The 61,101-nt window shown below is 40.2% G+C and overlaps 1 protein-coding gene across 2 annotated transcripts; it reads left to right on the top strand.

Moving 5' to 3' along the window:
- The first annotated feature begins 9,159 nt into the window (after nucleotides 1-9,159).
- On the top strand, nucleotides 9,160-58,893 carry LOC108702525 (regulating synaptic membrane exocytosis protein 4). Of its 2 annotated transcripts, none has more exons than XM_041578652.1 (6): nucleotides 9,160-9,598; nucleotides 31,835-31,970; nucleotides 49,004-49,116; nucleotides 49,378-49,479; nucleotides 51,800-51,939; nucleotides 53,781-58,893. In XM_041578652.1, the coding sequence occupies exons 1-6, from the start codon at nucleotides 9,496-9,498 to the stop codon at nucleotides 53,997-53,999; spliced, it is 813 nt and encodes a 270-aa protein (XP_041434586.1). In that variant the 5' UTR covers nucleotides 9,160-9,495; the 3' UTR covers nucleotides 54,000-58,893. The 2 variants fall into 2 exon arrangements, with proteins under 2 accessions (XP_041434586.1, XP_041434585.1); XM_041578651.1 differs by having other exon boundaries at nucleotides 31,832-31,970.
- The last annotated feature ends 2,208 nt before the right edge of the window (nucleotides 58,894-61,101 follow it).

Here is a 61,101-nt window from a genome sequence, read left to right as displayed (position 1 = left end):
CCTTCCATTGTCATGATATTGGAGCAATCTGGTTATGGCTTGGCTCATTTTTCTCTTTTAGTCAATCAATTTTGATGACATCTGGGCCAGCATAGAACACCATCTTTCTCAATCCCAGGGGGCAGTCAGTTCTGTGGTACCACAGTTCTGTGGTGGCATATTGCATGTGAACCTGTATCTTCTGCCCTAAGCAGGGTTTGGTATATGGTCCAGCTGTTATTGAGGACAGCGTGATGTCACTCTGTAAGCACTGAGCACATATCAGTTATATGCCCTTTGTACCGGCATTCTTATCTCTGTTGTATGTTTGCCCAGCATTACTAGGGAGTGCACAAGTGGTAAATAGTAGAGTTTGCAAGTAACATAGTAAATGGAAAAGATGAAAACATTAATCAAATGACTGATGTTTTTGCAGATAGTTGGGTTCATTTACAAAGCGGGAATGCATAGTGCATAGCTGCTGACTTCTGTAGGCTACTATCTAAAAGCAATGTTCTGTCTCTCTTAGATGCACTAGAGAGCCCACATTAATGGTCAGTTAGGGTTAGAGTTGAGGTAATTATGCATTTACTGTCCTAGATATTCAAACTATGGCTAAATGTCTGATACACCAATATTTTCCTGTCTCTGTGCTCTTTTTGTGAGTTAAGGAGAACCTGAACACAGGCTGGAGCTTCTTGAAGAGCCATTGCCAAAGGTTGGGCCTTCAGGTGGTTCTTTAACTGGAAATGTTTGATAAGTCACTGTAGAGGTTGTGGGATATATCTGCAAAGGGAGGATGCCAAAAGGGGATTAAATTTCACTTATTTTTAGTATGGTGTAGGCAGCAATATTCCAAGACAATTTATGATTAGTCTTATTTTTTTTTCCTCATGTTTATTATATCCTTTTTTCGTTGTTGTGAAGCTCTCAGGTTTTATTTTAACTGCTGTTTGTTCAGTTTTATTTACCATAGAAACCAGGAAGCAGTTTAGAATCAGACTGAAGAGGGCCTGCCTAAAAAGTAAAAAAATAACTCACAGTCAATGTGTATTTGGTTGCCAGGGACAACACTTTAAAGTTGCAGGAAAAAGAAAGAATTACAAACACTATATTTGTTGACCCCTAACCCTAATACTAAGTAAATAATGAAGACCAGCTGGAATATGGCTTAGGGCAGGTGCATCGGGAATGAAGCTTGACCGGTACATTGGTCTGTTTTTCATGGTTGCCTCATAATCTGGCAGTGTGCATTCCTGTTATAATGCTGATATATATATATATATATAATGCCCAATAACCTCATAAAATAATATCAGTCACTTATGCCAGAGATAGTCATATTGTGACCAACTGAGTAGTTCATTATTTGGAGGGTTGTTGCCAAAGCTGGTCCAAGAGGTCCTGGCACCCAAGGCGTGTACCTCTTGTCCCTACCTCAGTCCCTCCACTTGTCATCCTAGTCCCCCATTTGCTCACCCATTTGCACCCTCGTCCATACCCCTAGTTCTGGCATTGGCTGTTGTACTTAAAGTGGAACACAATGTAAACTGCAATCTTTGAGTTAGAATTTTTATAAGAAATGCCCTCAATGTTTGTAATGGCTTAGTTTTGCCAGTATAACTTCAACTTGGTCCATGTAAAGTGTCAATGACAGTGTGAGGATAACCCCTTGATAAAAAGCCTAGGTGGTACATGGAGGACTTGAACGAAAGCCAGTGATAGAGCTAATGATAGGACTAATGGGAGCTGCCAGAAGGTCAAAAAAACCATCATGTTTCTCATAAATGGGAAAGAAAGACGACCACCAAAGTGGACCACTCTTGCTGGAGGTTCAGAGGGTACCTGTCTCTGGGGAAAGATCAGGTTCTGCAGAACGTAGTGGAAGTTAAATAAAAAGTTGGCAAATTTTTTGTTATGGTGAGAAATTCCAGAGAAAACCGCAGGTTGGTATCACTAGGACCTTGTCTTTCACATAAAGATGATACCTGGATCCAAAGACAAAAGAAAAGGACAGTCAGTAGGACCTGATGGAAACCAATAGTTGTGGAATGTCTAAGAAAGGCTAATAAGTTGGACAATCTAAAACCATGTGTAGGGAGAACTGATCCTTTGGCTAAAACTGGTTTTTGCATTGTCAATTGTTTGTAATGAGTGTTTTGGAAAGTGGCCAGACCGCAGAAGGTTAAAAGTTGGTGGAAACATTCACAAGTGGCTTATGTACCTTGAAAGACAAGAGGTTCTCACTTCTTTCTATCTGATGCGTTTGATTTTCTTTGATACCATGAAGTCGCTCATCAAAGCTGATTGCAGTTCCCAGTAATGAATTAAACTGAGTCTGCACTTTATTGCATACATGGTGCTATACGGAATAGTATTAGTCAATTTAGTATTTTAAATTAGTTGTAACCCTTTGCTAAAACAGACTAACAAGGACTCAAATTGGAAGTAAGACCAAGACACAGGGGAATGCTGTATTTACCCATGTATGTAGCACAGTAGGAATAGTGAATAAAAATAGTGAATATTTAGTAACATCATGAAATCCCTAAACATTCACAGTGAAGCCACTAGAGGGCAGCAGCCACATCCCCCAATAAATGCACAACATATTCAGATTATAAAAATTCATTTTCATTTTTTTCACCAAGGATGAGAGATATATAAGTGGAATAAAAGTTAATTTGGGGAAAAGTGGTGAAAAAAGCATAATACTCTAGGGTCTTCTGTGCTCCTTCTCAGTGACTCAAAACTTCTGCTCCCCTCACATTTTATCCATAAATAACTTGAGGGCTTATTGCAATCCAAGTGATGCTTTTCCTCACTGATCATAACCATACTGGATCCCCTTCAATCTGGCTTTAAGATGCCTCACGAGGAAACTTCGGGCCATCCCACCTGCGCTTTACATTCTAGCAGGTGGGAAGTCTTTTCGAGGGGATTAGTCATCTGAAGAAGAGGCTATTTGTCGCCGGGCGACTAAATCTCCCTGAATCTTAGCTTGTGCCCTTACCCTTAATGCTCCTAGACCTCCCAGCAGCTTCTGACATCAACCACTCCTTCTCCAGTGCCTTAATTTTCTTGGCCTTCGTGACACTGCCCTGTACCGGATTTACTTTTACTTAAATAACTCTTTTAGTGTCTCCTACAGTGCAGTATTATCTTCTCCGTTACCTCTCTTGGGGTTCCTCAAGGTTGTGTCCTAGGCCCATTATTATTTCTTCTTTATACTTCCTCCCTTGGCCAACTAATCAGTTCATATGGTAATTCCCTCCCATGTTCATCCAGCTTTCTCCCAATCTCGATGTCTTTAGGGATCTTTTAAAACATATTTCTGTGGAGAAGCTTCTCCTCATCAAGTATAGCCTAGACCAGGAGTGCCTATACTTTACTAATGCGAGGTCTACTTTTTAATGACGATGTCCCATTATTATCTGCATCCATAAAACATTGTTAGCATTCTGTTGCATGTAAAATCTTACTTAAATATTAATTTATGAGAAAATGCATATTGCTATATTTAACAAACATATATTTCTTATGTAACATTAGCGTTATAAATATCTGAGTGAAAAGCATGAAACAGGAGGGGGATTTAGACAAGCTGATTGTTGACAGTGTCTTGAGATCTACTGATCACCAGCTAAAGGTCTACTGGTAGACCCCAATCTACCTTTTGGACATCCCTGGCTTAGATTTAGTGTGCACTATATGCTGTTAAATGCAATGCTCAGTGCCGCATCTCTCACCTTACTGACTCCTGCTCTTGCCCATCCAAAACCTTGTGCCTCATACCTCTTTCTCATTTTTAAGACATTCATCTCTTAAATTCAATTAACCAAATGCAAAGGTAACTTAAAAAAATAAAAGGTACATTTGCCACTTAAGTATACACTGTAACTTAATAGGTCAGGTAGAACTTTCTTGTAGGCCTTTCTTCATGTGGACTTCCATACACAACATAATCAGGCATTAGAAGTGTTTTATTTTGGTGATATTATCCCTCCCATAAATGTCTGCCAGTACTTGGAAATGTTGACATATTTTTGGGTCTAATTGTGCCCTTAAACAAACTAGTAAATCTTCCCGACATCTGGACCCGTGTCAGCTTCTGTGTTTTGTCATTACAGAAGCAGAGAATTAGGAACAGCATCTACTAAAACAGTTTCAGTGTAAGCTTTAGTGCCCTAAGAGAATGATTTAGCTAATTACATACACTAAATATATTTAACGTCATATTGGAGCCCTATTCCCATTAAATAAAGGTATATGCCAGTACATTTCATCTGTGTTCTTGGCATCCATTTATGAATTCTACCAAAATGTTTTGAGAGCAGTGAACTCCAAGTTACTCACTTCAGAATATGAAATCCCATCCAAAGCTTTAAAGAACACTTGCTTGATTATGCAAAGCAATAACATTTCAACTAAGGATGTCTATTAAAAAGTAAAACTACAAAGCGTTTCTCCACTGGTGGTCTTTACAGTGTAGCCATTGGCCATGTCTCATCAGGCCATGGTCAACCAGAGTAACATTGAAATCAGTCCACAACTAGCAAACCTCATTCTAAATCTCTCGAGTGCTGTTCAGTTGAGGAGGAGCGCCTTCTATCTAATAGCAATGTCTGCACTTCTTTAAAGGCCACAATTATACTTGATGACATTTACATTTCTCATATGTCAGAGGTATGTAATCTGACAGCTACAGAACAGATAATACCCATAATTGAGACAGAGCATGCTGTGCCGGAAATTATCTGAGCAGTAGTTAAGAGCTTGTCTCTTGCATAGAATATGCCATGCTCTCAGCTCCTCCAAGAACTACAGCTTTGAGTATATTAGGACAAAAAACAAAAAGGTCTCCTGAGTAGTGTATAAACTTGAGCATGAGGCAAGGCGCTCATTACTAACTTCGTAGTAGTCAGAAATCAATTGGGTTCCTATAGAATAGAGCTACTTTTTTTACTAAAGTATCACATACTTGAGGAGATGGTCATTGAGCAAAAAGTTGTAGTAACCAGTGGGCAGAAGCTGGTGGTACTCATCATAAAAGGCAAGGTAGATGGACAACATAGTAGACTGTATTGGCATTGTCAGTTGCACTTTTCACTACAATGGTATGCTGGCTGGACATGGCTACCTGCTTCATAGACCTTCAACCACCATTCTTGAGTATGGAAATCAACTAACTGCTGCCAGGACTCAAGATGGACAACATAGTAGACTGAACTGGCCTTGTCAGTAGGACTTTGCACTACAGTGCTGGGCTGGCTAGACATGACCACCTGCTTTATAGATCTCCAGCCTCCATTCTTCTGAATGGAAACCAACTGGCTGCTGCCAGGACTCATATTAAAAGGCAAATTGCCAAGTTATGAACCTTGGACTGTGTGATGTGGTAATCAAGTGGAGGGTTACCTTACCAGGCAGCCTATGTCACTCCCTTCTACAAAGTAATCTCCTCCTACCTTGTTAACATCATGTGTCAGTAGTCTAACAATGAAAGGACTATATCAGCCTATCTCATAGAAGCGTTAGTTGGTTGATAATTAAGCACTCTTACTTGATCCAGCCTGCTGTGTTATTAAAGTTCTTCTAATTTCCTGTTGTTCGTGAGACTTGCCTGGGTTCTGCCTGGTTCCTGAGACCAAGTTTTGTTCCTTGACTGATTTCTGTCAATCTCCTGGACTTCACTTGCCTGCTGCCTGCCCAGACATCACCCCATCTTTCGGACTTTCTGCTGCCTGTCTAAACCTTAGTCAGTTATAGGGCTATTCCCTTCATCTGCTCAGCCATGATTAGGTATAACACCTTGTCATATCAGCTATCTATGGCACTGTCTCCTGACATTATCCAGCATATATACTCCAACCTGCTTACACCCAGATGGTTAGTCATGACACTTACTGTGTCATACATGCATCACCCAATAGAAACAATGCTACCCATTTTACCACTGCACTTGAAGGTGTCTCAAATTATTACTTTCTATCACAATAGCCCTGGGACCCCTTTGTGTTGCGTTTGAGCAAACAAAAAACACAACCCTGTCTCTTGCTTTATACTTATTCCCTCCAGTCAGCAGTCCGTTCAGTTCAGACCAATAATAAAATAACATGAAAATAATAAAAAGCCGCCATTTGTTCAATTTGTACCGCACGGCTGAGCTAATGTTCCATAACTGCATAGAACAGCTCTCACATGTTGAAACCTTGAATCCAGAATTGGAATAAAGAAGCTTTTATCAACCCTTACCGCATCATGACTCATTCAGATTTGCGTGGAAAAAGATGCAGTCTATCAATATATATATTTATTTAAATATTGTACCCATTATACGTATATACAGACGCAGTTCCGCCAAACTATAATAGGTTGCATGCCAATAAATGTATTTATTTTGCATCAATATGTGTGTAGTGTGATATGAAACAATCCTGTGCTTCTAATTCTTAAGGCAACAATGGACACATGGATAGAAAGATATAGAGAGAGATAGATAGATGGATGGATAGACATCTAGATGATAGATCAAGTCTTGAGCAGGCCTCCAGTAGACCTCCCTAGAGATGCAGGTTCCTGTATTTTGATATCAATATTATATATGCTTCATGAACAATTATAACGTTTATAGTCATTGTTATATAAAGAATTTCTATACAGCTTCCTTATACCAATCAAATAGAACTAGAATAGAATATAAGCTCCTCTGACCTAAGAGACTAATAGAAATCCAATGAAGATGTTCTCGCAGCTTGAAGAACCTTTTGAATCTGAAATTAGTGACCCTATGACACCAGAAAATCATGTCAAAAGCCACTGAGCACCACTGAAAGCCATTATTATAAGAATGTCTTTCTTTACCTTTGAAGCTGAGTATTTATATTTATAAGTTTGTGTTGCATAATATCTAAGACTGCGTGCTGTGCATTGTGCCACCAGGTCATGGTCAATCTGGGATGTAGCACAATTATCATGAGCGTTGGGCCCTCTGCTATTCATTTAACTCATTGCCTGGTTGCTAGGTTAATTTGGACCCTATCACCCAAGGGTGATGCTGCTTTCTTCAAGAAAGTAAGGTTACCCTTTTGACTCACTGAGCTCCCCATCATATTGGCACCTCTCAGAATTGTAACCTTTACTTATCTTTTAATATGTATCACTCATGCACCATCAGAACAAATGGCAGCTTGAGTCTTAGCACAATACCTGATTAAAATATATACAGTATATATATTGGGGTTTGTGTGGCTTTTGATGGTAAAATGAAGTAGAAAGCCACAGTACACAATAATGTGGGACGCATGATGTTCGCAATAACACTAATAATTATGCCGGAACGCTATAAAATGCACGGCAATTATGCAAATGCTAATCCTAGAAGCTGTCACATGCTGCAGCGCTTCTCACTCCGCTCTTCATAGGTCCCTGTTACTGACATAACTTGCTCTAATTCTTGGCTATGGCATGGCACTGTCCATGAGGCTTGGAGGCTTCTGGTGGTTCTTGAAGGAACATTTCTGCCATTTCCTAGGACAGCTGTTTCTAACCTGGAGTGGGATCCTGGAGCTGTTAGGTGGGGCTCATCTTCAGGCTGAGAGGCCGAGAACCATTGCCCCTCAAGGTCAGTTAGGGAGAGATATTGGAACAATGCTTATTTTGTGTCCTAGATACACCAGAAAGCCCATCATCAGCCAGGGGTATCAGGTAAGCGATTGTAACCACTGGGAGGCACCTCCAGTGTTTTTAACTTTAGTTCTCCTTTAACTAACCTGCAACAGAACAACTCCCTGCACCCACTGCCAACTGAAGCATGCAAAAAGGGTGCTGGAAGGTGGCCATACACATAAAGATCCGCTCGTTTGGCGATTTCAACAATACGGCAGTCGGATCGGGAGGCTGCAACAACGAACAGATGCGGCTGTGATCCGACGGGCCACACACGCGGCCAATAAGCTGCCCACTCGGTCTGTCTGCAGCTGTTATCGGCCCGTGTATGGCCACCTTTAGAATACACATTAGGGTGCATATTCCCCTTACCCCCACCACCCTAGTCCAGACTTCCCCTTCCCCCAGTATTCAGAAGCTCTTTCTCTTTGGCTTTGATTGAAGGAGTAGTTGTATAAGGCAGCCTCCCCCCCCCTGCCGCCAGATTCTGAAGCTGCAGGCTGACATTAGGGCTGTGTCTGTCTCAGCAAAGGGAACAGCATCCATCCTCCCCTGTCACCAGATCTCGCTCTCTTTCGCTGACACTCGTTTAAATCAGCCCCAGTCGGTGCCGGAGCTCTGTGCAGCACCCTTCACCCACCACTCTCTCTCCCTCTGTCTGACTCGCTCGCTGCTTGTGTGTTTGAATTCCTCTGGGACTGGCTGGGGTAACAGTCAGGGACCTGAGGTTGACAGTCAGTAACATTGTCCTTATGGCACATTATGCTGTGTACACCAGGAGCAGCATTTGCCTCCCTTTCTCTACTTTTCTCTTTGGCTAGCCGGCAATCCTAAAGTGCTCTTGTTTCCCACACCTCTGATGCTCTGTGTCCAACGTCCTCAATATGAGCAGCACACTCATAATGGCGCCAACGCTGATTTTATAACAGGTCTTAAGCTTTAATCCAAATTTTGCCGGTGGCAACCAGGGAAACCAGGGAATTGCCAGTGGCGGATTAATGACACGTGAGACCCCCTAGGCTTCATCCACACAGTGCACCCCTTTTCTTTTATGCTATTGCTGGGTTCTTATGCATGCAGATCCAGGCATGCACCCAAGCTCTCTACTCCAGGTCAGGCTCAGCAGACTCCATGCATGTGCCTTGACTGCCTTCTTCTCCCAGCAGGTGCGCTCAACCGGACCCAGCAGCACAAATACAAATAAATATTAAAATAAAATAAAAATAATATTAGCCGAGGAGCCCCATATCCAACTGGGCCCTTGTGCAATTATCCAGAATTGGTGACGGGAGGCCAGGGGGACACTTAATGAATGACCCATATTTGGCATGTTGGCACTGCCTGTCTGCCCCTTTGCTTCCCCCGCCCATAGCACCTGTCAGCACCACATTTACAAAGAAGTCATGAAGTTGAGCATCTGAGTACCACAGACCACGCCTCTTCTCTGTCTGACAGAAGCTCTGATTGGATAGATTGCAGCCTCATAATGACTTCATTCAGCTCTCCCACTCCCCCCCCCCGTCCTCTCTGCTGTGAATGAAGAGTGAGCTGAGTTGAGAGGGAGAGAACGAGGAGATCGGTTCCATTCAGCAGCACTGTCCGGTGGCATTGGCACTCCTGATAAACTGGAGCTTGGAGCCTCTACTGATTCCTGTCCATGCAACAGCTACATGTGGGGTCTCTGATTTGTTTGGGGGAAGACACTTAAGGACAGAGAGGCATAAGGACATTTTTCTTTCTCTTTGGGAAGCCACACCAGCTGCCAAGACGCCCCGTGCCGTGCTCCGAGTGAAAAATGGGGCGGCCAAACTGCCCAAGCCCCACACAGAGCCTGGGGGCACCCCGGGCATGTTCATGGAGAGGTCCCAGAGCAGGATTAGTCTCTCTGCCTCGTTTGAGGCTCTGGCCATCTATTTTCCCTGCATGAACTCCTTTGATGAAGAAGATGGGGGTAAGAGCCTTATCTGTATGGGTTGTGAACTCTCTGAGGGTGCTGGGGGCTGTTATTGTGAACATCATTGAAAGGAGCTTGGTCCTTCCTTATATGTGTGTCACATATTGCGAAATGGCTACCTACAGGCACATCCACAGTCATAAGCAGTGGCAACATTTTTCCATTCATTCTGATTATAACCCCCCATCTCTGTACTGAGGTCTATAAAGAACCCCCTCATGTAGGCTTCATTGGTATGATCCAGCAGAGAAGATGGATTGCTAGAGTGCTTGGACTCCTTAAGGAAAGAAGAAGGGGAGCCCTAGCAGCAGTCATTGTGTAGGTGCCATTAACCTGAGATAGGGGCTTCTGTTAAGTCTAATCACCAGATCCACCATATGATGCTCAATGCCATGGGCAGAGTTTGAGGGACTGTTCTAGGATCATAAATGATGTTCTTGTTGTCGTCTACATTGGCTGCATGATTCAGTGTCAATGGCAGAATTGTTGCTGGTTCTTCTCAACTAAAGCAGGTTCTTCTCTGAGTCTAAATTGGTTCCGTGTCCCCTGCTCCATTGCAATTAATATCTATATATTTTATTTTATTTTAACCCGCAGTATATCCAGATCAACCTATTTCAGTCATCATCCATTTGTTAAAAGCCATGGGTACAATTAGAAGTAAGTACTGGTCATGGAAGGAAGAGTCATCAGGTCCCACCAGTTGGGTGACCACCTCAATGAGTATTTCTGTTGGTATCACAAGTACTTGATCTTCTTTATTGGAGGCACCTAAGTATATGGCTTGTCTACTCAATCCATACAGTTCCTTAAGCCTTTGACAACACAATGCTCACAAACTTGTTATTCCTTACATTTAAATAAGTACCAGTTCCGTTATACAGAAAATTCTGATTTATGTGAAGGCCATCTCCCATAGACTCCCATTTTATCCTGATAATTCAAGTTTTTAAAAACAATTTCCTTTTTTTCTCAGTAATCAATATCTTGCACTTGACCCCAACTAATATACAGTAATATAATGTATCCTTATTGGGGACCGTTGGGTTTATTTAATGTTTCTGTTATCTTTTTAGCAGATTTAAGATTTCAAGGTCCAAATTACAGAAATATCTGTTATCTGGCAAACTCCCAGGTCCCAAGCATTCTGGATAACAGGTCCTGTTCCAGGCATCGGCACAAATACATTATCGGCTGAAAGCAGAAAATGAGATTTTCAATAAATGAGGATGTCAGTGCTCCGTTATGACAACTAATGGCAGGTCATTGATTCATTAGCCTGAAAAGGACGGTGATTTATATAGAATGACGGGGATTTTAATATTACTGGTTTTTGGATGATAAAATCAGGGAGCCGTCTTAATGTGCTAGAGTCCAATATAATAATTTGCTTATTGATTGCTCTGTCAATGTAATTAACTAGCATGTGTCTGCAACTGGTTATAAAAACCCCATTGTATAAGGTAATACAGATATGGGACCTGTTATCCAGAATGCTCGGGACATGGGTTTTACAGATAACGGATCTTTCTTAATTTGGATCTTCATGCCTTTAGTCTACTAGAAAATCATTTACACGTTAAATAAACCCAATAGGCTGGTTTGCTTCCAATAAGGATTAATTATATCTTAGTTGGGATCAAGTACAAGTTACTGTTTTATTATTACACAGAAAAAGGAAATCATTTAAAAAATGTTGGATTATTTGGATAAAAGGCAGTCAGAGCTTTCTGGATATAGGGTTTCCGGATGACGGCTCCCACACATTTAATTACAAAATTGCCATTGAAATTATTATAACAACTGCCTTGGGCATGGGAATGGTACATAAAGTACAATAAGCCCCTAACCATAATCCAGAGAGTTTTGCTTCGGTAAAAAGCCGGAGTAATGGATTCGGAACCGGCAGGCGGAGGGAGAGAGAAGCATCTCTGCCTGGTACAAGGGGTTAACTTTTGCTCAGACGTTGATTGGCAACCCAGAAATCAGAAGCCTAATGGGAAAGAGCAGGCAGGAGGCTTTAAATGACAAATCTAGGGTGGCACTGCTTTTTAGAACTGGCGGAATTATGGACCGGCACTTGCTGCAATAATAAAACAGCATGTCTTTCACCCCCTCCCCTTCATGCCTTTGTTGCTTGATGGCTGTTGGCAGTAGAAGTGTGTCAGCTGTAGGGTGAACACATGTCAATTACTCGCAGAACGCTGCCCCGGCTACAGGCGGCACCAAATACTGGGTAACAGCTTAAAGTCACTGCCGGATGGTCTCCGAATGGGGCCTTTATGTTAGCAATACCCTTCAGGATCTTGTTAGTAATAGGAATTATGGTTTCAGTAGCAGAGAGCTGTATTTGTTTATACATTGCTGTTTCCGACTCATGAAATAATGTAGCAGGGGTCAGGTTCTCTCTTCAGCAGAAAAGCAGATTTCATTATCCAGTGTAAAATTCAATAATTCAAGCAAAGCCAACGGTCATGCCCCTATTGGTTCCGGCCCTTGCGTCCGCAGCTGTATTTGTTTCTACCTTGCTGTTTCCGACTCATGAAACAATGTAGCAGAAGTCTGTTTTCTCCTCTACATTGTTTCAGGAGAAGCAGAAAAACCATAGACTTTAGAATTCAAACAAAAATTCAAGCCAACGGCCCTTGCGTCTGTAGAATTTGGAAATCAGGCCCCTTGGGTCTGAGCAACCCAAATAAGCATCTTCCATCTTTATATAATAATGTAATCGCACTCTATAAATGCTAAGGGCAAGGGTGACATTCCTGATATATACTGTGTATATATATATATATATATGTGTGTGTGTGTGTGTGTTTGGATTCCATCCATTGCAATAAATATACTTGTTGTCACACCAAGCTGTATATTGATTACACGCCGTGTATTAGTTACCGATCTGTCATTTCCAAGTTGCTGGCGTTGCATGTGTTTTTTATTCTGAATATTTACATCAGTCTCAAAATTCTGTGTAAACCTATTAATATATATATATTCTCCTACGCAGGGCTCGGCGATTTCTTTATAATAATGGGTGCCTTGTGATGTCACGGCTGTCACATGACTCACTGAAGCTTATTTTTATGATAAGGGGTAATAACGCGCCCCTGTTGTGAGATAGAAATATATGGGAAGTCACCTTGTGGTGTAAAGGCTCTGCCTTTGACCTCATACCTGTGTATAATCAGGGTACTGTTCAACTATACCTATATTACATTATTCCCTATATACATTTCCCATAGAGTGTCTATAGGATTAAATTCCCCTATTCCATGTCATTTCATTCATTAATATTTTGCGGCACTGGCCACATTTTTCCAATTTGTCATTTTTCCAATTGTGAGTCCTTGGAACAAAGAACGGGTTTATCTGCCCTGACCTCATAATAAGTCTGGGTTTGGTTATCCATTTGCTACCCATAGAGATGCAGAACAGGGCGACTTGATCCAGCTGCTCTATTGAGTCAAGCATGCCCTAGATTCTCACTGCTCATGCCCTCAAAGCTTAGGGATCCCCCAATCATTTTTTTGTGAGCCACATTCAAATGTAAAAAGAGTTGGAGAGCAACTAAGTATGAAAAAAAAAGTCCCTGGGTATGCCAATTATGGGCTGTAATCTGGTAGCCCCTATATCAGGGATCCCCAACCTTTTGAACCCGTGAGCAACATTCAGAAGTAAAAGTAGTTGGGAAGCAACACTAGCATAAAAAATCTTCTCGGGGTGCCAAATAAGTGCTGTGATTAGCCATTTGGTAGCCCCTATGTGTATTATCAACCTACATTGAGACTCTGGCAGTGCACCTGGTTTTTATACAACTAAAACTTGCATCGAAGCTTGGAATTCAAAAATAAGCTCCTGCTTTGAGGCCACCGGGAGCAACATCCAAGGGGTTGGAGAGGAACATGTTGCTCACGAGCTACTGGTTGGGGATCACTGCCCTATATGGACTGGTAGCCTACAGGAGACTCTGTTTGATTTTTATGCAACCAAAACTTATCTCCAAGCCTGGAATCCAAAAATATGCACAAGCTTTGAGTCCACTGGGAGCAACATCCAAGAGGTTGGTGAGCAACATGTTGCTCCAGAGTCACCAGTTGGGTATTATTGCTCTAGGCCAACTGGTGGGCTTCAAGAAATTATGTCCCACTGGGATGAAGTGTCAACAAAATTTCATTGGTGCCGTTGTGCTAAGGTTCACAAAATGAGGGCAAGGTTTGGGGCTAAGTGCAAACAAACACAGCTACAGTTGAGTCCCAGATATATAAAAGCAGCTCTTGGCAGTTCTGAATGCTGCAGAAGAAGGAAAGGACAGAATGAAATGTATAGTATATTAAATAGTATATTATAATGATTTCAAGGGACCTTTGGGGTGGGCATTATTGGTCTTGTGCTTGTGAGCTGCACGTTATCACAGTTTCCACCTTTTATACGTCACCATTATTACCCTTTATTGGCGGGAGGCTGTTTCCCTGCAAAACAAGGACGGGAGTGGGGATCTGAATGTTGCCTGAGCACATTAAAGCAAATTTCTCCCAAGTAATCTAAAGAGAAATGTACACGGCCAACAAGTGGGGCCCCATTTTCCATCTGAAGTCCTCAAACGCCGGTACAGCTGCTCGCGGTATTTGATATCTGCAATACAGATATCAATAATAACCTGCGAGTTGCCATGACAGCTGACTAAACGACTCTTTTAAAGACGTTCATTTCATCACAGCGAGGGCGGCAGCCCCAGTTGTCACTATTGAGTGGCTCCATCGAGCGTTGTATGCTCCGTTACATTTTTCATCTCTCAGTGGCAGCTCATATCCTTTACTTTTAGTAATGCAGATTTTCTTTTTCCAATGACCCGTGTTGTCTTTACCTTGTAGACAGCATGAGGCACTTGGTTGCAGCAACATTAGAAACGATTGTTAGGTTAAATGAGCAAAGCCGTTAGTGGAGTAGCAAGATGCCTATAAGCCTCAGGGCCCCTTTCCTATTTCCCCCAGCAGGTAGGCCGGGTAGGGATCACTTTGCACCAGGCCTATCTGAAGATTTTTTGCGAAGACGCTTGGCACACACTAGTTATACCACTGACTCCATTGGAGCAGGGGACAGGGGGTTCTTGAATTAGGGGAAAGTGGGTCTGATGATGGATGTTGTTGTTGAGTGCGGACAGTTATGGGTGGTAGGGGGCTTGCCTTGTGTGTTGAGCATCTACTATAGAGTAGACCACAGGGTACAAGGTGCTGTATGGTCATTTCCCCTCCCCATCCATATGGCACACGCATGCTTGTTTTTCTGGGGGGGATTGAGGGCCTTTGAGTAAATGTTGGAGCATGTTCACATTGAAGGAAAACCCCTGTTGGGTACCCTTAGCTTTTGGACTGGCACTGCTTTGTCCATTTAGGTGGCACGCAACAAAGTGAGTGCTTTTAAGCCATGACGTTTGTAAACATGGCAGCTGGGATTTGCTAGCAACAACTTCCCTAACTCTACTTAGGAAATAAACTACCTTAATGGTAGTGGGCAGAGTCAATAGGTCCCAAGTTCATAAAGAAGAAGCTCCGTGAGAGGCCGAGCATCGTTTTGGCCGAGTGCTAGTTCCCCTTTAATGCGTTTGCTTACTTGGCATAACTAAAGTTAGCGGGAACTGCTTGTTCCATGTGCTGCACATATTGTACTTGCCAAAGATCTATACGCAGCAAAAATACGGGGAGGTTACATAAAGGATATTGCCAGCTGCTCTTATTTCATGTTTGGTTCCTTCTGCATCAAATACATCCACCGCTTCGCAAAAATAACCCATTGATGTGCTCCCATTTTCTGCTACAACTGCCACCCCCAAGCCTTTGTATCCGTCGCACGTTCCAGATGTAACACCTTTTGATATCTCGCCAGTGCAAGACGTCTCTTTAAAACCTTGTCTAAATATTAAAAATGTCAGAAGATCTTTGTTTTTCATTGAAGCTAATGCACGTTTATCCGCTGGCGAGAGGACTGAGCTGCCTGCCGCGGAGAGAGGCGCCAGTTGCTACAACTCTGAGTTAGTGCAACTGTCAGCCGTAATTGAGTTGAAATGTTTAGAAAACGATGAGCTGCCGGGGATGTGAAAATCAATGGCATGAAGGTACGATGCCAGAAATGCCAAACGCAATGGTCAAATCCATGAATTAACTCAATGTTAGTTAATGGTCCCTGTATCAAAAACATTTAGACCACCCCCCAAGCTTTAGAAATCTGACATTTTGTCCAAACGTGTACTGAAACTGCTTATTATAGTTCAATGTTTCCAGGCAACTGACTGACCCCCAAAGCACACCCACTTGTCAATTGCCCCTGCCCCTTATTTTAGGACCACGGTTCAGGGCAGTTCCAGCCCTGATTAAAGTTCTGTTTCCAGATATCACTATGCCAAAGTCTCTTTGCTCATAAACCCAGATTGGTGGCCTCTGTTGGGCTGCCATCATCTATAGAAATAAAATGACATCAGAATGGAAGTTAACAGAAGCGATCCTAGAGGGAGGTGGGCCCTGGTGCCGCATTTGGCCGCATTTTCAGTGGCGAACAGACTGCCGGGGGGCCCTGAGGGGGTGCGGGCCCTGGCCCGCTCGCACCCCCTGCTCCCCCGGTAGTTCCGCCACTGGAAGTTAAATAGAGGAAAGCATTTACATAAGGATACTTTAAAAATGAATAGTAAGAATGTAGCATCACCAGGGCATCATTTGTTTTGTTTCTGGGGTCAGTGACCCTGAAAACCATATTCTTTTTTTTTTTCATGGTCTTCATGTCATAAATAATCTTTCCTGTGCAGGTTATTGTGGATGGCAGGGTCCAAACTGCATTTATAGACTGCCCTGTAATTAACCAGACTACCATGAAGTACCCCAGAGATGTCAACCTCCTCAAATTGGAATCTGTGTGATTCAATCCAGATCACATCTCCTGAAAGGTCTGTTTTATTTAATGAAGTCATTTTAAAGTTTATGGTGCACAGGTCCCCCTCCCAAACTGTACCAACCAGGTTCCAGAGAACAGCCCTGCTCCCCCATACTTGATCTCAAAAGGAAGAGCAGCAAGAATGGTGTCCGCCATGTTTCCCCAGGTCACTTCCAGTCATTGATTCACTGGTGGTGGTGGTTGCGGACCAGGAGCATTAGATCAAGATTATTTTGGGGAACCTGGTTAAGGAGGGGGGCTTATGCAGGGGCCCTATACTGTAAAATGTCTTTACTTCTCCTTTAATTTGTTTATCTAAATGGGTAACATGAAAAATGCAAACACAACCATCTCAATGCAGACATAGACCTTCATTCTCCTTATATCTCCTGCAGCCCTATTCTTCATTAGACACTTAGCAGATGTCCATAGTCACAAAGAGAAAATAATTCTTTATAAAATTGGAATCATACATTATATGGACATTCCTTAGCTTGACGGTAGATTTGCTGGTGGAGAAATGTGACTTAATAAAAAAAAACCAAACCGTTGAGTATAAATGAGCCCCCCAAGATTCCGTGCAAAGGAGTGATATTCCTCATATATAGGTCAGCGTGTCTGCGTTGCCATGGTGATTCTGCCGGAGCCATGCTGTATAATTTTTTCCCTAAATCGCAGACCGCACGTTCCATTAGAATCCATAGCTGCCGTTCAAATAATCACTGCAGTATTGTTGCTTTGTTGGCTGTATCACAACTGGTTGGAAAACCAATCCCATTTCATCTTTTATCTGGATGGAAATGTTTCATTGGGGGGGGGGGGTGTTATGGAATAAAATTACTGTATATTACAAAACTGCTATATAATCACTTCCCCTTACATATTATTGTTTATCCTTTCTTCTGTTTCTTCTCTTTGTGCTCATATATAGAAATGTGGAATATATAATGGGGAGTTCTCCTGCTATCCTAGTGGGCCAGTCCAAAACCAGTCCCTTTTTTTTTATCACCGCTTTAACTAGTAACTAAATATTGGAAGTAATACTTCAGCTAGTAGAAGAAAGAGTAAAGAGCTTCCAATCTAGATGGGTAAAGGCTTATGGAGAATTTGCAGTTGGCAGAAAGTAAGAATTATTGACCTAGGTTTGATTGGTTTCCGATGACCCTAGGGTGGTAGGAATAGGGGATTGCAAGCTCCTCTGGAGCAGGGACGGATGTGTAAAATTAAATATTCTGTGTAAAGCAATGAACAACGTGCCAATGCGATATACTGTACATATGGAGATGGCATTACAAGCTCTTCTGGGGCAGGTACTGATGTGTAATGCAATGAATAAAATGCTGACACTATATACATAAGTATAATAATGATCTTGAGTTTGCTACTGTAATTGCCTTGCACTGCATCAATGTAGAACTTCCATGTGCCATGGTCCTTAGAGAGGTGGTACTGCAGCATTCTTTCCTTCACCACCGCAGTATCAACCTCAAGATGATTATTACCCTTACTTATATTGTGTAAACACATTATATGTTGCCTAACAAAGGTGTTTAATCATTTACATCAGCCGTTGTCCCATTGGAGCTTACAATGTACATATCACAGGCGCACACTAGGGCCATTGAAACCAGCCTGCGCATTACAAATTGCTTAATGTAGAGCAGAGTGTGTTTCTCATCTACGTGAATGGGAATGAAGGGACCGTATCCCAGAAGGGAGGAGACAGGGAGAAAGGAGAGAGAGCTATGATTTAAAAGGAGCCAATTTTTAAAGGGACACAAGGCTGTTCATGGAAAGTCGAAGTTGTATGAAGTGTTTTGATAGTAAGAAGTAGGACTTTGGAGTAAATAATGAGGACTCAGATTTCCAAAATGTGAGTGGGAGTCAATTGTAGAGGTGAAAGAACTAACTTTACAGGGAAACTCCCCAATATGGCGGCATCGACAGATACAGATTCGGCCACTGTCTTACCCAAAGGTACTGAGATTTCAGATCATGAACCATCTAACCTGTATGTTAGCCAGGTGGAATATTTTAACATTATGTATAATCTTAGCTAGCCAGGTGTCATGGTCTCTTTCATCAACTCAAAAATATATATTTTTTTTTTATTATTATTATTTTTTTTAAATTCCAAGATCTATATCTCATCTATACTTGGGTTGAGAGTACAAGTTCTAAAAGTATTTTTATTGGTTTTGAGGGTTCCTTTATAAAAAAAAAACAGACACAAAGTATTAGCAATCAAGTCAAGGTACATTTGGGGTTAGGGTAGGGGGCTGATTTCTGTAGATCACAGTTATGTGTCTGCAGCAGAAGCACATAACCCACTTTTTTGCTCTCTGGATTGGAACTGTCCACTGTCGTCCAGTAGCAGATGCCGAGCAGATAATGAAATGGAAATTACAAGCGCTTGTCCAAACTTGTTCAAGTCAGAAGAAAATTGGGAAAGATTAAAATAGATCACAGAAGGGACAGGGAAGCTAAATTGGGCAGATAACTGGTGGATGATTACTGGACGGTACTCAGTGAAGCAGCTACATGAAGCATTATGCACGCCATATTCATCACAGTGTCGCATGGATCCCCGCCAGCTAGAGTCCGAGGGAGAAGAGCCAAAAAGAAAACAAACACTTGAGCCAAAGATTTTCGAAAGCCTTAATAAAAATCACAATTCTGCTCTAGATTTTAGAGGCTCCCTTTCTACCTACTTTTTAACATTCTCTATGTGTTGGAACAGCATCATAAAAAAGCCTTATACATAGTGGTGAGTCAAACATAGGACCTTCAAAGCACTAAATTCACCTGCTATCAGCCAAAATCTAAGCATGCTACATACGTGACTGGGACTAGGTAGGACATAGCTCCTCGGGGAGGTCTAGAGTTTGTAATATCTTTCAACGACTTGGGATTAGTGTAGCTACCCCAAAATCCTTATAGCAAGCATTTCTACAAACTGCTGGTTACCAGGAACAATTACTTTTAATCTTGTTGCGTGTCATGATGATCCCATAGGCATGTCAAGTCATTGTTGTTATCATTGATTGACTTGCCTTGAGGAATTCTGTGAAGGGCCAGAATGCATTACCAGATGCAAATTAGAGAGCAAGTATTTGTAAGAACCTAATCTAGCTGGATCACAATATTTATATAGTGGATAGGGCTACATAGTAAACAATGAAATTATCTTGGCCAACATATGGGGTCCTCAACCAACTGGCAAATTATCTTGGCCAACATATGGGGTCCTCAACCAACTGGCTCTTTGTTTATTCCTTCTATGTTGTCCAGAAGGTGGTCACCAGACAATCTTGCATAGGGGTATATTTATTCTAAGGCAGTTCCTAGATATTTATTTCATGAAATTTACTTTCTATAGACTAGCTCGCAAGTGTAGCTAGAAGCTACTGGGCCCCATTAGTGATGCATGGTATGGTGTTTGTGTGGCCAGCAAATTGGTTGGGTTTGGGTGCCACAACTTCTTTGCCTACTGCCTTAGCCCCTGAACTCATCTCTCAGTTCTTTCACCTATTGGTGACATCAGTAGTGAAGAGGGATTAAGTTCTAAATCAGGTTTCACTACTATGAACACCTCGCGTTGTCTTCTACCCTTGAGCTAGATCTCCATATTCTCAGTTTGCAGGTTTTCTAATCATCTGTTTCCTTTGCTAAAATAAAACACTGGAGAGCTGCCATTTGGCTTTTCATCTTGGATAGAAATGGGCTGCAGTCTGATATGTTTTTCCGTTAGGTATGATAATTTATTCAATGAGTTATTTTGTTCATGGAAAAAAGGCAATTTCCACAAAATGCTATCGCATTGTAACGCGTGCCAGGAAAGGGGTCCTTTGTGGCTTTTTAATTCCAGGAAGGAATAATAAACTTTGCATAATTTGGCTTTGCCCTTGTTAATGAATATGTTAAAGCAGCATTTCAGATTCAGAGAGGGGACATATTATTATTTAACTGAAAATATAAAACACAATGGAGGAACTGTAAAGTTAAGGTTTCTGTGCTATGGTAGAGACAGTGGCAATCTGCATGCAGATTTTGTCTTTCTCTACAGATTATGATAAAACTTGGGAAGATCTTGTGGGCTCTACTGTTTTTTGAGGGTCTTACCTCATTGTATTTGGTCTGGCCTCATTGGACTGTGGACCAGCTTTTGGTGGCATCTTGTTAGAGATTTGTAGCATTTCAAGGGCAGATTAGGGGGAGACAATGAAGGCTATGGCCTAGAAGATAACTATCTCTATATTCAAGTCCTATCACCTTCAAGGTCAAATATTTAGGAGAGCAAATTGACATTTTCTCCAGTTCTCGCATAACTTGCCTTCAGGCTGAGCCAACCACCCACCACTACTGCTGCAAACCATTCTTCCCAAGGGAATGAGGCAGCCCAACAGTTTGGGAATCAATGCTCTATGTTCATACAGGTAGCTTGTCAAGTTTCTTTAATATAAATGTTTTGGATTTTTCCTTTTTTTTTTTAGCCTTGGCCAAATGATATAGTATTTAGCATAATTGGGATTCTTTACTTGATCCAGACTGATTTAGAATTAGCATTAGCACAAACTGTCCCCATTAGGATTAAGCCAAAGCAGCTTTTAAGTGTTCAGTGGTGTGAAACTATACCTTTAACTATAGCTTTAAAAGGACCCAGTCAATGCAATGGAATATAGAGCGGGGTGCTGTAACCCTTACCAGTCCAATAAATGTGAATTTATATGTAGGCTATTAAACTGATCATGAGAACCATTTCCATATATTAAAACAATTGCACAGTGCAGAATCTTTATATCTGAAACACTGCAGCTGTCAGAACATCATGCATCATGACATCTAGAACATGCTTTATGGCAGTAGTTCTAGATATACTTTCAGCATCAGAGCCCACAAAGCAGAATCAGTTACTCTTTGACTGAAAGGCTCATTAACATTTGCTGGATGTGCACTTGCACTGGCCTCCTCTTCATTGACGTCCTACTCAGCTGAAATGCTTGACATCCCCACTGCTTCTTTAGAATGGTTGATGGCTCTGAACAAGGGGCAGCAGGTGTATTGTAGCTTGGGAGTCAATGAATGATGCATAGGCCAGCAGATTTATTTATTTCACCAATCCACAGAGACAGAGAAACTGTTCAGTAATCGTTACTTTTATTGCTTAGACATCATCACATTTTTTGTGTTTGTAGGGAAAGTGATAAAGGCTTTGCAGCCAAGGAGGAAGGTTGCCTGTGGAACAGGGAGTGTTTTAGAAGGGCAATTTAGTCGTAAAGCTTTAGGGCAGATTCACAGTGTAAGAGACAAGCCAAGATCTTAACCATTCAGGGAAAAGTGGCTGTACTAGATACATCTTGTCCTTGGATGTCCCATGACCTCAGTATAATGAATGTGCTGTCTATGTTTTAGCTTTCTATTACTCTGGTTCTCCCTTAGGGTCTCTAAAGGATACCAATTAGTTTTTTTTGTTCCTTGACTGTCTTAATTTACTTTTTCCGTAAATATTCATGGATCCAGGACAATGCTTTTGTTCCTGGCCTAAAGAGCCATAATGATTGTTCAATCAGGGTTAAATGGTTGCTATATCCTATAATGTACATGGTCAGTTGTGCTTAATATAGAGCAGTGGTTATTTGACATCGGCAATGGTGCCCCTAGGGCCTGGAAGCCTAGTCTGTAGAATATTTAGGATGAGATTTGGTTACCTCTTTGCAGTCATAGATATTATTGAAAGCTTTAAAGTTAATTATGCTGAGATTAGGGTTGAAAACCCTATTAAAATGTAATGTATTTCTGACTACCTTATGATGCAAGTGGTGGCCTGAACAAATGTTGGACCTTGAATAGATTCATGAACCAAACATTTTCAAAAACTACTAGTATTGAAAAATGATTGTACTTGCACAGTTTTATGATACGTCTAGAGGCAGAGACTGAAGCTAAAAGTAAAGTCACATTCTACATCCTGATTCCTACAACCACCGTCAAAACCAATCACCAGTCTACTGAGAAACCCTTAGTATGAACAAACCCCTCTCTTCCACTTGATGCAGCCTGAAGTCTTTTGTGGTGGATTTTAAAACAATGGGATACCTATTCTGGATTCATTTTTGGTTTCTCATTTTTGGTTATGAGTTTATATAGTTGAATGTTCCTTCTGAACTGTGCTTAGAACAGGAGAATACCAAGGCTGGAATGTTTTCATGATATCGCTTAGGTTTTTAGGTTATTCAGTTATCTATGGTTATCTATTGGTTATACATTCATTTTTGGTTATTATAGCCTCAAAACTCTCTGGGCAGCTTGGCCATGACCCAAGCTAGATTAAATTAGAACACAATAGGCGACCATTGGAGATGATAATGAAGTATGTCTAATTCTTATAGTATACCTTTAAAGAGAAAGCTTTCCATGTGAGCGGTTTTCTTATGTATATTTTCAACCTTATATCTTTTTTCCGAAAAGGTGAAGAATACTTCAGTGTTGTAGCAATTTTTAGCATCATTCACGTGTTCAGTTGCGATCTCACAGTTCTATTTTTGTAGTTATTTATAGTCTGTCAGACAGCAATTTGTGCATTTAGTGGTACAGCTGCATAAATGTAGGGCACCTCTGATTTCCATAGCAGTTAAGCTCATAGGGCTGCCATACTGTCTTTTTCTCCCTAGCAGGATAGTTTTAGGCTAGAGCAAAAAAGGGTATTTGCTGTGGCCTTAATCATCAGAAGAGCTCCTTGGGTGGATATGTAGAGTGAGGGTGTCAGGTAGTCAGGGTGAGGAGGTTTATAATGGTTCACAAAATAGGGAGGACCAGAAATCATAACCTACAGCTGCAGTACTTCTTTATGAAACCAAATGTTCAAATTGGTATTTGGCTTAACTGCAAAAAGCTTGACTGGTAGCATTGGTCAGTTTGACAATAACCAGTGGATGAGCAATATAATATAACTGGCAATTCTGAAATGCGGTTGAGTGAGACAGATATTGAAGACTATATAATGTATTGAATGGAGAGGGTAAATAGAAGTTGGGGTATCTAATGTTAGGCATGTCAAACCCAGTAGAAATTAAGAAGTTGTAGTGGAATTTAGTGATAAGGCTTAAGCCATAAGACAACGCACAAGTTAATTTTTTGGTTATATTATAAAACCCCTCAAGAAGAAGATGTTCAGTCAGTAGAAAAGTCTGGAAATTTGGGCAAAATCTTTATCTGGGGATTTTAATGACCTTAACTGGGTGGTAACATGTAATATTCTGAGGCTGAAAGCAATTCATAGTATTTCCTACACAAACACTTGCCATGGTCGTAATCAAACCCAAAACCCCACCACTTTTAAATTAAATCACTGCTTTTCTATATTTACATAGGTCTGTTATTTGATGATACTCTTTTTCATTAACAAACATACACAAATGTATTAGTGTTTCTTTAAATAGGGTTTTGCTGGCAAACAACTTTCCATTCTGGGAAATGGCTCACAATGGCCTCTTTTGGCTTGTCACCAAATGTATAACATCAGTGGGAACCAATTTTGTAGTTCCTAGATTCCCAGTGGGCATGAACCACAATATTCAGATGTACCCGGAGCTTCTCTCCATTGTTTGCTATTGAGGCTTTGCTGGTGGCCTCGCTTGGGTATATCTTGTGTGCTTGGTCCTGAACAAAGAACCAGATAGATATTTTCTGTGGGACCTCATGTTTTGCCTCTAGTCATCGTTAGGTCTTAGTAAGAAAATCCAACTGGTGGCTTCCTATGTTTTTATCTTTGTTGGCATCAAGCGTCATTTTTATAGGCGATAACCCTAGTGGGTAGAGACCTGTGCAGGCATCTTCCAGCATCCAAACTTGTATTTTTACCTGGTTTGACACCCAACCTGACCTGCAACAACCTTAGCTCCAATCCATGTATGAGACTTGGAAGTGTTGTTGTTCACAAAGTAAGTCATAAAAAGTCAAGCAAAATGTTTAACCAGAACCACCCCAAATGCATCTACTGTATACATACACACAACTTCTTTTTATTTTGAAGACCCTAGCCTTAATTAAAGGACTAGTAAAACAAGCCTTTTTTTTTTATTCATTGAAATATGATGTGCTGCTACCCAGCACTAGTAAAAATGATTTATTGTGGTTTATTCCTGAGATTATTCCAGCTTGCTATTTTAAAGCTTGGGAAAAGCAGCGTTATCTGCGTAATAAACATAGAAGCACAATTATGACTTGCTGGTATCAGCTGTGGTATTATAATAACATGCAGAGCAATTCTTTATAATAAAAGACGGCATTATCATAATAATGATAGCAGGGTCCTGGGACGTGACTTCAATCAGGAAATGTTTTCTGATTCAGCTAATAATAGTACTTTGCTCTTCGGAGGGAGTTATGTTTTTTAAGTTCCAATGAAAAACAGTTTATGTTCATGTCTTTTTCTCACCACCAACCATTAATAAGAATAGTAGAAAACAGTTTATAGTTCAGTAGACCACCATTTGCTATTTGAGGGCATATACATGAATATTCTTATATATATATATATATATATATATATGTGTATCTATATAGAGAGAGAGAGAATATATACTGTAAATGCCTTGCAATGCTGAGGCTCTGATGGATGAATGGAAGTTTGTACTGTACTCATGTTTGAGGGGTTTCCTTCCACACTCCAAAAATAACCAGGGGAAACAATTGCCTCTTGATGAAGTTGATCCTCATACTTGCACAAGTTTCCTCTCGTTCTCCAGAAATAACCAGGTGGATTAACTCATGTTTGCTTGAATTTGCTCCTGTTTCTAAAAAAAACTAAATTGATTAGTTGGTTCCAGATGTACAGTAGTTGATCCTAGTATGGAAGGGAAGATCCTTAGTGAAGTAATGGAGGTCTCAGTTGAATATGTTTTTGCATAAAAGATCATTTTGGCCTCACCATATTAAGCTAGTTGAGTAGACTAACCTTGGCTAAATCGCCCAGCTATTGGTTTTCTTTAGGAAGGGACCAATTTTGACAGACCATCTTGCAGTCCCTTCATAGTTGAGTCAGTCTGTCTGAACATGTAAACTGGCAGCGACATGGGCTTCTCACTATGGCATTTTATAACGAAGGCCCTTAAGAAGGCCACCTATGGCTCTGAATTCCAGGAGAACCCAGAGACCAGTCAAGTTTCTAAAGCCATATGAGATTTGTGTATCTCTGTTGGTTCTAAGTTCTGGGCCAATCTGAGGAAGTACATTGTTAAGAAACGCGTCAGACCTTGGATGCTGTGTTTTTAATCAAATGTAAGAATAAAGATGATAGTTTTTAAACTGAAGCTGGACTGAGCAATCCCTGACCTTTTGGCGTGTGCTACAACTATTTGGAATTTGTGGCTGTTCTTTAACCAGAAACAATGATATTCCCTGAAAATGCTTAGCATGCAGCATGCTTCTTATTGCTTTAATAATATTATTCAGAGATATAAATATTTAGATATCTTTTCACTCTTGCTTTTAGTTTAGGAATTCATTTCAAATAATTAAAGTCAACATTCCATCTTCAAGGTGTTCGTTAAAAATATAATGCATCTACAACAGAAAAACACATAGAAAGCAATATGTGCAGCAGCACATCTGTTGTGTGGGTATGTTCAGCTTGGGAATGAGGAAGTGGTATTCAATTTAGGTTAATGTCCCTTCCATCATCTACAGGAGTATTTCCATCTGCAAGCTGTCACAGCAGCTCACAACACCAATGGAGCATGTATTTTCACAGATTTTGGCTAAGTGACATCTTCATTCAGTTGGTTGGTAATGTTCATAGTTAATTTTTGACAAAACGAGGTCTGGATATAGATCAAAAGGTAACTGTAGGCACCCACCGTCTGAAGAGGCTGGTTGCCACAATTCACTGTCTTGTATTGCTCACGTGAAAGAGTCTGCTAAGGAATATGGCACAGGGAACATCATGGATGAGCATTTTCCTCTTATTCAGGGCCAAATCCAAGACCCAATGCTAAAACAGAGGTTTAATCCCCTTACCAATTCATTCTAATGGAATGGAATGGATAATAACATCCTCCACCCTCAGCACCCTGGGTACTCTAAAGTGGAAACGTTGCTATCATAAAATCTACTGGACTATCATTCTTTTATATTAATAGGTTTTGTTTTTGTTTCCCAAAAATGAATATAGATTTGAGATTCAGAGGAAACCATGATGGTCTGCTTCTCCTCACAACCTACCTTGGTTCCACAGTATCATGCAACTCCTTCCCACTTTCTTCCACTGTGATGTATTCTGGGACTTAAAGGGATACTGTCATCGGAAAACATGTTTTTTTTCAAAACGCATCAGTTCATAGTGCTACTCCAGCATAATTCTGCACTGAAATCCATTTCTCAAAAGAGCAAACAGATTTTTTTATATTCAATTTTGAAATCTGACATGGGGCTAGACATTTTGTCAATTTCCCAGCTGCCCCTGGTCATGTGACTTGTGCCTGCACTTTAGGAGAGAAATGCTTTCTGGCAGGCTGCTGTTTTTCCTGCTTAATGTAACTGAATGTGTCTCAGTAGGACATGGGTTTTTACTATTGAGTGTTGTTCTTAGATCTACCAGGCAGCTGTTATCTTGTGTTAGGGAGCTGCTATCTGGTTACCTTCCCATTGTTCTTTTGTTTGGCTGCTGGGGGGAAAAGGGAGGGGGGTGATATCACTCCAACTTGCAGTACAGCAGTAAAGAGTGATTGAAGTTTATCAGAGCACAAGTCATATGACTTGGGGCAGCTGGGAAATTGACAATATGTCTAGCCCCATGTCAGATTTCAAAATTGAATAAAAAAAAATCTGTTTGCTCTTTTGAGAAATGGATTTCAGTGCAGAATTCTACTGGAGCAGCACTATTAACTGATTCATTTTGGAAAACATTTTTTTCCCATGACAGCACACCCCAAAATGGAAAGCAGAGGGACTTTGTGTCCAACAATCCAGAAAAGGTCCCTGCGAAAAGAAACAGGCTATCATGGTTTCTTTGCAGTCTGTGGAATCAGGTATGTCTTGAGTTCAAAAGGCGTTTAAGTACCTTTGTTGCATAAGCCCTACTGAATGAGCTCCTGCCAAAGTTGGGGGGGGGGTATGTTTTTGCCTTTAATCATGCTTCTGAGACCAGTCTTATGGTTTGAAACATAAAGAACAAATATACCCTATCAAAGCTCAGTTTCTGCAAAGGTTGAAGTCCCACCCCACTGAAACACGCCGCATGGAGAAGGGTTATCTGTGTAGTGTAGAGGAACCATCCAACCAAGGGGTATTTTAAAGCCAGGATTGCAATACTACTATTAATCTAGGTCCTAAAGCATCATTTGTAGAGCTAATATAATGACTTACTGCTTAGTTGGTTATGGCTTCTGTGTCAGATTTGTCCATATATATTATTGGAATTCTGATGGTTGTCCTTGTCATGATCAGTGACAAAGAAATTCAAACTGGTGTAGTAAAGTTCTCATCTAGTTATGTCCATTTTCTCTAAACGTTAATACCTAAAAAGTGAGATTTCTCCCTTTGGCTGAGATGTAATGAGAAATTCCCACCCTGAATTTGATAAAACCTGTCACTTTTTAATGCATCTGCCCTCAAATATCTGTTTCATCGCACTGTTATTTTTTTTATTTTTTTTTTGCAAGTTGAGCAATTATTATTTAATAGCTGTTAAACACCAAGGGAGGATTATAATTGCATGCTTTCCAATGGAGCCCATCCAAATCTGAGGGATAAATTAGGCATATTTTCCTCAACCCATCTGTTTTATGCTTCACATAAGTATGTGTTGTCTTATGATGATGAAGTGGCTTTGTCTCATGAGTCAGTGTGATTTCTGAGCTTGTCCTTTAACGAGATTGGAAAGACTCATTCAGTGGAGGTGCCAAATTATTAGAACCCCCCAGTAAATTTAATTTATCTTTCTAAGAAAGCATTGTGCCACAATCCCTTGTGTAGGCTTTTTATATCATAAGGCCCCTAGGTATAGTCAGAGAATATTGAAGGTTAAAGTAGGTTTAGCCTCACCAAAAAGAGAGCACCTGCATGATATAGTATCTAAATATAAAGTCATCTATTGGTAGCCCCCCAATCACAAATGTCACCCTCTTCCCCTGCCCTTAGGCCATAGGTCATCAATATGTAAGTATGGATCACCAAGGGGGGCTGAGAACAATGGCTGAGGAGCTCATTGGATTTGGAGTGAATTATTTTTGGCTGCACAGATAACGATGGAACTATAGTAGGCTAATGGAAACTGTTAAAGGGGGCTTGTTTACATTTGGCAAGGCAGGGTGCAAAGTGCAAGAAACTGGAGCAAGATGCTGTTTGCACCCTTCCCTGTGCTGTGATTTCTACATTCTGAAGCATGTAGGCAATTATAAATGAGTTTCATGGTATTTTAAATAAACAACCCTGTTAAAAAAGTTAAAGGCTGGCATTGACCCAATATTGGACCAGCAAAAGGTAGCCTAAGCCCACAAAGTCTGAAAAACCACTGATGGCACACTTCGACTCCAGCACATGTAGGGTTAGAGAGTACCCACAGTAATATATTATAGTAAGGGATGTACTGTGTTGGTATCTCAGGAGGATTCTCCATCACTGTCAACATGTGCTTTCTTTTATTAATCCCTACATCCTTGCCAAAAAAAAAAAAGGATCCATATTTCCAATTTCTTAAAGGTTCCTTATCCAGGTCCCTTATGTGTGTAATGAGCACTGGTCTTCCCGTGTGCAGCGAATTGGTTGAGACATGGAAGTTCCCCAGAGTCTGAACGTTTCTCCGTAATATAGATCAATGAGCAATCAATAGAAGTCATCTGTTCTCATTGTGACATTGCTACTTGCTGAACCATCCCCAGGTAACATATTACTTTAGCTAACGATGTGTTGTTGATTTATTCCATCCTTAATACGTTCAAATATGCTTCAAATAACATTAAAGTCCGCTCAGCCAATAAAGTGCCCTTTCTCCCAACATCCATCAGATTTATGCTTTAATCACTTTATGGGGGGAAATTATACTCTGGATTTACACGTTACATATCAAACTGTTTGACCTACCAACAATGTACTGTAGAGTTCAAATCCCCATTGTGGCCCTTCATTTCTTGGTTAAATCCAAGCAAACATTGGACCATTTTATTTTTATTGAAAATGTTGGCAAAAGATAACTATGAGGAGCAATTCCCTACCTTTTTCACCAAGAGTAGTCAACAGCCCATATGAGAAGACACTTTGCTACCGAATATTTAAGGTTACTGGTGTCTCTATAGACCTCCATAGATAAAACTATAGTCAAAAGAACTGGAAGGAGAATGCTGAATGTGTATCACGGTCTTTATGTAGAAGTAGGCCTTAGTGAGGATTTGGTTCTGAGGCAGAAGATGTTAGAGACAAGTATTGAATCAATAGATGATCAATAGACATCTAGTTTCTGCCACAGGGGAATGGCTAAATAAGTATTAGAGGAAATAATTAGCAAAGTTGTATTTTCTAGACCTTTTGCCAAGACTGTGTTGTACCCCCCTTTATCTGCCTCTGTGTTTAGGCTCCAACTTATGTATATAAGCAAAACATTGACCCTCCAGCCCCACTCACTTACTGTCAAGGATCCAGGTTCTTCGACTAGGTTCCTGATGCACATTTTAAAATGGTACCTTGAGGCACATCTTATAGGCCCTCCTTCCTTGGCGAGACCTAGAAAACATGCCTTTAATTGGGGATATAAGACTGGTAGCTTTAACGATAATAATACATTAAAGATTAACTAGCCCCTAAAAAAGAATAAAGCACATCCATTTCGCCAGGTGCCACAGTCCAATCCCAACGCAGTCATTTGATTTCTGTTTATTGCCTTAAAGGTAAAATTCTCCCTGGTAATGACACTGGCTACAATACATTTGTGAATCTATCCATTACAACCCTTCCTTTTAGGTTCTACAGAAGTACCAAGCTGCCTTCTATATCCTTCCTTTCTGCAGCAAAGTTCATGCATATTTTAAATCCCAGCTCAAACCAATTTTTGTTTCAAGTGAGATATAAATAGCAGAGTGTGACATAATTGGGCCATTCTGCTGCCTAGCCTCGCTGGAAGTCTTGCTACCCTTTTCATGTTCTCCTTGCGACTTTTTCTACATCTATTATGGGTTCGGCTCTCACTATTGATTGCTTTTTTTCTTATTTCCCACGTAGTGTCCAGGCCCCCACTGAAATAAGCATTCTTTTGTTTATCCGCTACATAATGAACATAATGGAAGTGTTTGAGAAGGTATAAAACAAAAACCAGGCTAAAAGTCCTACTAATAAAAGTCCAACTATAATATAACAAAGAATAAACACTGCAAAATATATCCTAACAAACAGCTTTCGTATTGTCTTATGTTATAATTGGTGTGCAGTGATGACACTTATGTAGGATTAGAAGACCTGTATAGAAGCATTGGTTATATGGTAATGGAACTCTCTGGTGGCTTTCAATATTTTTAGACTTAATATCAGATAACATTATTCTTTGTATGATTAATTTTCTTAGATTCAAGATATTCCCAAGAGGAGAGGATGGGCCCCCAATGGGGAGAAACTCTTGATAATAGCACAAAGGAAATGTTATCATTTTAAAAGGACAAGGAAACATACAAATGTATTGTTATTCAGAGGAACAGACCACCCTGCTGCTTTGGACATGGAGCATGGCCGGTGCTTTCCACAGAAGGCTGTTCATGCTTATACTTCCCAAGCTTTCCCAAACATCATGATTTACTTTCTTTTGCCTTGTCTATGAAGGGTTTTATTTATCCAGGACAAGATATACAGTATCTAGCGGACAAAGTAAGGTTTAGAAAGTATCTACTGGAGGTAAGTCTAAAGCAACTAGACTATCTGAGTATTCTCCAAAAGCTTTCCCCACCTTCTTCTGGCTTCTCTTCTGGTATGGAATTCCCCATTTTAAACTCTAAGAATACTCCAAAGGTCCAGTTGCTTTAGACTTATCTCCAGTAGATACTTCCCAAACCTTACTTTGGGCATTACATTGTCCCTCTCTCTTCTTGAAGGCTGAAGTTGGATATTCCTAATGTTGATTCTGAACAAGGAGCAAATCCATACAAAATAATTTCTTTACATTTGAAACAGTGGATTGGGTTTAACTTTTGTGCTTTACAATCAAATCAACTCATGATAATAAATAACATATTATTTTTAATCAGAAGAGACCTGCAGAACAAATTTCAGCTTGGCACAGATAATATTGACATATGACTAATATTATAACCAGTACTTTTTTCTCCCTAGAAGATGGGCGTAAGCTCAAAGGTGCCATCCAACGCAGTACAGAGACTGGTCTGGCTGTTGAGATGCCAAGTCGGACAGTGCGCCAAGCAAGCCATGAATCTATAGAAGACAGTATGAACAGCTATGGGTCTGAAGGAAAGTAAGTCAATATAACAATCCATGTTAATAAGATGACATCTTGCTGTTGTGATACAGTTTGTGGTGCACACAGCTGGATCAAGCAGATCCCAACAGCCAAATGGGCAGATCTAGACTAGGCTTAAATATTAAACTTCTGTCTCATTGTCTCATTTAGTCAAAGAGAGGAGAGAGAGAGGCATCCAGAGATGAGAGTTTTGGGTCTTTTACAGAAGAATACATGGGGAGGTCTTAGCATATGGTGTACAAATTATATTCTTAATCTAATATTCTGGACTAAGAAGACCTAAAAGTACTTCTAGTTAATAGGCTCCTCTGTTCCTATCAATGTTAATGAAAGGAGCAAGATAGATTCCATTATTAAAAGTGGTATAGCCTGAAGGGAGAAGAGTACAAATCTGATACTTTAATGATAACACTTCTTGAATATGCAATGAAAATATGGGAATCAGATTACCAAAAAGTATATAAAGGAATAAAGAATAGCTCTGAGACATTCAAGACATGCTGTTTCTGTGGTTTGAAAAAAGGTTTCTAATATAATATTAAATGTATAACATATATAATGCATATTTCCAATAGCAAGTTCAGTGGATTGAAAACTGTCTACCCAATCATTTCTGTTATGGTGTAAAGTTTTGATTCAGAATGGTGGCTGTTACGTAAGTGTGCTCAATACCTTTTGCCATTGCCATCCATTTATAATAAGAAGCATAAGCCCTTTATGTGTCATGAAAATAGTGACCCTCTTGAAAGTCCAACATTTGGGCAAGGCTTGCTTTGAAGGCTCAGCCTTGATGATGACCCCCTTTAGCTACTAAAAACATGTACAGAAATAGGAAAATATTGGTGTATCAGTTATTCAGACAAAGACACAAGACCAATAGGACAACAAATACCTATCCTCCACAAATCTCATGCCAACTGACCATCAAACTGGGCTTTCAATTGTATCAAGGAGAACACATTTCTATTCTCCCCAATTGTTACCCTAACTGGCCTTCAGGCTAAACCTCTCTGCCACTGCCATAGGGGGCATACCCACAGAGGAAAATAAAATATACCCATGTGTAGGTTATTCCAGGCAGATTGTAGCGTGTCAAAACTTCTTGACATGGGTTACTGCCCAGGTGCAGATAAATGCCCCTAATATGTTCATAATCAGCCAAACTGCCCTATCAGTCTGATGATGTTTCGGCAGTTTTACCCACTACCTTATGTGGTTGTTGATTCAAGTGAGCTAAATGCGCAAATCCCAATACGATGCATCTGTGGTTCAGCAAATAGAATGATGCTATAATAAGTCTATTTTGTACTCTGGCTTAGCAAACAAATTGTTAATTACAATTTCTTCACGACGGAGACATCTGCTTTATAAATTTATCCCATAATATTGGATTGAAGCAGAAGCTTATATGCACCCATTCATCATTTCACCGTTATACAAGTGAATAAAAAAAAAAAAGTCACTCGTCACTCAATGTGATCTGCCATATATATATACAGTATATATATACTGATAGTTTGGCTACTGGCTGACCACTAGATCACCCAGCACCTACAGGTGTGTGTGTGTCAATGACTGCCCCAACCCTGCTTATAAGCCACATTGTCCTACCATCCAATATTATATCACTCCACATTATGAGCTCTTGCCAGCAGCTGCCTCGTGTCGATGGGCATTAGGGCCGAGAAGCAGTTCCTTGTGTGAAACCTTTATGCAGAGCGGAGTCTTTCTATGCAATACATTTTATCTTCTAGACTGGAAGAGCATTCGTGAGTCTTGGTTGAATATTCCCCAAATCAATAGAGGTTGATTGCTAGAAGATGCTTCATATGGATCTATTGATGTCCATATGGATTTGCTGCTACACTGTTTGCAACCTTTGAAGAATTCAGGCTTAATGAGTCTTAACACAGCATCGTATTTACTAGCCCATGGGGTGAAACAAAAATGCTGTTAAATTCATCTGGAGACAAGGTAGAGCCAGGACCAACCAGGATTGGGGGCCCTGCCCTTTACAATTATATATATATATATATATATATATATATATATATATATATATATATATATATATATATATATATATATATATATATATATATATATATATATATATATATATGGGTATACAACTGAAATAGCTCTGAAAGGGAGGGATTATGATCCCAAGAGCCCAACACAATGATGCCACAGGACCTGTTCCCCAGTTTTAATAGATAAATCTCAATTTTGCATCTAAGATGAGTTCCATTGGCTTGGCAGATTCACTGAAATCTCTACCAGGCTGAATGCATAATGTTGATCTTACAGCACTGACCTCAACTCAACTAAACGCCTATAAAATGTATTGGAACTTCATATGTGAGCCAGGTCCATATCAGCCAGACCCATCATTAGTGCCCACACTCATCATCTCATGGCTGAATGGAAACAAATCCCACCAATAAACTTCCAGCACCTGGTGGAAAGCCTTCCCTTTGTTTGGGAATGGGATGTTAGACAGACATACATTGTATGTTCTCATCCTCACAAGCACAATGGCATGAAAAGCTCAGTGTGCCCCTCGGAGCTTGCATTATAATTTTATTTGTAATCATTGGAGTTTTTTTCTCTTATATTCTCATTAATTTTCTTTCTTAACGGCATAATAAACTAATTAAGCAAATGCCAAAATACACGAGCATCAAATCTGATGTTAATTCCATTTCTAGGTTAGTCAACTCCATAGAGAAATAAGGAAGACGCAAACGTGCAAACAAGCAGCATAGCAAACAAACATCATAACCTGATTTTTGAATCCAACTACAAAGGGAACAATTGAAATAACAAGGACAAACCATGATGGAATTCAGCATTGTGTTTTAAAGCATGGCTGTCAGTATTTGCTCTTTGTTATTTTAAGAGAGCCCTGATAAGAAGATCTCAGAGGGAAGTGGGCTTTAACTTGAACTTGGTGGACTGAGGTGGGCTTCAGCTTGGTGGATGGTGGGCAAAGCCAATGCAGATCATTGACAGTGTTTAAAACTTTTGATACAATAGTCATAATAGGGGATAAATGCAGTGCCAATGTCATGTCTTAATACCTCCATATTGTTTTATTGGTATTGGTATTGGTTTGGGACTTCATTAAAATCCGCCCTTGGTAGTGAGATGATCATGTTCTGCATAGTAAGTCTACATTTCCTGAAATAGCATGATAATTGGTGGAGTCATCTGGGCCCTTTAGGTCCTGAAAGGGTGGCATCATTATCAGACATGTCTCAAACACAGTTTGGGTCAAGTCCTTGTAGGAACATCAGTGGTGTACAGATTCAAGCTCAGTTCAATGTTCACCGTTGAGGAATGCACCTAAATCACTCCTAATATTCCCAATAAGAAAATATCTCAATCCATTAAAACAAACCTGAGTTCTGTGGTTGTGCCCTCCTCCCAGGATCTTTTGCCACAGAAGAGGGAACAGTTTTGTTGCATGAATATGCACCTGAACTTCCAGCAGCCACACATGATTGAGTCTATGCTGCAGCCGAAATTAAATATGATTTTCCTAGTCATTTTCCTCTGGGCCAGAAAACGAATAGCCGTGTCTGTAAATAAAAAGGTAATTTGTATGTAAGAAATAAATGAAGCGTCAACGCACTTTTCGAGACCAAGCATATTACATTCAAGTACAGCCTCAGGGCATTGCTAGGAATTTTCGATCGGAAAACAATTATCAAACATATTAAGGTGGAAAGCAAATTAGTTTTTTTTAAAAAAAAGGCTAACCAAAAGATTTAATTTTAAATGAGACTATTTTGTCTTCGCTGACAGAAATAAAATTTAAATCCGTGAGTCGGTAATATAATAAATGAAGGAGTCAAAGTAGTAATGAGTGACATTGATCTGGGGGGGGGTTGGCCTGTACCTTATCCAATCTGAAAAGTGCGGGTGACTCAAAGCGGCTCATTGACTTTTTGGGGGAGAATTTTAGTTTGGTTTAATCTCTCGGTTAAATTCGTTACTTTAGAAAGAAATCTTTCCAGTGAGAATCACTCTTGGAAAACTCTATTGTATGAGTTTACTATGTAAAGGTGGCCATACATGGGCCGATAAAAGCTGCCGACAGACCGTGCCCACGACGGGCTTCACCGATCGAGATCTGGCCGAAAGTCGGCCAGATCTCGATCGGATGGGACAAAAAATCCCGTCGGATCGCGGCCGCATCTATTCGTTGATGCGGTCCCGCGATCCGCCCGTTAGGCATCGTTAGGATCCGATCATTGGGCCCTAGGGCCCACGATCGGATCAGCCCGATATTGCCCACCTCAAGGTGGGCATATCGGAGGGAGATCTGCTCGCTTGGCGACATTTCCAAACGAGCGGATCTCTCAGTGTATGGGCACCTTAAGAGCTTGTGTATCAGATGCATGGCATGAATGATGACCATGTAATTAAATTATTGGGAAAGCCATAAGCCAATCATTGCCCACCATTTTTTCTACATTAATAGACACCCTATTGTCCCCAGTGTGGGGAGCCCACACTGAATAACATCAATCCACTTCGGTCGAGAGATGGTTTCATAATATTCTCTCCCCTCTTTTTGATATACCCTTTATTATGTGCATTCTCTATCTATTGGGGGAGCAGTCTCTGTTTCAGTACAATAATTCCCGCATGCACAAAGGTCCCTACAAAATGGGTTTGCTGAGATCGGAATAGAAGAACTTTGCTGGCCTGAACAGAGCCCTGACCTCAACCTCAACAGTGAATTGGAATGCTCACCAAGTGCCAGACCTGATCACCAACAACAGTGCCCAAACTCATTAATACACTTGTGGCTGAATGTGAAATCAAACACGGGGAGCATCACATCTCTCTCGCACTCTCACCTCCGTGCTGCACGTAACATCGGTCCCCCCTTCGGGTCAACTCCATGAACATCCAACAACTACGGAGCACTCGGAGTGGTGTGTTAAAATCTTATTGAAGTTTAGAGATTTTAACACACCACTCCAAGTGCTCCGTAGTTGTTGGATGTTCATGGACTTGTGGCTGAATGGAAGCAAATCCCACCACAATTTTCCAACATCTAGTCATGGAAACCATTCCAGAACCGTAAAAGCTGTTATAGCATCAAAGGGAAGTCCAACTGCATATTAATATCATTGATTTGAGATGTTGGATAGGTAGGAGTCCAAATATTTTTGTCCATGTAGCTTCCAGCCCTACCTCAGACCTACTTCATAGCATTATTATTCCTACACTAAGCTCTTCTGCACAGGTTGTCTACATGCCTTCCCCTTCCACCTTATGAATTCATTGCCACCAAGCACAGCTGGTGCTTTATTCGTGGAGGCCACCCTAGGTCTCTGACCTTCAAGCACAGAAACATTTCTATAAATATTGCACATTCCCCTTTCAACGTGTTATGTATTTTCTTTGCTGCATTTTAGCAGGAAAGGACTCAATATTAAAATAGTGATTTATTAACTCAGAAGAGGAAACATTGTTTTTCAGATCTGGGTGATGCGCCTTATTCCCACGGACTCAGATTTATTACGCTGAAGACATGTTCCGAGAATAAAGATAAATCTTTTTTGAATCTCATTAATGCGTGACATTTTGTTTCTCACTGAAATTCCTGAATCTGCTGCTGTAACATAAAAGTAAAGGAGACTCGTTCTTATGGACTATCAAATCCAAACAACACAAAGATGCACTGGTAAAACGTCCAGTTGATTTGACTTATTTCTACAGATATACCATGACCTGGATGAATGAGAATTTTCACAAACATATACCGTATATACTCGAGTATAAGCCGTCCCGAGTATAAGCCGAGGTACCTAATTTTACCTCCAAAAACTGGGAAAGCTTATTGACACGAGTATAAGCCTAGGGTGAGAAATGCAGCAGCTTCTGGTAAGTTTCAATCAAAAAATTGAGGGTTTCTGCTCCCATTGTAGGTGCCGGCGTCTCGTTTTTGGATGCCGGCGATCATTCTTGGACGCCGGCAAATATTCTTGGAGACTATTCTTGGACAACCGGTGACTATTCTTGGACGCTGGCGAATATTCTTAGGCGTAGGCGCCGTCGACTATTCTTAGGCACCGGCAACCGTTTTTGCGCTTGACCCGAGTATAAGCTGAGGTAGAGTTTTTCAGCATATTTTGGGGGCTGAAAAACTCGGCTTATACTCGAGTATATACGGTAATAATAACAACTAATGTTGGTACCCCACATGAATAAACATGTGCTAGGTAAAGGCATGCTATACTGGCTTTCTCACTGTTATGTCTTGTAATAGTCAGTTAAGGCTCAAAATAATGTGCTGTTCACTTTTTGCCAAAGACCCCATTTTCCTTATACGTGTTCAATTAATACAGTGCACATAAAAGCTGAATAATCATTTAGAAGCCAAATTATTAGTATGTTAGTTCATTGCCTGTGCAAAATAAATGGGTTGAATGCATAATTCATTAAAGTGAAATCTATTCATTTGATTTAGACCTCAGCACAATTATTGCTGCTGGTGCTTTCTGTCAGTCTGGATTGGGAGGGGAGGAAGACAACTTGAACCTTCTGCAATGCATAGGAAGGGCTGCTTTACTGTAGGGATACAATTGAGGACTTGGGTTGATATTGAATGGAGTGTAGATGGCTATGTTATATACTATTCGAAGATTAAGGAGCCCCATCATTGTCCTATGAACATAGAGGAAGAGAGAACTCCAGAAATGTCCAACCACAAACCTAGGGGAGTTTCCATGACCTGCCATGCAATGTTAGGAAGGACGTTGGTTTAAAATAATAATCATGAGAAATGTTTAGTTTCCCTAGCTTCAAAGCATTGTTTGATATAATTAAATTAGCTGCTTGACATAGCAAAGCTAATTAACTCAACATCTAAACAATACTGACCCAACAGGTCATTCATTTGACACAGAGTAGGAATAGTTTTTGCTGCAGCCTATGTGCTAGATGAAGTACAATTATGCCAGATAAAGATAATGAATAGTATCTAATAACAAGCATTTTCTGAATGTACTCAGAGATACACCATGGTTGGTTCAGCGAGCCAGAGAAGGTATCTTTTGTTGGACTGTGGGGGAAGGAGCTAAATACTGTGGTTTATAAGGGACTGGCTTAAATGTAGATGATAAAGAAGTGTGAAACTCGTCATTTCTGTTCTTCTAGCTCCCCACTGGCTGAACATCCAGGAAAGGGCACCTGGAATAAACATATCTGATGAATAATGAAACCCACCACTGGCCACTCTTGAACATTTTACATAGGTAGGTTATGGGAAGTATAATAAGAAACCCTAAATAACTTGGTGTTAGGAGGAAGAGAGGTCCTCAGACACTTGGTCAAGTATCTGGGGATTTTGACAGGTGAACCCTATAGAATACCCCCTGCACTTATACCTCCATCCCAGGCCCGGACTGACAATCTGTGGGCTCTGGCAAATGCCAGAGGGGCTTCTATAAGGTGCCATAGAAAGTCAGTATTTAGTGGGCTGGTGGGGGCTGTTTGGGCCTCTGAGTGGGCTGATTGGGCCTCTGTGCACCTGAAATGCCAGGGCCTAATTTAATTCTCAATCCAGACCTGCTCCATCCAGTCCAAGTCGCTCCATTCCAATTCTCTGTAAGAAGCCTTATGCATAATTCTGTCCTTTTTCAATAAAATTGTATTTTCTCCTCATTAAAGAAGATAACTACTTGATCCTCAGCGAGGCTGGTAATTACGGGTTCTAATTGATTTCAGTAACAGAATGTCACAGCTGTTACAAGGTATTTCTAGCAGAATGCAGAGCTGAATACTAATGGCACATTGTCTATCCAGAAATGATGGGCTATTAGTATTTTCGTATTGTAATGTGTCTAGGAATGATGTTCTAACAACGAATGCAACATCTTTGACTTAACTTGATATCCCGTAACTTTCAGATGTATTCCTGGAGCCTAATTATTTGGCTGGAGAGAAATAACAGTAATACCTTTTCCTGGATGCTGGATAGAATCAGGCTAAAGTAGTTTTTTGTTGTAGGTCAGACCGATAAAGTCCAAACACTTTCTAAGTGCCCCATTAGTATTCTACGTACAGTAGGTCCACAATAAATGGACAGATACATTTAAACAGGATTTCCAGTTAAATTCTCTTTTATGCCGGTCAGGCAGGTCTCCGTGCGCCTGCTTAGCATTAGCTGGTGCTCTATTTAATGTTTGTTTAAATTGCTCATTGCCACCTGCTGCTGTGTTAATCTCCATGCTGGGTTAAAAGCTTCTATGAGGCTGCTTTATAGCCGGACAACCTGTCTTCAAGTTTCTGTTGAAAAACACATATCTTGCTCTCTCTTTGCTTCCTCTGAAAATATTTGAACAGTGCAAAGTGTTGAGTGTGCCGGCTCTCCTGAACAGTCTGGGAAAGTGGCCGGCGCACAACAAAGGACTGGGTGCTGCAAAGAACGTTTTTGGGGGAAATAAAAAAACACTTTGCTTCAATCAGATATGTCAACTTATCCAGTGTCTTTAGAACAACAACGATGCAGTCCTCTGCACAAGTTGCACCACATGCTATTATGCTGGAGTTACAAAACGGAACATCCATTTGTGCCGATATTTAGGTTCTCCTAACTCCCCTTCCATGTGGCTCTCGCAGTTCTTCAATCATAAGAGCCATTTATAAAGTTAAAGGGCCTATACACCTTTATTCTCTACCTACTTAATTCTCATCAAGACTGATGGATCTAGTTAGTAATAAGCATCATCTTTAGGTTCCATGTGCATTTTCCTCTTGTCTCAATGTGGTCAACCAGGTACATATATGTACTAAACATATCTCTATTGAAATGTATATGGAAGCTTTACATTTTAAGCTCTGCTGGGGCAAGGACCAATGTAAATATTACATATGATGATCAGTAACCTGACTACCATTCCTGGGGCCTGGGTGCAGGCCATGCATCCAGGCCCCCACCCCTCCTGAAGCAATGTTAAACTCAAGCAAGCCTTTTTGTTGTCAGTCTTGAAATACGTGCACAAAATTAGGTTTTCAGTTAGTTGTTTTTCCACAGAAATTCAACAGAATCTTTTGGTTTTGATGAAACAAGTCTATCCCCCTGGGGTTCCTTTAATTGTTATCCACCAGACATCAGAGGTCTGTGAGTTATAGACACACATGGGAAAAGTTCTGCTTCATAAAGCCAAATCTGCTTACTTTTTTGGAAATGGAAGGAGAAGAGAGAGAGAGAGAGAGGAGAAATGTGAAGAAAAAATATACTTTGAATATTGAGATTGAAAGAAACGTAGAATAATGCAAAAATATGCCACTGGAGAGGAAGGGATTAGAGGAAGAAGAGGTAGACCTGTAGAAGACTCACGACCGAGTCCATGTATGTAGATGCTGAAAATATGTGTATCCAATGGCTGGTTTTGGTTGGGTCTTATTGATGTTGAAGTTGGGCTAGAATGTACATGGCTGCCTGGTATGGCATTTTAAGACCAGTGATAGACATTCCTATGGATTTCTTTGGGATGGTTGGAAATTTTGCAAATGTCTAAACAATTATTATTTCCTTGACTAAACTGCAGCCTCTGAGATTTTCCTTAAAACCCTTTGTAGAAACATCTAGAGAACTTGCCAGCGAGGCAGAAATATAGGCTTCAGTCAGCAGGATCCATTGTGCTGAGGCTTGCACGCAAAGTGTTCATCTACCCATCAACTTGTCACACATCCCATTCAATAGCTATACAATACAATACCTATAATAATATTCAATCTTAGCTAATCTAAATCTCTTGCAAATGGGACCAACAATCCCAGAGGTTACGTTAATGCAACTTATGGTCCCTGTGCTGCCTCAGAGATCACCTGACCAGAAATACTGCAACTTTAACTATAACAGGAAGAAGTGTTGAATCAAAAGACAGAAGTATGTCTGTTAATTGGCTCATGTGACCTAACATGTATGGTTTATTTGGTGTGTTTGTGTGCACCGTAAATCGTACGATCCCAGGGGTGGAGCTTAAAATGACAGTTTTCTATTTAGGATTACCCAATGGCACATACTACTGAAAAAGTATATTATAATGAAAATGGTTTATTAACATGAAGCAGGGTTTTACATAGGAGCTGTTTTATGCAATATCTTTTTATAGAGACCTACATTGTTTGGGGGGTATAGTTTTCCTTTTATTGTCTTCTACCTTGGGCATAGAAATGAGAACGATGAGGGCAAGAGAGAGATGTGAACTCAGCAGAAGTGACAGGAGTGATGTATTAGCTCCAATCTTTAACAACCCTTACATAAATACAAAATAAATTAGTTCCTATTTGTAGAACCAAGTGACACTAGATGATTTATCAAATTTTGCTGGAGGTGTAAAAATAGAACGGAAAATAGGTCAGGTATTTAAGTACAGGTAGAGAAGCCAGTGAGATGTAACATATTTCCTCCTTGACTATTGAGTTTTATGTTGTGGAATAGGTTCTTGTTGGAAATCGTCATTTTCCGAGGGCAATAAGGTGCATGTAGAGTCCATGGCTTAGGTACAACTACCATCTTCCACCAATGACCTGTAACCAGAATGCCATCAACAAAGCATTTGTTTATACATGAGTTAAATCAGAGGTGTTCAGCCCCCTTAAGTTTAAATTGAACTACAAACCTCCAACTGCCTCTGAAACCTTCACAGATATCCAGGATAATGTAATAAATGGTGACATGTTTGAACTTTAAAAAAAGCAACTTCCTGAGAATGAATCCCAAGTCGGAATCTCTACAAAAGATCAAATGAAAGGTCACTAGCACAAATTGTACGGCAGTGCTACACCTACAGACATGCGGCTAAAGTAAATATTGACGTTCCATAGCTCTACCTAAGAAGCCCACGGGTTTTATTATTCAGCTGCCCCTTCAGACTGATTTTGGTTTCTTTTGTCTATGGAGTTTTCCTAGAAATGGTCAACCTCTAAAACATAAGGTTTATTTACTATGGTGCATGTGCTGAAGCACTAGGGGCAGAGTTGGACCAGCCTGCCAAAAAACTAGAGGATCTCCCAGTGGGCCCCATCCAAGGATAATTCTTATCAACCCTTTCTTATTTGCACCATAGAACATTACAATATCTATAACACTGTAGCAGGCCTTAAAATTTCCAGTCCAAAACTGCTAAGGGGTGCCAAATTGTTCACACAAGACACAAGGTAGGGGGCATGCAAAAACATCTCATCCTAAATAACCCACCTACAGTATATCTCCTTTTCCATTGGTTCTATAAACTGTGTCCCTCATCCCATCAGTTTAAATCACTCTATATTACCAGATTAGGCTGTTAAATTATCAGTTTCACCTTACCAAATTGCAGAGAGGAGGGCAGGATGAGTCTTGTACGGTGGCAGTGCTCTTAAGTTAGAGTCCTGCGTGGGTCCATTTATTGGAACCCGTACCTGCAATCCACAACCCGCATTCTTACCCGATTAGACCCGCTACCCGACCCGCAAGTACCTTATCCGCAACTCGGTCCGCGACCCGCTGACCATCAAGAATCAGGAAATGCTGTCATTGTAAACCGGAAGTGACATCATCGGAAGTAGGCAGGATCAGAAAAAAAGAGTAAAAATCGCTATTGAGAAGACCCACGGCCCAACCCGTGATCTGCAAACCAATAGAACCACCGACCCGAGTCTATAACCGCACCCAGAACTTCTACCCGCAGGGTATTTCAGGTACTCGACTCTGCAGGACTCTATCTTAAGTAGCGACTTTGCCCAAGCCTTTTTGGTCTTATTGATTCAGTAACTTATGTCCGTTTGAGAAAAAACCCCTGGGTGACTCGTCTAGGATATTGTCATGTATACATTACAGTTCCAGAAAAATGGATAAGCTTCTTACTCACAGCCAAACAGATGATAGCCATCTCCTTCCCTGCCAATTTCTCATGTGATAGCATCTATTATAATATAAAGATGAATGAAAAACTAGTATTCTTTCAAGCCCCCGCGACAAGTTTGTAAGGATTTGGGAACCTTGGGGCTTGCCATCAGGGACTTGATGTGTCCTTCCTCGTGATTAAGGGAGATGCCCATTGCATGTTTTAATCACTGAGTATTCTTATGTAAAATCAATGAGTATTAAAACGAAATCATATAAAACAGTCCATATGTTGTTTCAAATAACTAAAGCTGGTGCCCCTCTACCTCCTAGGCCACCTGTGAGCTGCACCTTCTGATCCTCTGTAGTTACACCCTTATTTCTGCTTCAGTGCATGTTTTATATGGCAGCTCCTTTATCCAGAAGTAGATATTCAGTGTAGCCAGTTATTTTTGCCATCCTGTGCCCCTAAATAAGGTTTATTAATAAAAAGCAGATGAGGCCCTCATTATAAGAATTAGTATATTTTCCTGGAATTACGTTTTCTGTGACACAGTCATTGTTGATATTTCCCCTTTTCTTGCCAGCACAGCCCACGTTTGGCACACATTCACTGGGGTCTCCATATTTATTTTGGAAACCCTCACGCGTGCTTCAATTGTTCACAAATCCCTCTTAAGCCATTGTACTGAAAACCTAATTGTGAATTAGTTCCCCTCGAATCTACCCCATTCCGAGCGCCTTTTGTGTGTGCCGCACACATTTGGTATTGCTAACCGTCATCCTCTCGTGGACATTTTAATCTCCATGGCAACCATGTGCTGACAGACTGTTCTGTTGTCTGGTGGGGCGGAGGGGAAGGGGCTTTCTTTGTATAAGTATTGCTAATTTAAATTTCCCATGCTGCGTCCTTGCATGTTCCGCATGTCACTCGCGCAGTTCACCGGAGACCTTATTTTCCATGAACAACAATAGGAAATAATTAGCAAACCTTAAATCTGTTCAGGGCTTGTTCCCTAGCTGCAAGTAATAAAGCTTGGTTTTACGTGGAACTGCAGCTACAGAAAAAGGGTTTCTATTTTTTTTCCAGGTATAAAATATAATTTCACATTTATATGGAGAGCACAGACTACACGTTTTGTTTGCCTATATGGCACATCAGTGTAGTTTGCCGTTTCATTTCTATATGCTAAAATATTTTCTGTGCTATAGAAAGGTTAAGTAATAATAAGGCTGAAGCCCTTCAGCTTCTATTTGTCGGTCAGCAGTTTGGATAAAAAGCCGAAGAACAAGGGTATTTCCAGGAGGGTCGCTGGAGATCTCCTGGGTCCATATCATATCATTATACCATTCCCTATGGTAGTGGTTTGTGTGCCCAACCTTAAGATCAGGGTGTTCATCTATATCTCACCCTTACTGAACTTCAAGCTGTTCTTCAAGGTGTAGGTGGGAGGACTAATTGGAATTCTTCCCAAATCTCTCCTTAAGTGGCCCTCAGACTCAGTCTCCCCTACCACTGCTCCAGGTCCTCCCAACCCATAGGGGCCAGCCGAGCAGTTTAGGAACCGCTACCGCTTTTGAGCATAGTCATTGCATTTGTAAGCGTATTTTCTAAATGTGAAAGCCCCAGGTTCCAGGAATGAACTGAATGGTATGTTCTCCTTGCCAGGTTCCTGGATGCCTAGGACAGGGGTGCATACTGTTGAGTTCCTATTGCCGCTGTTTTTTGGCCCAGCCGCAAAGTAGACATTTAGTGAGGTGCAGTGGACAATGATGTATAATCATTTCTCTGTACTCTCTCCATGTCTTTCCATAGGGCTGGAGAAATAGAAAATAGACATTATTGTTCCCCTCAAGTTCATTTGAAATTCTAGACCATATCTACAACGACATTGTACTGTCTCCTACAAGACTACATTCAATCTCTACATCCAGCAAAAATAACCCAAATAGGGAGCATGTTCTACCGGCAATGAAATGAATCATAGTAGAGTACACCTCAAAGAGTCATATAGGGCAGTATCAACATATTGTGCTGACGTAGAAGTCTCCATTAGATATATCGCCAGCTCAAGCCAAGGAGACAGGTGTCACTGTGCAGATGACCCTACTGAAGAAAATCAGATACAATTAACTTAGTTTAATTAAGATAGTGGAGGAAATGAAGACGTGATGAACAGGCAGTCAGCCAGGATAACATCAGTTTTTGGTACTGGGATTTTTACTCTCTCCTGATGGTGGAGCCTGGAGGAAGTCAACATGGATGCCATATCCATTGTGTTTGATACGCTGATATGACTCCTGGTCTTATATATCTGCTCTTCTGAGTAGGCAATTCATAATTTCTTGCTTCAGGCTTATTGGGCATGCATCCCATCACTGGTTGGGGAAAATAATTGGGTGCTGTTTTCTAGCCAGTTTGTATGGCTAGAAGGTTGTATAGATAGATACTCTAGACCAGTGATCCCATACCAAACAGAGCCTTCTGTAGGCTGCAAGTCCTCATAGGGGCTACCAATAGCCAATCACAGCCTTTATATTGTATCTGCATTAACTTTTTGCATGCCCGTGGTGCTCCCCAACTCTTTTTATAGTTGAATGTGGCTCATGGGTAAAAAAGGTTGGGGACCCCTGCTCTAGAAGGATAAATAGATTAATGATAGGTGGATAGATGGAAAATATAGTACTCACAGTGCCTCCAAAATATACATTGTGAATTATTGTGTCATTTCATACAAAAAAATCTGGTTTCAGTTCATTTAACCCTATATTTTATATACTATAGCTTTATCATTAGGAGTATAGTATAGTTAGAAGACCTCGTAATGTGACATTGCAAGTAAGAAGCTTACAGCTTACACTCTATGCACCAGTCTCCATCTCTTTAGAAAATCATTCCATTGATATCTGAACTATGTACTTTTTTTTTGCTGACGAGATTGGGAAATACTCCAAACGCCGGGGCTATTAATTTGGCCCCGATTAAGATGCGTTTTTAACACTTGACACTTGTCTACTCCCTGAGCTGCTAAGTGTTTTTCTGAGCAGCCTGCCAATCGTGTCCACCTAATTAGGAGCTGCCAATCGAGTGGTTTTTGTGTAATTTGTATTGCCCCGCTACTACTTACGTAAATAAGGTTTAATTGATGACACATCTCTAAAGGACCGCGGCATGAAATAAAGCCAGACATAGCGTAGGTAGCATGCTGAGGGTGCTGCATGTCAAGGGACCTGTGGAGTTGGTTATAATTAATACTCTTTTTTTTTGTTTTTTTTAAACATAGAATAAGAATTTGTTCCTCTGCCATAACCCGTATCACCCAATGAGCAAATAGTTTTATTAGGCCTAGTACAAGCTGAGTCATGAATAATTGCCAAGTGCCATCTGCTGTCCTTTTCTTGACTTCGATTTCTAAATCACACCATCTTCTGGCTTATTGTAATGAGCTGATAACACAATAAGAGGCCAATGGGAAATTATCTGGAAGAGCAGCTTATGTATGACTCAAGAATTGCCTATAGATAGAAAGCAAATATACACACAGATCCTAATATGTCCATTGGACTTACAGTATCTATAACAAATATATAATGTAGGTTGAAGTCTTGTGTGGGTCCAGTTTTTGATAACCATATCCGAGCCAGATCAGCAAAACAGACCCGGACCCACAACCCACATTTATACCTGTTACCTGGGCCTGCTATTTGGACCCACCTACACCTCCCTTATCCTCAACCCATCCCACTACCTGCCTACCACCCTTAAACTGGAATTTCTGCCTAAAAATCAAAAGTAACATCTTTAGAAATGGGGGGGGGGATAAAACAAGGCACAAAAGTAGGTATAAAAGGAGTATAAAATGCTTATATTGTGACCCACCACCCAACCTGTGACTGACCAACAGACCAGCCAACCAGATCCCATATCTGCAGGTTACTCACTTTTTTGACAGTTGGGGGTACTGAACCCAATACAGGACTCTATAAAAGGTATAGGAATAGAACAACCTGGCAGAAGAAGTGCAACTTACCACTTGTTGTGATCTACATTTTGCAGAGAATCCCATCATAGGACTTAGAGTAGTGATATGTGAAGTTCTAGGGCAGTTCCCATGTCCGGACCCCTCCGCCTCCTTCCCTTTGGTCGTACCAGTGTAAATAATGAAACAGGATTTCTGTACCTGCACCTAATGAGACAATGAGATCATTTTTTTTATCCCTCTTTATTGTACGGTGATGCATCAAAATCACCATAATCCCTAGTAGCAGGATGTCTGTGGAATAATAAAATGCACCAAATTGGGGGATTTATCATCCGACACACGTTTCCCCGTAACCATTATTCCGTTCTGTGGCGCGCTCATTAATGAAATCTTGTGCACAGCTGCAGGGATAGCGCTGATAAATTGAGTGTGGTGCCGGCGTGCATATGTCGTCCTGATCAACAGTAACAGAGCCCATATGGTTGGGTGGGCAGCAGGTGTCTGCTAGATAGGAACAGGGGATCTCCTTAGAACCAGCTGAACACCTAAACCTTTGCTAAAGGTTGGGTAGTGCCTGGAATCATTGTTTCCTATTCATTTCCCATAAAATCACAAACTGCTTCTAAAATATGCAACGCAAGTGTCAACATTCCCTTATGAACGGTCAGCTCATTGGCTGGTCTACACAAGCAACATAGGCCATGCTCAATCCACCAATAACCCATTTTCCAGATTCATATAAAGGATGGACCACTGCAACCAGAAACCAGAGGGGGCATTTACAACATGCTGAGTAGGCTGCAAAGTGCAAAAGTGGACTCTTTTGTACCCACTGGTGCTACATTTAGCACCAGATTTCCAATCCAACACTAGGCACAGAGGTCAACCACAAGTGCTTTATGAAAGAACCCTAAGGTGCACACCTTTGTGCCCCTATAGAAACATTGGGGTCTATAAAAGAGAAATTCTGGGTGGGACACAAATGAGTGGATCACAGCTCATCAGAACTATAGTCTAGTTCTGGGCCTTCATTTCAGCCTCAAAGTTACTTGGGTAGATATGTGGATACCTTGAAATTTTTTAGGAGCTCATGACCCAAAAACAAACTGCTTCAGCACCAGATACAACCAGTTATGGTTTGCCTCGGTTTTATGTAAAAACAATGCTATTTTATTTCTCTGTTACAGCTTAAACTACAGTGGGATGTGCTTGGCATCCGATGGCCAGTTTGGAGACTTCCTTTCAGGCATGGGTCCAGCTCAGTTTGTTGGCCGGCAAACGTTAGCAACTACATCAATGGGTAAGTAGTGGAGTGTGATCATCTTTAAGATAGATAAGCCAAAGGATAAGTCCATTTAAATGCCCCACTAAACAGGTTTACCATGGTCAGGGCCTCCTCTCACTACTCATGCAGGAATCTCTCACCAGCTATTAATATTTTTTAGCTGAAATCCCTTCATTGTATAATTGGTATAAAGAGGAGGGAGGTAAGTTCTCCTTTAAAGTGTGTGATAAAGAGACAAATCCTTTTAAACCATTTACTGATATCTGCCTGTTTCAGGGGACGTCGAGATCGGTTTATTAGAAAGAAACGGACAAATTGAAGTGGAAATTATCCAGGCACGAGGTTTAACGGCAAAGGCAGGATCTAAAACTCCGCCAGGTACATGTTTAAAACTGATGACTCGAAACTTTGCAAATATCCTGACCAGTAACACTAAAATATGAAACTTACCTTAAATGTTTACCTGTTTCCATTGTGGTGTTACTGTAGTGCATATATAATGGACAAGAGCCACAATTATATCCTCCCTAATGGGACTTGCAGTTGCTCTAGTGCCATTAAGCAATTCTATTTGTAAATGATCCCTATAATGTACCCTTGTAAAATATAAGCCTTATCCTGTCTGTGGCCTTGTCTTTAAATGGCTCACAAAACTCCTTGGCGGCTTCAGATATTCTTCTATTTTTACAAGAAAGGTCCTTTACTCTGTATTCCAATCAACGGACAGATGTGGTTTGTTGGAAGTTGCCATTACAATGATTTAGAGAGCTTCTTGTGTCACGTCTAGAGAAAACCAAGTCAGGCCAGATCTATTAGTATCAATAAATATATTTTATCCTGGCAGAATTCCCTTGTTGGTGCACCTTCATTGTCACAGGCAAATCTGACAGTTCCCATCATGACAAGGGCCGTTCCTAAGCACCGACACATGGCTTTATATGTATTGATTGGTGGCTTGACCTGGATTTCAGCAAATGCAGGGACAGGGGCTGTTGCCATGACTGAGGCTACGAAAGGGGGGGGGGGAGTCTCGTTCTGTAGGCAATTTCACCTTCTGCCTTGCTTGTAATTCAAAGACCCCAAAGATTGCGTTTACTGAAAAATAACCGTACTGTAATAGAAAAGCAATTAAAATGAAATGAACAAGCCGGTGCCGGGCGTAATACTGAGACATCCGTCTTGCTCATTTTAATAATCAGGTTCGTCTTGAGGTCTCCGGAGCAGAAACCGAAGCGGGAAAATAAATTATTCATTAAGATTGAACTGCTCGCCGAAGATCCCTAGTGCCAAAGATGACTGAGCTTTGTCTTATTATTAGTATTGGAAATTAGGCGAGGGCTGAAGCTGTTTTCACCATCTCCATTATATAAATGGAGGTGAATGAGCAGATGTCTACCCTGTAGGCCTCTTTTGTCTAAGGCAATATCCACTAGCAGATATTTAAAGTATCAGGTTAGACCTACTACAACACATTAGCGTTGGTGGTTCCCTTCAGAAGTCGTAGACCTATCTCCACAAATGTGTCACTTTGAGCTCTGTATAAACATTGTTCATCTTTTCATTTAACTTTTACTATTGCGTAGACCATTATATTTGGAGACAATATGCAATGGGGCTTATTTTTTATAGTTTGTGTTTTTATTTTTAATTATTTCAGATTTCGTTCAGCAAGTCTCGGTTTGGAATTTAAGCAGCTATATGGTTGCCCTAGCAGCCAGAAAGTGGTTTGAATGAGAGACTGGAAGGTGAATAGGAGAGGGCCTGAATAGAAAGTTAAGAAACTAACGATAACAATAAAATTGAAGCCTAAAGGTGGCCATACATGGGCCATTAAAAGCTGCCGATTCCTTATGGACCCAGTCAGCAGCTTACTGGCCCAAGTATGTAGCCCTCTGACGGGCCTGACCGATCGACCAGTTATTGATAAGGCATGTTTAAAATTCCCACTATGTCAAGGACTTCATTGGTTCATTGTGATCTGATCAATTGGCCCTCAAACTCATGGTGATAGCATTGGCGACTTCACCAAACTAATGGATCTTTAACTGTATGGCTAGCTTTTACAAGGTTACTAAGAATGGGACATTCTTTAACATACTATAAGTTAACACAAAGACACCCCAGCAATAAACAGTCTGACACTCCTTTTGAGGTCCAAATTGGGACGGTTCCATCTAAACGACGATGGCTGGGAAGAATGCATTTCATCCCATAGCGGAGTTGGTCCACTGGAAGGAGGCGAGGATAATATATCGGGAAATTTTGCCTAAAAATCAGATTTAATATGAAATAGCCTGTTTTGTTCTCTTTTTTATATCTTGTTCTGGGTTTTAAATCATTTTTGTGCACTTCTTCACTTTGTAATTTAGGGTGGTATGTACTTATTTTACAGGTATGGGATCCCTTATCTGGAAACCCATTATCCAGAAAGCTCAAAATTACAGAAAGGCCGTCTCCCATAGACTCCAGGTCCCAAGCATTCTGGATAACTGGTCTCTTACCTGTATGAATTTGGTGCTCTGCCCCTCCTTGGCATTCCTTTAACTGCTTTTCTACCAAATATGCAGTATAGACTGAAAGGTGCCTGAATAAGAAGATAAATAAATGATATCTGCAGTGTTAAATGTATTTGTGAAGCCATATGATCAATGAAAGTTATATTATCCACATGTGTATATTATTCGGTTTTGTCTTCCAGCTGCTTATATAAAAGTCTACTTGTTAGAGAACGGAATATGCATTGCAAAGAAGAAGACAAAAGTTGCCCGTAAATCAGTAGACCCGCTATATAATCAGGTGCTTGTATTTTCGGGGGGCCCACAAGGAAAAGTATTGCAGGTATGTGTAATAATCAGCTGAAAATGTATATTTTTATTATATATAATGCTTGAATACCTTAAATACACAGCCAGGGATGAAAGAACCAAAAAACAGTTAGCTTCATTCAAGAAAGACCTTGGATTTTGGGTTAACTCTTCCAACATGAAATGCCTTAGCCTCAAATCAGTGCTCACTGCTCTACTGACTAATGTTCTACTGACTAACTCAATGGGGGACGGGACTTCTGGAACAGCCGATGCTTCTCAACAGAATGGATGGATTATTCATTAAAAACTTGGCACCACACATAAGAGAACATTAAAGGGCAGAAGAAAGGTATAATATATGTACAAAAATGGCAGAGGATGGTGTAGAAGACTTTTCCATGGAAGCATTAGATTTGGGAAGAGTTGATAACATGAAATAAGATGTTAAAATTAGCCTCTAGCTAATCATTTTTCATTTTAACCTTAATTAGTGTTTTTGGAGATAAACCATATACCATTTTCTTTCTCAGAAAGACAACTGAGCAGTACGAGCTGCTTCAGATTATGTTGAGCGGTGAATTGGCAGAAATTCAGCAAGTCATTTGGTTTCATTTTGGGATCATGGCGTTTCCCCCGCCATTATTTATGAGCAAGAACTGACGGTATCTTCAGTTTGTATTGGTCTTGGAACTTTCAGAGACTGAATATGGTTAATAAAGAACAGCACGTTCAGAAAAATACATCACATTCACCACCGCAGAGCCTACATGAAATGGATGCAAGAATCAGAACTTTCACGCCAGGGTCCGTATCATACTGAAAAGGTCTACGTGGCACAAAGGAGCCGTTGAAAGGCAAACGCCTTTTCTATAATAAAACATAAGACAGCTTCTCAAAGTGCCTATTGCTTTGGTGGAAGGCTGCCAGCTCAGCTTCAGATACATCTTCCTATACATTTTATCTGCAGACCCGATTTGTTGCCAGGCCCATTTTCTTGGAGCAGTGTATTAATTTCATTTGAAACAGCATTCCAAAGAAAGCAATTAGTCCATCACATTCTGTTCTAGATAGTTCAGAGCTTTACTTACATCACTATAGCTGTTGGCACAAGCTCATCTCGAGCCCAGCCTTCCTATGAAAGCCTAAAGTGGTTCATACAAGGTTCTTGTCTACTGCAGTGCTACAGGTTTTAAAGGGAAACTGATACGAATCTATAGGATGGATGACATTCAGCAGTAAATATAAAACACAATTGCTGGCAAATGAAATGTAAGTGAAAAAATGTAGCCCTTCGGGGGCCATGGGTTCCCTAGTTGCCTGCACTATGAATCTTTCTTAATTATTCCATTTATGACTTTTGTTTCCCAAATATGTTTGCACTGATCTTTTCAGCTTGTGACTCTACTACTGATTTTGGCAACTTTGGTGCCAGAGTTATTTTAAAGAGTTATCTGATTTCTTGGCTGGAACCATTTTTAGCTATGTTTAGGTGGTAGGACCCTCCAAAATGTCTGAACCAACCCATCAGGGATCACTTAAAATGTTGAATAGCTGAACCAAATACTGACTTCCCGTGCTCATTCGTGAGTTGATCCTTCAAGTTTGAGCAGCCATCCCTCAAAAATAGGGTGTTCTGAAGAAAATGGGGTTACCCATTTTCTAAAAATTATCAGTATGTCAGCCTCAGGGCCTGATGATATTCCTTCAACAGACAAGAAAGAGACGGAAATGGGAGATGGAAATGGGAGAAGAACTAAGGTTCATTTTAAGAGTTATAAGTTATAAGAGAGCAGCACTTAAATCACTAGGGATACTTAGTATTTACAAATATATTTGGACTAACTAGAACTGTATTTTTTTGCATTTTTAAAGGTAATGGTATGGGGCAATTATGGACGAATGGAGCGAAAGCATTTCATGGGAGTGTCAAGAATACTTTTAGAAGAACTGGATTTGTCCAGCATGGTTATTGGTTGGTACAAGCTGTTCCCGACCTCCTCAATGGTCGACCCATCGACAGGCCCACTCCTCCGCCAATCTTCACAGCTTTCCTTGGAAAGCACAGTCGGACCATGCTGCGAGAGATCCTAATAGTCAACGAGATGACTCCAGTATTTTTTTTAAAAAAGCCACCACCAAGGTTTTGTTTGGATCTCTGACCTCGAACATATTGCATGTTTGACCAGCTTTTCTGGAAATTGAAAGTAACCAAACAACCTTTTGAGAAAGAGAGAGAGAGTGGGGGAAAAAAGGGGTTTCATTTCTGCCTAGAAAAGTAACCGTAGGTAAATACGCTAAATCATATAAATACCTCTATTCTCAACGTTTGATGTCTTCTATTAACCTAACTCTGAGATGGAGAATACGACCGCCGTCGCGGTATCTTTTATTGTAGAGAAGGGTATTTTCATAGCTTTCTATTAAGAACTTTTTAAAAACATTCCTAATGCCTAAAGATGGATTTAACTGGAAAAAAAAATGTTATAACCCAGTGGTGACGCTTTTGTTGCACACGCTCTTTATTTATTGTACAGTGAATATATATCGTACTGATTTTAAAACTGTGCCAAACTTGCCAGGAAGTGTCTTTACTACTTGGTTAATGCAGTGGAGAAATCATTTTGGGGGAATGAAACACGCACCGTCATTGAAATAGAATAGTCAATAGAGTAGACTAGGTTCTGTACATTGATCAGGGAAGCGCTAATACAGCGCTATTGACCAATATAATTTAAGCCATTGTATACCAGCAGAATCTTTTATGAAATACTCCAGAGCATGTTCTGAGCATTAGGAGAAACCTATACAGTAGCACTAGTGGGTTTTCTTTAACGGTAGAACTCCAAGTATCCATAGCAGTGAATGGGTTCGATAAGAAACACCTCTTCCCACTCCAGAGAGATATATGTGCCGATTCTAGAATAGATCCGTGTAGTACACGAACCCATTGGATGTGTTACAAGTTTAAATATTTATATAGTCAGAAAAAAAAAACTTGAAGATTAGTAAAAAAAATTTAATTATCTGAAAATCTTGAATATATATTTAAAGAGGATGTATTAGAGCACCTGCTATTCGTGCACATGAATAACATAATCAGATTTTTTTTTTTTTTTGGTCCTCTCATCACGGATATTGTCGATAAGAAGAGGGCGTTTTTTTTCTTCCATAAGGCAAATGTAGAGAAGAAAATTGAGTTGGATATTTTTGCTGCTACTTAGAAATACAACCCCAATACCAAAATGATAGTTTTGTGTATAGAGGAATACGAGGAATAGAACACGTGATTGTATATTTCCGAGCGTTTATCATTCTCTGTATGTGCTCAGTTTAATGTCTCGGGTGAATGTTTACGCAGTCATATATAAGGTCTGTAGATGCCCTTGCACAAACACTAAAATACTCTCTGGCATCGTTTTATTGTGCAAAAAAAACTGTGATTCGACATGTTTCTAATGGTTTGTAAAACATGAATCCTACCTGTGTCTAATTACTGGACTATGTGATTTTGCTAGTGTGCTAAACTCTTGGTACTCATAACTTTAACAATATGTTTGATGTTATAATGTGTTAATATTTGTCATAGAATTACCATTGGGATCACTTTCTGGTCCTTGAGTTCTTCTGTTAACAAGGTTGCCATGAGCAGAAGGCTCTATTAGGTTGTTGTCTTTATCAGCCAGCTTGTGGTTGAGATGTTCTCCTGAAGATACAAATCCCAACATCTTTGGTTTTGAGAATGATGGAGGCTGTTCTTCAGTAGCCTCTGCTGAGCTACAATCAGTCTATCCTTATGGTGATGAACATTCTGGTGGCTTAACTAGCTAATTGTATCAACACTTTTACATCTGATTATGTTCTCTATTACCATTGCTTCCTGAAATCTACATTTCTAGAATCCAGAGTAGACAGATCATACATTTACAATAGAGTAGCCTTTGTGGAACAATAAGCTCCCTCACCTTCAATAGCAGGCTATTACTGGTAGAGCAGAGATAGTTACACTTCACTTGAACGTTCTGGTGGCTTCATCTAGCTCATTGTATCAATACTCTATTACCATTACTTCCAGATATGTTGATTCTTGGAAATCTAGAATCTAGTTGGAGTATAGATTTAAAATACAGTAGCCTTCATGGAACTACAAGTTCCCTAGCCTAATAGCAGAATATTATTACTTGTAGAGCAGAATGGTTAAACTGCTCTTGAACATTCTGGTGTATCAACACTTTTACATCTGATTATGTTCTCATTTACCATTGCTTCCAGGCGTCTAGATTTCTACAAATCTAGACAGAGCATAGATTTACGATAGAGTAGCCTCCGTAGAACTACAAGCACCTTGTCCTTCAAAAGCAGACTATTATTGGTAGAGCCAAGATGGTTATACGTTTGGAGGCTTCATCTTCTGATTGTTTTAATACTTTTACATCTGTTTATTTTCTCTATCAGGATTGCTTCCAGAAATCTAAATTTTTCTAGAAATCTAGACACACCATAAATTAAAAATAGAGAAGCCTTTGTGGAACTTCAAGCTCCTTATCCTTCAGTAGCAGACTTTTACTGTTGGAGCCCAGATGGTTAAACTTCTCTTGAACCTTTTTGATGGCTTCATCTGGCTAATTGTATCAACACTATTACATCTGATTTCTTTCTCTATTACAATTGCTTCCAGAAATCTTTGCTATTCCGCCATAGATTTAAAATAAATTATTGCTGTTCGGAGGGACATTAGGCCAATAACACAAATGACAGCAGGAAAATTGCATACGCAGTTCAGCTGACTAGGTTAGAAGGGTATTGATTGCTTGTGCTACTCACAAGAGGAAGAATATTGAAATACATAAAGTATGTGTCCATGTATTTGCCTACTACACATGCATGAAACTAGAACATAGTCTTAAAGCTAATAGAAATTATATTTTAATTAAGAATAAGATGACCCTAAAAGCAAATATATATCATTTATAGGTTGGCTTTTTTCGATTTTACAGAGCTATTGAAATATTAGGTATTAACTTATTGTCTGCACAGAACATAACTTCTCTGTATATTTGCATTTATTTATGGGAGCTGACATCTTTCTGAACATTATTCTCTAGATAAAATTGCCCCTTCTGTGGTTGGCTTTGAAGAATATCTCTGTCAACATATGTCAAGAGAATGTCAGATCACACTTGCATGTATATGTAAATATGCACATTTTGAGCAAATAATAATATATTACTTGACATTATGCTAATACTAGGGTGCCAAGGGAGGGTTCTGATTGTGAAGGTCTATCTAACAGTAGAATATTCCCATGTATGAAATACATATTTCAGAATTATCTTTGTTCTATAACGCCTTTACATGACTGACAAGATGATAATACACACAAAACCATGTATAGCATAGTCTTAGAACATGTATTCATCATCCCTGGTGCTTAAATTTAGCTATTATTCCATGTTCTTATATAATCAGATGCCTCTGAGAGTTACTATAGGGTCTCTCTTATAGGGAAACCTTGTCCCAGTCTAATTCTTGGAGCCAAGATTTAGGTGATTAATATGGCAGCCTAGTGTAGGCATCTGAAGAGCTTTCCACATCAGAATTATAGTGTCAATAAGCTCAGAAGGAAGATGCCTACAAGATGTGATTTGTAGAGCATACTTTTCTAAAAAAAAAAGTAGGCTGAATGTTTTATGTGCCAAATATGGCGTGGAATGAGCTTTATCGAGGGTAGTAGTTACCCACTATGACATCATTTCAGAAGATGGGTCAATGGAGAAGCTTAAATGCAGATTGTTTATAGAAATTATGCTGACTGCATATTACAAAGTACAAAAGGGCCACACACACACATGAACAATGTCACTCGCTGCTCTTTGTAAAGATGTTGAATTATTGTTGCACTTTGTTATATGTTGTACATTATGTTATTCTATGTGGGTTTTAAATAATACCTGTCCGTACCTGTAGTGCATTCAGAAATCACCGGGTTGGTTCCGTTTCCTAAGCTTTTTCCACTACAATTTCTGAAAAAGAAAGTATTTATAAAAATGTCTGTCTTTGCTGCTAATTGTCTTATTTAATGTTAACGTTTAGTATTTTAGGAGAGGCTCTGACCATAATGGACAATTAGGTCTCTGTTTGGTGAGGTATCTCAAGGTACTTATGAAACTAGCCTTCTGCAACCAACCAGGGTCTCCTGCTGCCAGTGGGTATGTGTAAGCCAACCATATCTGAATTGTAGGCCATCAAGACTACATATCATAGAGTTACATGAGCTACAGGATTAGCTGTGATCTCTATAAAGAGTGGGATGTCCATGACAAAAGGGCATTTATGGAAACCATAGATTGGCCATAGTGGAGTTTTCACATTTAGACCTTTGCCACATGTATTGATTTTTGAGCATTTCTCCTTTACATGTATCCCTGAAGAGTCCAACATCAAAATGCACCAGATTGCTCCCAAAGGCCACTCCGTTGATGGCAACGGGAAGCTTGTGAAAATGGGGATCACTGCTACTTATGGAAGAGGCTGCTTTGACCATTTGATACCATTTATGACCAGTCCTTTAGCCTGTGCATGAACCATTAGATGTAATTCAGATACACCTACGTTGATAGATATATATATAGGTATGGAACCTCTTATCAGAGACTTGGGTCTTTCAATAGTTTACAAGAAAAAAAAGAAATATAGCCGGCTCTAATTCCTCATAAAACTCATTAAACATATTAAAAGCACAGAACCATAAATTTCTGTACTCTGAAAATAGCCAGAAAAGTCAATGCGGAACAACAGGTCACCCCATGTCCGACACCTTTGGTTTTTTCAATTCAAACTGCCAATTTTTACAATGAAGTCAGCCGATAACGCACACACCAAATCCTGTAGTTGGTCCTGGTGCTCTGCCCCAAACCTGAAGCTTTAGGCGAAAACACAATCAATGAATGGATTTATTCCATGCTACTAAAAGTTACACGTCCTAACATGTTTCGTATCCAACGATACTTAATCGTAGGTACCTATGATTAGGTATCGTTGGATACGAAACGCGTTAGGATGTGTAACTTTTAGTAGCATGGAATAAAGCTTCAATTTTGCCTCACCGGCTGGCTGCAGGAGTGCATGTCCATTTATTGAGTGTGTTTCCATACTTTTGTTTTACCTCCAATAAGGATAAATTATATCTTAATTTGGGCCAAGTAAATATAACAGAGAAAAAGAAAACATGGTAGTCTATGGGCAATGCCCTTGTAGTAATTCAGAGCCTTCTGGATAACAGGTTTCTAGATCATGGCTCCCATACTTATAAATGTACTTCTACCGTTCTTTCAATTTATTTATTAAATTGTCAACCCCCAAACACTGGCAGCCATTGTTTTAACACTCCGGGATATGTTGCATGCAGGATCTGTGGTTTTTTTCCCGGTGTCCCTAATTTGCCACATGATTTAAAATATAAGCTCTACCATTCTAGAATGTGGCGAAAAACAAATCTTGTAGACCATCTACAATATTTTATTTCCGCCACACGCTAGAATGGTAGAGCTTATATTTTTTTTATTTTTAAATCATATGGCAATTGGGATGTTAACTGGATTTGCATCACCTAGAAGCAAACGGTTAAATGCTCATCATGAACCTGGAAAGTCGGGTCCAAACTCTCCCGAATCAGGGTCTCGTCTCTCAACAAATGTTTTTTGCTGTTTTAATGGAATCACATTTTAACCCCATTTCCATGAGAGGACTTCTCTGGATACTAAAGGGCTTAACCCCAAACAAGTTGTTTAATAAAGCAATAAGGCATGGCATTTCCTCCATGTTCCATCAGTGTAGATGATGGTCTCAAATCAATTCATTCTTTGTTCCATTGTGTTGACTGGTTAGATGAATTGTTGCATCCAACACTGTTATAGGAATCATTAAGACCAGTTGCCTTTTTTCCCAAAGGTTCATGGAGAGAATTCTGGAAATTTCACCAATGCATTTAAAGAAACTCAACACAGCCAATAAATTAAGTTCCTTATTTTTGGGTAGAGTTCCATTGTCTGGGTATCCTCAAGAATTGTAGTCCCATGCACATGGTCCGACTGTCTCCCAGTGCTCCTAGGCTCCACTACATTCAACCCTTCCTTATTCCCACCATGGGCCTACATAAAACCCATTTCATTTGGCTCTTACTACTCTATTTGTTAGCATGGGTCTTTGATATCTCACTCTTTGATGGGTTCTAGGGTGACCAGTCCAACATTGAATAATGAATATGACATTAACATTTGTTTTCTGTAGAGCAAACTAAACTCCCTCTCCATTGTGGCAAAGACTATCTCCATAGATTCCAGTCCTCCATTAAGCTCCACTATAAGCTTCTCACACAGCTTCTATACCTACATCAAACATGGTGCCATAGTTATCTGTCCTCCAAAGAGGCTAAATAGAAACAAGGAAGATTCCTCAGACATCTAGTATTGTGCTGTTATTCCAATTCTGCTTTTAAATTGCCCAAATTCCTGAATCCCTTCATACCCTTCCTGGTATGAGGGGGTTAGAGAAAGTCTTATGTGTTGCATGAGTTATGCTCTACAGGACAAACAAAACAAGTGACTTTAACTTCAAAACCAAAATATATCACTTTCCCCCAAAAACGACAGAAGTTTTTGAGGCTCAATAAATTGTATCTGTATAAAAGAACAAAATTTATTAAGATATTAAAACACTTTCGGACCCATTTACTTGAGTGAAGGAATAGAGGAAAAATAGTTCGAATTTCGAATGGTCCAATATGGCTACTTCGACCATCAAATGGGCTACTTCGACCTTCGACTACGAACCTCGACTTCAAATCGAACAATTCGTAGTAAAAATCGTTCGACTATTCGAGCATTCTGTCTCATACTGTCTCTTTAAAAAATTCTTTGACCCCCTAGTTCGCCACCTAAAACCTACCGAGGCCAATGTTAGCCTATGGGGAAGGTCCCCATAGGCTTCCTAACAATTTTCTGATCGAAGGAATATCCTTCAATCGATGGATAAAAATCCTTCGATCGTTCGTTTGATCGTAGGAATAGCGCAAAATCCTTCGAAGTTGAAGGATTTTACTTTGACGGTCGAATATCGATGCTTAATTAACCCTCGATATTCGACCCTAGGTAAATGTGCCCCTTTATTGTCATGGGAAAAGAAGTTATTATTATAT

The sequence above is a fragment of the Xenopus laevis genome, chromosome 9_10S (assembly GCF_017654675.1).
Source record: "Xenopus laevis strain J_2021 chromosome 9_10S, Xenopus_laevis_v10.1, whole genome shotgun sequence".
Lineage (NCBI taxonomy): Eukaryota > Metazoa > Chordata > Amphibia > Anura > Pipidae > Xenopus > Xenopus laevis.
The sequence above is the reverse complement of the archived record's forward strand: the minus strand, read 5'-3'. Positions and strand labels throughout refer to the sequence as shown.

Excerpts from the sequence above, each read along its gene's own strand:
- LOC108702525 (XM_041578651.1), top strand. The coding sequence starts at position 9,496 with ATGTTCATGGAGAGGTCCCAGAGCAGGATTAGTCTCTCTGCCTCGTTT. Across the intron at positions 31,971-49,003 it reads AGCTATGGGTCTGAAGGAAA|CTTAAACTACAGTGGGATGT; the intron begins GTAAGTCAATAT and ends TCTCTGTTACAG. Across the intron at positions 49,480-51,799 it reads AGGATCTAAAACTCCGCCAG|CTGCTTATATAAAAGTCTAC; the intron begins GTACATGTTTAA and ends TTTGTCTTCCAG.